General features: G+C 40.5%; 3 protein-coding genes and 1 long non-coding RNA gene across 7 annotated transcripts in view; all 4 read left to right on the plus strand.

The window, feature by feature from the left end:
• The first annotated feature begins 1,898 nt into the window (after window positions 1-1,898).
• Window positions 1,899-37,448, plus strand: LOC110964004 (pleckstrin homology domain-containing family G member 3). 3 transcript variants are annotated; one of them, XM_051960876.1, is made up of 18 exons: window positions 1,899-2,014; window positions 4,196-4,247; window positions 20,748-21,217; window positions 23,282-23,382; window positions 23,596-23,665; window positions 23,787-23,833; window positions 24,712-24,862; window positions 25,100-25,231; window positions 25,840-26,022; window positions 26,135-26,227; window positions 27,212-27,298; window positions 27,385-27,418; window positions 27,552-27,653; window positions 27,742-27,771; window positions 29,481-29,491; window positions 31,689-31,775; window positions 31,958-33,434; window positions 34,494-37,448. In XM_051960876.1, the coding sequence occupies exons 2-18, from the start codon at window positions 4,199-4,201 to the stop codon at window positions 35,402-35,404; spliced, it is 4,035 nt and encodes a 1,344-aa protein (XP_051816836.1). In that variant the 5' UTR covers window positions 1,899-2,014; window positions 4,196-4,198; the 3' UTR covers window positions 35,405-37,448. The 3 variants fall into 3 exon arrangements, with proteins under 3 accessions (XP_051816836.1, XP_051816837.1, XP_051816835.1); XM_051960877.1 differs by lacking the exon at window positions 1,899-2,014 and adding an exon at window positions 2,022-2,243; XM_051960875.1 differs by lacking the exons at window positions 1,899-2,014; window positions 4,196-4,247 and adding an exon at window positions 14,994-15,339.
• A 1,410-nt stretch (window positions 37,449-38,858) lies between these two features.
• On the plus strand, window positions 38,859-43,613 carry LOC127537669 (uncharacterized). 2 transcript variants are annotated; one of them, XR_007947458.1, is made up of 2 exons: window positions 38,859-40,762; window positions 41,072-43,613. It is a non-coding gene; the product is annotated as an uncharacterized LOC127537669 (long non-coding RNA). The 2 variants fall into 2 exon arrangements; XR_007947457.1 differs by having other exon boundaries at window positions 38,859-39,523.
• A 6,898-nt stretch (window positions 43,614-50,511) lies between these two features.
• LOC110964003 (NACHT, LRR and PYD domains-containing protein 3-like) lies at window positions 50,512-58,132 on the plus strand. Its single transcript, XM_051960607.1, has 9 exons — window positions 50,512-50,597; window positions 50,707-50,785; window positions 51,098-51,317; window positions 51,556-53,359; window positions 53,438-53,611; window positions 56,517-56,690; window positions 56,813-56,986; window positions 57,275-57,321; window positions 57,432-58,132. The coding sequence occupies exons 1-9, from the start codon at window positions 50,530-50,532 to the stop codon at window positions 57,956-57,958; spliced, it is 3,267 nt and encodes a 1,088-aa protein (XP_051816567.1). The 5' UTR covers window positions 50,512-50,529; the 3' UTR covers window positions 57,959-58,132.
• Window positions 58,133-64,608: 6,476 nt separating this feature from the next.
• The window catches only part of LOC110964007 (NACHT, LRR and PYD domains-containing protein 12-like), a 13,046-nt gene continuing 6,282 nt past the window's right edge, over window positions 64,609-71,372 (plus strand). The window contains exons 1-8 of the mRNA XM_051960587.1: window positions 64,609-64,708; window positions 66,794-66,895; window positions 67,000-67,110; window positions 67,219-67,326; window positions 67,664-67,771; window positions 69,234-69,347; window positions 69,515-69,593; window positions 69,931-70,162. Of these exons, the coding sequence (XP_051816547.1) occupies window positions 66,807-66,895; window positions 67,000-67,110; window positions 67,219-67,326; window positions 67,664-67,771; window positions 69,234-69,347; window positions 69,515-69,593; window positions 69,931-70,162 (841 nt within the window). The 5' untranslated portion in view covers window positions 64,609-64,708; window positions 66,794-66,806. The remainder of the gene's footprint in view (window positions 64,709-66,793; window positions 66,896-66,999; window positions 67,111-67,218; window positions 67,327-67,663; window positions 67,772-69,233; window positions 69,348-69,514; window positions 69,594-69,930; window positions 70,163-71,372) is intronic.

Here is a 71,372-nt window from a genome sequence, read left to right on the forward strand (position 1 = left end):
AACCTTTTCATTATTGTCTTTAAATTTCCTCTTAAACGGACAAATGCACCATTTTTCCATTAGTTTACATTTTATAACTCAGAGGTGAAAACATGTTTCAGGCATTTTGACATTACAAATCCCAGAAATATTTGCAGAAATCTTTATTTTGAAATGAGGCAGCACCTGAAGAGCCAACAGCAGTAAAGCTCTGGTGATAAAGGCTTCCTGCTGTTGGTGCTCAGAGGTTTTCTGTTTGTCTCTTTGTCCTCCGACAGGCTGAGACTCGCCTTCTGTCTGATGACCTCATGTTTAACTGGTTCTCTGTTGTGCAACTGACTGTTTACTGACTCTGCTGCACTCAAACACTTCAACATCACCAACGTCGACAGGCTTTTATTCTGTTTTTATTTCAACTTTGTGTAGTTTTCTTCCACGTCCTCCTAATATCTGGTTCAGACTGAAGTTAGAAAAGTTGTTAAGTTTGTTTGTGTCCAGCAGGAGGAGACAGAGATGGGCCTCTCTGAAGAACATTCAAAAATATTCAAATAAATGGATGGAATAAGGAGCCTACTGTGCTGTGGATTCTTCATTTTAATATTATAATCACAGATAAACAAGGTGATGTTTGCATTTAATAGCATCCAGGTCAAACACAAAGCAGAAAAAAGAAAGCCTTAAATCGAAAACAATGCGAACTTCCACCTTACAACAAAAACAAAAGAAAGAAAAATGAATAAAATGCCTGTCTGTCTGTCTGTCTATCTATCTATCTATCTATCTATCTATCTATCTATCTATCTATCTATCTATCTATCTATCTATCTATCTATCTATCTATCTATCTATCTAGCTATCTATGAAAAGTTTATTTTTTAAAGGGAAGAATTCTGCTAAACTGTTTTGGACACAGGGCTGCAGGACTTTTACTCTGTGGTGTTTCTGTTTTAGTTGTGGAGTTCTGCTGCCCCCTGCTGGCTAAAACTCCATGTGAAGCACTTTAATTTTAATTTAGTCCATTTTAACAAACAAACTTGTTTCTTTTCCTAAGAGCAGAGCTGTTCAGTACAAAGGACAGAAATATTTAGGAACCCTATTAACTTAAAAAATTTCCATCATTTTTCAAAGTTGTTTCAGCCTGACTTGATAGAAAAATGTGTCATTTATTAGTTTCAGAAATAGAATGGTTTAAGAAATTTAATAACTAGATGAAATTTGCCTGATTAAGAAGCTACAACTGATCTGCTACATGCAATAAAGCCAACTCAAAGCAAGACCCACTCTGACCCAAATAATGTAAGACGTGTGGTGTAACACTCAAACTGTCCAGTCCCTCATTTTAATGTGCTTTATTTCAGTCGTAGTGGACTAAAATCATTATTTAACTTTGATTTTATCTAGCTTAACCATGTTTGGCAGCCTATTTGTGCAAAATCTAAAATACTCCCCATAGTCCCTGGTTCAAGCTAGGTCCTCTGGTTTTGTATGTCAAATCCAGTAAAAAAAAAAAGAAAAAAAGAAAAAAAAAAAAGGCTCCTTTCATTGCTGTTCTTGATGCTGGGATGGTGATCACATTCCACACAGTCAATTCCAGGTTTTGAAACACTTGACTTGCGTCACAGGGTTTTACAACATAAAACAAACCAAAAAAACATCTTGTTGGCTGGAATGTATGACCTGATTTAGGTGGTAAAAATACTGCAATCACAGTCATTGTCATTTTTTATTTCAGATTTTATATGGTTTTGTTTTCCCTTGCTGCCCGCCTGCATTTAATTCAGGTGTACCTGTACACGAGAATTTATAGAATCTGATCTAAATACATCAGCTTTTCAGAACCGCAGACATATGAGTGTGCAACAGGACAACAAAACACTTTAGTCATGCTTTTTCTCCTTTTTAAACGAGGCGCATGCGCAAAGGAAAGCAGAGCGGCGCTCCAGACGGACTTAGGGGAAACACTGAAGAGTTTTTATTGTTCGTAAACTGCAGCGGACCGTTGGAGGATTTATTACAGCCTGTCAATGAGCCTGAGGTGAGTCCACAAGTTCTCTGCATGTTGTCAGGAGATGAAGTTCAGAAGAAACACTTCGCTGTTCGGTGTGTGTTGATGTGAAGTCCTCACCGTGCTTCTCATCACTCTCTCCGCTTTATCCGTCAATCTACACGGAAGTGTCCCGGTTCTGCTTTGCTTTTTACTTCAGACACCTCGGGACATGTAAAAAGAAGAACTGTGCGTTTCGTTCGGCCTCTTCTGATTAAAAGTAAGTCTAATTTAAATCAAATCACAGCTGCAAAAAGTTAGGAGTTCGGTTGCCTCCCCACGAGCTTGTAGGTGGGGTTGCTGATGCAGAACCACATAAGTAAAACTTGATATTTAAAGATTACATGCTCGTCTGAAAAAATACATGACTCTTTGAAACAACCCCATGACTGTTGGAATCAACAGGGATCAGCCTTTAATTCGGCCTACATGTGACACACAACAGAGCATTTGTCTTCAGTAGATTTAAACTTTAACCAGTTTCTGTCGGAGCCCTCCGCCAATAAAACGCCCCAACAGCCGGCGGCTAGAACAAGTCTGAACCCTTCAGAGATTTGATCAGATTAAGATGCCAGGTGAAATATATCCAGCCGTAAACAACAATGGGTTTATCTGTTTCAGAGAGGCCCCAAGACCAAGTCTGGTGATGCGTGTCCTTGTGCAGAAAAGCTAAAGAATCCTAAAAGCAGCACTTTTAAATGGAGTCTGTTTCACATCGTTTCATAGGAAACTTAATTGTCACTGTTGCAAAAAAGCAGTAAGATGAATCAGTGGGCGTTCATGGATTAATATGTTGCTATGGTAACCAGCTCAGGTATAACTTGATCAGTGCTGCAATCTGAGCATGCTCAGACTGACTGCCTCAGGCAAAGACCATAGACTATTTCATCTTTATTGTACAGTCTATGGCAAAGACTTGAAGGCTGACAGCAGTGGTTATCATGGCAACCAGACTCCTACCCCATCCATCACCACTAATCAGTTGAATCGATCAGTCATCAGCAGCCAATAAATGAGGCTTTACTCAGATCAGTGGATTCACAGCACAAAGTAAAAATCATCAGGGACCGAGGGAAAATGCAAGTTTGTCAATTTATTCAATGGGTAGAAAATTCATTAAAGTGTTCTGATGACTGATTAACTGAAAGCTTCTGAACTGATGTTTTCTGTCCGAGTGATAATGAGTTGACCCTTTTATTTATTTTGACAATTGATTCCTAGTTTTTGTTATTGTAAAGAAAAAAACATCCAGTACCTGCTATTTAAAATTAATCTCAGATGTTTTGGTTTCTTATTTGTGTAATAATTAGCGGTATATTTTAGGCATTTAATTGTTTGTTGAAAAAAGTGAAACATTTGAACTGCACACATTTTTTAAACTTGGCTTTTTACTAACTTTACATTGTTTAAAGACAAAACAGTTAATTGATTAATCCATAGTGTAATGCTACTTTACAGGAGGATTCACAGCAGAAAAAAAAAATCCTCAGTGAAAAAAGAAAGAGACATAAACTTAGATAAAAAATGAATCTGCAACCGTCCTAATGATCGATCAGTTGTTTTATGTTCTCAGTTTCAGTTCAACAGATCTGATGACTGTTTAAATGCACAAAACTCACTGACTTTTTTTTTTTTTTTACTGTTTACTGGCATTTTTAAATCAACCAATTAATTGATTATGCTACAACAAATCTGCTGTAATGAGGTGATGGCCATAAATTTGTGATCCTAATAAATCCTGTTACCTACAGATTCTAACGGTACATGAAGAAAAGAAAAGAAAAACAAGCTTTGAAATGATGAATGCCAAATGTTTCCCAGTGCAGCTCAATACAAAATCTTCCAGCAGATTAAAAAAAACCAGTAAAAACAATTCAAAGAATTTGGACGTCAGACTGTGTGAAACCAGCAGGTCTCTGTCATTCCGGTTCTTCACAGCTCGTCTCGCTCTGCAGGGTTTTTGTTTTGCCCTCAACATCACACTGCAGACTCAGGTGAATCTGACCACACCACGCTCACCTGGTGCATGTCTGAAGTGTCTGATGTGTTCGCTGACTGCTGCTGAACCTGTGCTCTCTCTTTATCCTCACCTCCTGAAGATCCTCACCCGTGTGACAGTCAGAGCAGACACCATGTCTTAGTGTTCATCTCCTTTCTGTGTGTGTTTGGCAGGTGATGCCTGAAGGATCCCTCAGCTCCTCCCCCCACGTCTCCATGGGTGAAGGTAAGAGGCTCCGCTTCCTCATGTTCACCACATCCTCTGTTGTGGTTTCAGTTCAGAGTCAACAGAAAGACTGTTCTGTCTTTTATGAGCTCTCTGAACGCATGTGCGGTTCTTTCATGATCTGTGTTTGGCTTTTATTTTGAATAAATGGAAATATCCAGCGGTATCTGAAGGCCCTTTCAGACCTGTAGTCCATACTGCCACCCTGACAAGTTGGCTTTGTGTCTGAATTAGCAGAAGTAAAAGTTGCAATGGCATTCTGACTAGGTTGGGCTTAGTAACTTTTTTTTGTATCTCTTTCAACACGGCACAAGTCTGAGTTGCATAATGTTGCTTTAATGGATAGACACATACTAGCAACCTACTGTACTCTGAGTTGTTTGAAAGGATTTTGTTACTTATTCCATGTTTCTGCACCAATATTGGTCCAAAAACATCACAAAGATAAAAGACTGTCTTGTTCACTTTGTGTTAAAAAAACAACAAATTTCTTACAAACTAAAATGTCCACAAAAGAAAACTTTACTGCTTTGAAAACAGAACAGGTCAGATCAACGACACTCCTCAGTAATAATGTAATCCTGGTTTTTACACAACGTTAACAGGAGCTGAGGTTCAGTTTGTTGATTCCAGCTGTTTGCTCTGAGTTTATTAAATGCCAGCAGCTTCAGACAGCAGCTCAATCCATCTGAGTGTCTCCACAGAGAGAGTTTCATGCATGTGCTCATGACGAACAGCAGTAACTTCATTTCTAACTTGTAATTTTAAATAATCACATGGAGACAGGATTGATCAGGATATAACAGCAGATCACGTCTTCAACTCAGACAGGAAAGCTGTTACAGTTTATAAGTTACTATTTTATGAGCTATTTGTAGCATAGCTGATTTTGATTTAGTCTTTATTCTGTCATATTTGTACCATAGTTCTGTAAATCACTGGTGGGTGGGCCTGAATGACGCTTTACCATCACTGAAGAATGACAAAAAATAACTTCAACTTCCAGTATTTTTGTACTTTCACTCAAAGGACTTAAAGGTCTTAATTTCCTTTTTTGTCCGTCAGTCAAATATATTATTTATTTGTATTGTAGCTGAAAACAGCAAATATTTATAATATTTGCTTGAAAAACAAACCAGTTAATGAATTGCCAGAATAATGGCTGTGATCAATCTTCTGTTGATGAATTGTTGATTCTACAAACAGTTGGTTCATCCATGAAATGCTTTTTTGTTGCTGAGTTGCATAAAGTGAATTCATTTGATCTGGAATTGTTGTTATTAAGAACCTGGTTCTTACTGGTTTCCATCAGACTGTTGCCGGTATGAAAATCGTTTCAGATTAATTTCCTGTTGATTTGATCAATTGGTTGACTGTTGCAGTCCTCGTTTTTGGTTCAAAAGTTGAGACTCAAGTTTCTCTGAGGGTATCTCTGTCTGCTGAGGAAGATCATGGGATTGGATGGAAATCTCCAGAAGCTGCGCTCATAGAGCTGCCTCAGTGTGGGAAGAGAGCCACATGGAGTCCTGAAGATCCACTACTTTGGTGGGGGGACAGTAGCAGTGATCCTGGTCCAGTTCTCAGTCTGGTCCTGAGTTCCAGGTCTGTCTGTGTCCTCACAGGCTGAGCTGATCACAGATCAGTCTTTGTTGCTGTCTGTGTGGATGTGAGCCGTCTTTCTTCTCCGTGGTGGAGGGAACCAGCAGCGCTCACATCTGAACTGTCTCAGAGGACAAAGGCCGTCTGTCTGCAGAGTCCGGCTGCTTGGAGGTGACGTCACGCTTGTTGTGTTTCCTGTTTCACAGTGAAGACACAAATGATGTTGATGATGCAGTCTGTAGGTTTGTTGTTAAACATGTTGCTGTGCTGATGGGAACAGTAGATGTGCTGGTTCATCCTGTGAGCAACAACAAAGTGACTAAGATAATAGTGTACTAATAAAATCAGCTGTAGTCCTGCTGCATGATGTGTTTGCAGGTAAAAACCTTGTTTACCTGCTGCTAAGTGATGACAAACACTTAAGAAAGACAATGAAAACAAGATTAACTCTCATGTCCCTCAATGGGAGGAGGCAGCTCTGTTGAGTGAAGTCCAGCAGGTGGCATCTCGCTCTGCTCGTCCCTCTGAGGCTAATTGGATTAAGCCCCGCCCCCTTCCGTCAATGCTGCAGGTGCATTCTGTCAGACCTGAACACGCTTGAGGAGACTCAAAACCTACACAGTCCTGGTTTCAGTTTGCCTTTCATATCCTTGTCGTACAGCTCTGCAGACTGCGCTCTCTTTAAGGTAGGTGGGAATTTTACAGAAGAAATGTCAGATTGAACCTCCTGCAGTGAAACTGTCAGAAAGTAAACCTGCTGACTTCACGACCTTCACTTCTTATATTTAGTCTCAGCGGTGAGACAACACAGAAGGCAGCAGACTGTTGTTGGTCTTAAGGTTTGTTCTGTTATATATGCAGACATTCTGTGACATTCAGTTAATCTTGTATTGAAGAAGGAAAAAGAGAAATGTGTTTCTGCTCCAGAGGTTTGTTGTATTCTCCCTCCGTTGTGGTTGACTAAGCTGGTTGTGTTTGTGTAAATAAATCAGATGTTTGACTTTGATAACCTTCAGTAAAGTGGATGTAAATCACCGTCGGCATTTATGCACGACCAAAAATTAAAATGTGGATGGCAACAGCAGACAAGGAGAACTGACGGGTGAAGTGATGCAGTAATTTGAGAACTTTTTAAAATGAGCTGGGGTTTTTTTCTGAGTTTGGTTGGTGGCCTCCCTGCAGGATGAAAACACTTTGATGGTTGAACATCTGATCCAGAGTCAGTTTCTGATTGCACATATAGCTCGCTGAATGTCACAGCTCTGAATGGAGCCTGTCGACATAGCAACGGTTGCCACCCTCACAGGAGCCTCATGGACAGTTAAAATTTACAGGAAAATGCCTGCAGAAAACTGTCCTGTCACGAGATATTGATCTGATTATTGGATGCAGTCTGTGTGCGTATCTGTACTCCAAGATAATCTCAGGTCACATGACAAGACTCTTAATCGCCATGGGAACCGGCTGACTTTAACTGTGTTACATAAGACAGGTGCTGTGATGTCACTGTGCTGACATCGTCGCCGCAGGTTTCATACTCATACATATACTGTTTTGAACTGGTTTATTCTAGACTATAGGGTTTATTCTGGTTTAAAGTGGTACTGTCATGGTCTTTACTGGTTTGTACAATACTTGAATGAACTAGTTTGTGCTGTGGTGGTTTATCATAGTGAATTGTGGTAATCTGTGGTTTAGGTTATGTTACATTGCATTTGTGTCTTTATTCTGGACCTAAAGTCTGGACTCGGTAGTTCACAGTGCTCGAGAAAGTAATCAGATCTTTTACTGCATTAAAAGTACTGATAAACACTATAAAGATACTTCTGCAAAAACTTCTTCGAAAGTTTAATCCAATAAATGTAGTTAAAACATTAAAAATAAAGCAATCACCTGGGGGAAATGATGCAGGTGGCTGTTCTACTGTTGTGTATTGTATGTATCGCTCTGAAGAACTGAAATTAACCCTCGTGTCGTCCTGTGGGTCAAAATTGGCCCATTTTAAAATTTGAAAATGTAGAAAAAACATTTTTACAGTGAAACTTCTTATGTCCACATTTTCAAAATTTTTGGGAAATCTTTGAACATTTTTGGTGGAAAGAACAGAAATGTTAAAAAATGTTTCTAAGAACATTCACAAAAAAATCAACCAAAATCCAGCGAAATCTCCTGGATGTTTTTTTTTTTTTGTGAATATGTGTATATGTAATCACTTTAGATGTTTTTAGTATTTTTTTTTGGAAGATTTTTACTCTTTTTTTGAAAATATTTACAAGAATTTTCTTGCCAAATTTGGGGGATTTTTAAAAATGAAACTTTTAAGGGAAACTTTTAAGGAATTATTGGAATGTTCTTCCTGAAGGTTTTGCAAATTTTCAGAAATTTGGGGAATATGTTTGCTGAATTTTTGGATTTTTTTCAGACAAGGAAACAATATTTTTTGATGCCCGTAAATGAAGACAACAAGAGGGTTGATATTTAATAATTTCTCTCTATATTTTTTATTTTAATTTTTATAAGAAGAAATCTCAAATATTTGTCGTTCAGCTCACGTCAGTCTGTGGAAAATTTTATATAGATGAGTTTAACTTTCAGGCAATGCTTTAAAAACACCTGTGGTTCTTAGCTTACTGTGAAGACACCGCTTGACTCCTCACCGCTATCTGCTCAGCAGTCCTATGTACTCTGCTACATGTGCTGCAGACGGTGCTGAGAGTGCTGTATGAAATGGATGTGGAGCACCTCTCCTGGACAAATTCTGTCGCTGTTTCCTCAACTGCTGAGCCCAGACTTTCCCAGAGACATTCAGTTCTTGTTTTGTTGATTAAATCAGCTGATGGAGATTTGAACAGCTGATTGGTCGTATCTGTTAGGGCATGCTGTGTTGTTGTTAGTTGTAATGTGTAATCTCCACTGGTTCTCTCTCTGTGCTGGATTATCTTGCTGCTTTATCCTCATTATTACAGATTAGACACACACAAACGCACAGTTGTTTCCGTTGCTTCTGAGGACACCACGTTCTACATTCATTACCTTCATTACTCACCTTACACAAACATTCATGCTGAAACTTACCGATGTGCGGGGAATTCCTGTTACAACATCATAATACAAGCACAGACTGAGAACCTCAAGATGTCTTTGACAGCAGTGAGGATTATAAACATACGTGCTCATTGTAAAACTATTTAATGGAGATGATGAAAACATGTAAAACCCTGGAGCTGTAATCATTAATTAGTCCAGCAGGTTGTAAAAATGACGGCTTCGACATCTAGTAATAATCTTTTCTAGTCTTATCTAGTAATAATTAACTGAGATTCTGACAAATTTTCAATAAATTCATGTCATTTTATTTTGAGAGAAGGTGAACCTTTTCAAACATTAGGTCTATATTAGAGAAATTAACTTTTCAACTTGTAAATCTAAGAATTTGTTTTATAACATCGGTGTTATTGATTATCGGTGCTGAAAGTTTCAGATGCCTCCGACACTGACGGTTCTACTTTACCGATAAAGCTCTTAGATTGTAGCTGCAAGCATTCAGGTCAGGTTCAGGGGTCTGAACGACTCCTGGTCAGTGACCTGCCAGGAAACGAGGGGTTAATCCTCTCAGAACAAGGCATTCGAGGCACGCAGGATCTCTTGACACACCTCGCCAGTAATCCCCATCCCTCCCTCCCCCAGAGAACAGAGAAACGCTCAGATATGAATCTCTTCCTGTTTACCTGCTGCAGTTTCTCAACTTGTCTGACTCAGCAGCCTATTGCAGATCAGCCACACTGACAGGAAGCGGTGCATCTCCTCAGACGCTAATTTATTGTTTCCTGTGAAACCAACCAATCATGAGTCACGTCAAATAACCACTAATCTGGAGGAATCTGTCATTTTGGGAACTCGGGGAACTCAGGTCTCCAAAACAAGGGCAAAACTGAAATATTAAAGGGAAGCACGAGTCCACAGATGTATAATCGTGTCCACTTTATTTCTACTGAAAGAAAATCTTTGAACAAAAACCTCTGTGGAGCAAAATGCAGTGAAACTTTAATTAAATCCTCCTATGTATCTTGTGTAATGAGAACATTGACAAGTACTAGCCAAACAGATCTCAGTGTTCATCAATGAACAGCTCTAATCCACTGGAAGCTGCTCCTTAAACACATAATGAGAAACAATGTCGTAATACACAGCAGGGATAACATCTGATGTGTCTCAAAGAGACAAAACCTGGGTATTAAAACTCGGACCCCCGAAAGTTGTTGGTGGATTTGAAAAGCGACGTTAAGTTTTAAAAAAAAAACACCAAAATTACTCCACCTACTGAAGCTATAAACTGTTTAAACACAGAGAATTGTTAAATATTCTACTTTTTTCCCAGTCCTTGAATGAACCACGTGTCATGCTGATCTGTTGGGATTTTTATCAAAGTCACCTTTTCTTCATGTCTTGTTGGAAAATTTGCTGAATAAAAAAGTGTTGGTACATTTAACTGTGTACAAATGTCCTGCTCAGTTAAAGACATTAACCATGATTCTGTAAAATGACAGTTTATTAAATATAGGACTGTAAAATCAGGTGAAACTGATTAAAATCGATAGTTGGCGTACACAATTAATTAATCTTTCACCTCTGAATCCAAATCACAAAGATCTTTTTCAGGAAATTTTGATGGGGTCTTAAGGTCATACTTCACTAATTATCAGCACAGTTTAGAGGCTTTTTGATAGATAGATAGATAGATAGATAGATAGATACTTTATTAATCCTGAGGGAAATTCGAGACTGTGTTCAACATTAAGGTTACCGTAGTATATACTCTAAAAATCTTGCTGTACAATACTACAATAAGAAAGACTTTTAATTTTTAAATCTATAGAGTACTAAATGTAATTTCAGTTAATATGGATATTGTGATTTGCTAAATGCTTTAGTGCCTTTTTACCACATATACTCCTTTACAATGTGCAGGTAATTTTTTCATTTTTTAAACCTTCACATACAAAAGTCTGTCAGTTCATCCTTTGGGAATTTATCTGAGCAGCTTATGCTACAGCTTTGGATTGAAGGTGACAGTTAGGGAATAAATTTATCAGATATTTCTAATTATTATGTAAATCACAGATTTTAAATCAAAAATCTTTGTTCTCTGACAACACAACACAGAACTCCCTTTACAAATCTGCTATTTTAAGTCCGTGATTGAGACGCCAGAATTGAGATACTGAGCCTTTTGGATTTAAATTTGAACCAGTTAAAATACACTTTATATTCCATAGAGGTCTTTCTGATCTTATGTCCGCCTCTGCTGGTTAAAAATAGAGCAGACAAAGCCAGTCGTGTGGAGTCACAGCGTGGATCCGTGCTGTCGCATCATGTCGAGACGTCGTGGGTTAAAGAGCTCCGTTGTGTCTCCAGAACAGCCGGCCATTATCCTGCAGCGTAACCCCGCCCCTCTAAAACGCTCTGTGACACAAACAAACAAACCCAGAACAATGCAGACAGAGGAGGAGATGCTGCTGCAGAGACACCACACTGTTTACATATTCTCTCATTTCAGCATTCAAACACAAACCGGCCCATCGTTGATATCAAATCAAACAGCTTGTCATCAGCAACACAGATCAGCTAATGATTGTTGTCTTTGTAATTTAATCTGTCGGTTATTTTCTGCATTGATCCATTAGTTGTTTAGAGAATATCATACATTATGAAAAAGAATATATAAAAGAGTTAAAATGCCACAGCAGTAAAATGCAACATGCACATTAATCCAAAATCATCATATGTAACATTTTACAGCAGAATGAGGACTTTTCATCTGTTAAGTGCATTTTGGTGATTCTACTAACGCACATGAACTTAAGTAGAGACTTTTGGGCTGTCGCACAGCTAGATTTTTGGACAAATAAAAGTTAATTTACACCTCGGAAAAGTGCAACAGTCTAAATTCAAGAAAATCTAGCACAAGGCTCCTTATAATCTTTGTGTTCTGAGCTTTCAGACAGTTATCATGGTGTTTATCAGCAGGTGGACTTTGTCCAAATCCTTACAGGTAGATCTGACCCCTCAGCAGCAACTCTATCGATTAATTATCAACCCTTAAGTTAATAGCCAACTATTGATAATCGATCACTCTGAGCGAACTCCATCTGCTGATAAAGACTCATAAGTTAATCGTTCACTGTCGTTTTTCATGATGACATAGTGTTCAGTGTTTCTTTGTAGAATAGAGTTTTTTTTCCCTTTGTGTCTTTTAAAAGATGACTTTACATTTTCTTGAGTTTTTACCTGCTTTTTTAAATATTGGTCTGCACTGATGGTTCTTTTCATTAATGAGTAATTTGTTGATTTCTGGAGTAGTAGATTAGTTCTTTGGTCCCAAAAATGTTGCACCAGGCCTATCCTCTTGGCACTTTCATCTGTTTTTTTTTCTTTTACACAGGAGCAGATTTTCAAGAATACTTAAAAGCTTTTTAAATGAGATTTAATCAGAGGACTTCTAGTAATTTATTCTAAATTCTGATGGCAAAAGCGTACTACTGACCAGATAAAGTCATTTGTTATGAACAGGTTCATGTGGTACAAAAGTCACATTTGGACCAAGGCCACAAATGGACTTCATTGATCAAGAACTAAAACAGGAAAGATAAGTTCATATTTGACTGCGTTTGGTGTCTCAGCCACTATTTTCTTTTTCCTTGTCATTTTATGTCATTTTGTGGTCGTTTGGCGTCTTTTTGTGGTCCTTCTGTGTCTGTTTTTAGTAATTTTACATTTGTTTGCTGCTGTTTTGCATCTTTTTCTGGTCATTTTGGGATTGCTTAGGGCGAGTTTATGCTAGTTTCTGGTCATTTTGCTTATTTTTCTATTATCAATTTGCATCTTTTTGTGGTCGTTGTGTCGTTTGTGGTCATTTTATAGCAGTTTGTGGTCATTTTATGTCTGACTCTACATTTACTGTTTTAGAAGAGGAAAGAAAGCAAAATTTTCACACTGATGAAGCTGAGAATTAGAGAATCAAAGAATTTATACTTTTTGTAATCAAAATATTACTTGAAGAGATTAGTTGAGTAAATGTTTATCTGTCAAAATGGACAATTACCAGCTTATTGATTAATTGTTGGAGTTCTAATGAAATCTTTCCTTGTTAGTAAACAACAGATTGATTGCAGATATTATGATGATGGTATGAAATGTGCGTTTCTTGCAGGAGAGTTGTCACTTTGTCAGTTTCTAGATCTAGGGCTGCAACTAATGACGCGTCGACTAATCGTCTGAGCACGATACGTCATCAAAAGCGGAAGTGAGCACGCAATGCAACAGAAATCGGCGTCCGACCGGAGCGCAGAACACGGACAGACGTCGGCGCTGCATCGTGCATATATTGTGTATACACGATGCAGCGCGGATGTCTGCATTTAGATACAGCTGTATAGTAAACGCTGACATCCGTGTTTACGATAGATCGCGGATGTCTGCACTGTGTCGTGCATACATAATACATGCACGATGCAGCGCCGATGTCCGTCCATGTTCCGCGCTCCGGTCGGATGGCGATTTCTGTTGCATTGCGCGCTCACTTCCGCTTTTGATGACGTGTCGTGCTCAGACGATTAGTCGACGCGTCATTAGTTGCAGCCCTTTCTAGATCAAGTCCTAATGTCTCTGTCTTTTCTTTAACCCTGAGGGGGAGGTTTTAATTTCAGTTTTACTCTGTGTGAGAAGCAGTAATGTCTTTCAGTGGTACAATACCAACCTTGAATATTAATATGATGATGGATTTAAACCCCCGTCAGCCCTCTCCTCCCCTCCTCCTAACCCTGCTTTGTCCTCCTCCATCTCCCGCTGAGATCAAAGTCTCCTGAAGGTCACAGAGTAAGCGAGTGAAGTTGAAGTTCGACAGCAGGCCGTCAGAGGGGGATTACATTTATCTGACAGCTTTAGTTCTTGTTAGTGACTAGATGTAGATTTACAAAGCTAAGCTGAGTTGATCACTTCTGCTATTGTGTTAAGCAGTTAAAGTGGCTCCACGTTGAGCAGCAACAACACAGTTCAGAGCTTACAGGGACGTTTTCTTCCTACGTCCCAGCAGTGCAGCTTCCTGATTCACTAGCAGGAGTGATTTGAGTCACTGACATTGTGTTGCTGCATCTCCTCCTTTGGCAGATTTCAGGGGACATATTCAGCCCAATTTCATCTCAAGTGTAAAAGCAGTTTAAGCAGAGCATATTAACCAAAAAATAACCATCCCTTTGTTTTAATGCAAAAAAGTACATTCTGAAAATATTCACATTTAATTAACTGTGTTTTTACAAGTATGTGAGACGAATATTAAAATCGGTTCCTATAGTAATGCCCGAAGGGAGGACACGTCGGGCGAATTCACAGGACGAATGCCCTTCGCACGACATTGTCCGATGGGGTGGGGGTGGAGGGGGTGAATATTCGGATCTCAAAATTAGTATCTGGATACCACCGTCGCAACCGGATATTCGGGTCCAGCCCGAGCAAATAAAGTATCTTTCTCATGGACATCCGTAAAACTTTAAGTTGTAACCATGGTTGACTCTTTCTGCAGGACTTCATGTTGGTTTGATGTTTGTTAAACTTTCAAAAAAGTGAATTTTGTGTTTTGGTGTTACACTGAGCATGTGCAATGAGCCACACCTGGAGGGAAGTAGAAAACTTTCCTATTTGAGTCCAGCGTCCGGTTCTGTGTGTTAAGAAGATTGAACGTTGGACAGGGTGTGTTAGGGGAGGTGTGACGTGTAAGTGTTAAGGCAAATATTAGGCCACAAAACTAAAAAGTAGAAGCACGGAGGACCAATGTGTGACTGATGAGCAGTGGTTCGTACCTGTGGCTGTGTGTCGGTTAATATACAACACAGATGTACGCTGTTTATCTGCACCTGTCCATGCATGGCAGCCTCACTCTGAGCTACAGGTTTCCTCTTCCTGCTACATCTGGTTTGTTTGACATCCTCTTCTTTCTTTCAATGACTCTCCCTCCTTCTTGTCTTTTCACGATTCTTTCTGTGACTCCTCCTCCTGTTTGCTCTTTCCCTCTTCTTTCCCTTCCCATGATCCCTCCTTCCATAACTCCTCCTTTTTCCCTCCTCTTCTTCCCGTCTCTCCCTGTGTGTTGAAACTTCAGCTCTGTAGTCACATCTGGACTGGATGCACATGTGGAGCATTCAGGCGTCGTTAAAGCTGTGGGAAAATTGAACTCCTTCAACTGTTTGGCTTGTTTTGAGTTCTCTTTTTGAATTTTTGGGGAGAAGTGGTGTGTGGGCGATCATTTGGGAGTTGATGGGGTATCAGAGGAGCATGTGGCGGGTTCTGGCCGGAGGAGGAGGAGGAGGAGGAGGAGGAGGAGGAGGAGGAGATGTTGCTGTGGTGAGGTGTTCATGTTCAAACGAGGAGGTGAGCATCTCCTTCAGAAGCGTTGTGGACGATCGGCGGCTCAGACGAGTGTTTGCACGCCGCTGGTTCGGTGAGTTGTTGCAGGTTTTTCACAAATCCCCACAGACTTCATTTTTTCACAATTTTATTTTAACCTCAAAAGCTTGAACGCTGAGACAAAGTAAGCTATAAGATTATTTTTTTAAAAACTCTTTATACATTGATTTCCTGAAATGTAAAGTTTCAGGCTAAGAGTTCTGTTGTTGAGTTATAAAACTGGACTCTTTTTGAAATGGTGAACGCATATTTTACATCCAGTTGCATCCAGACAGTGGAAGGTGCAGCTTATTTTCCCTCATGCTTAGATTTGTTTTCTTACACAATGTTAGTTTATGATCGTAGAAAAAAACTGCTGTTCCCGTGTGTCTAACGGCTACAGAGGTCAGAAGTCAGCTGTGTGTGTTTCAAGGTGTTTGAAAATAAACTCTGAGCTGTGACTGGCCCACAGGGTCTCTTATCATGTCCATAAACTCACTCTCTTCCTGCTGGGTCAGTGAACGCCTCGCTGACTTCAGCCTGGCAGGAAGCCAAACAACTAACGGACAGCAGAGAGCGTGTGTGTTTGAAGCTGTTTTCATTCAAACACACGCATTCTCCTCCTGTGGCTGGTTGTAGTTCTCCCTGAAGGTTGGGCTGTGATTTTAAACGCAGATCCTCTTGTGTTGTTGGACAGTTGTTGGTGGGTGAAATCTGCCGTCTCAACTGCAGCTAGAGCTTCACAGACCCAGTGAAAGTGTGTGTGTGGGACGTTGAATCAGAAGGAGAAATTTGTGCGTTCTCTACATGTAGCTCCAAGTTACCTACATGTCAACCCTCTGAACCTCAAAATATGTGTTATTTGAAGAAAAAAAAAAATAGCCAAAATGACTCCAGAGCTAGAAAGTGTAAAAATACAGAGTTGTAAAATTTTTGACTCGCATGTAACGTGCTTTTCTGTCAGGAAAGTTGACCAATTAACCATAAAATTGTGATATTTCATCAAAGTCATTTGTTTAATCTTACTTATAAATGAGTCAGAAATGACCTGTTATTTCCAACCAGACTCTGTGACAACCTAAAAATTCTCCAGGTCTTGGTGCATCCGTGACGCCATTAGAGACTCAACGGTCACATGACTAACATTCAGAGTTTTTTCCTGAACTCCAGGTGTTGAGTCACCTTTTCTTCCCAGATTGGTAACACCTTGGAAAAATATCGTACATGTTGGCTGAACGTGCACATCAAAGAAATTCAATGTTTGCTTTTTCTTTTTTCGTGATTTATGGCATTCTAGTTTTATATGCTGCACCCTTGCTGATCAAACACCAGCTGATCTACAGGATGGGCCATCAGTTTCCATACATAGCAAAAATTAGCATTTTATGTTGGACAACCGTTTTTATTTATATATTGTGCTCTATATGATTATCATTGTTTCGAAAACACATATTAATTTGTGTTTGCCGCTGTTGATGAACTTGTATTAGCACAGCTGAAGTTATGCTTGTAATGGCGTTGGTGATACGATCACTGAGATGATTTATGTCTCGTATCTTCACCTGATGCTCCATGGCCTTCAAGTGCCCCCAAAGATAGCGTCAAACGAATGTTCTAGGGTATCTGAAGCATAAAAAAATATACATTATACATTTTCCTATGTATGGAAACCAAACCTGTGGCCCACCCTGTATTTTCTTCTCCATCGTTGCAGTTCACCAGAATGTGGGAGTTTGGGTCGACCCTGTGTTTGCTGCCTAATTCCTGAACTTTGTGTTCAGTCATTTTTAGTGTTGCTGAGCACAGAAAATCAGGACTGTTGAGTTCTGAGGGGTTTATCAACCAACATTTTTGTTTGATTTTTGCAGAATTTGACTCCGTTAATGGTTTGAACCACACACTCTGCTGATTTTCTAATTAATTGCTGTCATTTATTTGTATGGGGCTGGAATCTGCATTTTTCCTCATGGTCATGTGACCAGGCTCCATATGAGAGGCAGGGAATTGACTCACACTGATGAATGCAATGTTGAAGTATTTCTCTTCAGGTGTTCCTACACTTGAGCTGGTAAGCTACAATGAATGATTCCAATGATGAGGATAAAAGGTGCAGCAGCTTTGCTTCTCAGAAGTTAAGCTTTTGTCAGTCGTGCTGGTGGCCTGCTCAGAGTACCACAATAGCTATGATCCTGTTGCCAAGGAGAAAGAGCTGGTCACAGGTGTGAATTAAAACCTGTTTATGCTGCAGGTTGTTTTCAGGTTTCTTACGGTACGTGTCCATAGGATCTGCCATTTCTACACTTCTCATTTTGCTGTGTATGAAAGCATTCAGGTAATGTGGCGATGTGTTTCTAGAGACAAGGTGACTTGTGGGCAGCTCCTCATTTGCATGAAGTTGAGGTCTAAAGCTACTTTATGCAAAATGGGGCACCCAACTGCCACTCGGTGATGCTGGAAACTCCTGCAAAATGTTTAAACTAGCTATTGTTGATTTAAAGTAAGACAGATTCAGCAACTGCTTGGCTTGTTTGTCACCTCAAATGTTTTCAGAAACTGTTTTTGTAATATGAGAGTGAGCTTCCAAAGGAGCCACCATGTTGCTCCAGTTTGAAATCATACTTGAAATTTTCATTCGATCATGTATAGCAATTGTTTGCTGGTTGTAGGAGGGAATAGTTTGTATTACACACGTACCACAACAGTGTCTTCTTTAGCCACTGACTGAATATGTAGCTGATATGTTGATATGTTGCTGCCATGCAAATCACATGAGTCCAGTGAGTGTCTCTGGTCGGCACAGTGTGTAAAATGTCCAGGCAGATCTTTTGCTGGGATAAAACATCTGTGATAAACCTGCACACAACTGTGAAAAGGAACATCACTGCTTCATTTACTGCTCATCCTCTCAAAAAACAACTCATGAATTCAAACTGTCTTCACCCTGACATGTGGTTCAGTCACATACAGAGGGATTTAGAAATAGCTGAACCTGAGCTTAGTTTATTTTCTGTTATTGTAACCTCTGCCTGGAAACAGGAAGATTCATGTGAATTAAATGTTTTGAACTGTGACACACAGTTCAAAACTCCTGGTAGACTTGCAGCAAGTGTTCTTTCAGATAAATGATAAACTTCTCACAATTCATCAGATGGCTGTGAAGAGATTCCAGTTCTGTGTTGCTGAAATCCTTCACAGCTTGACATTTTCTGTCTGTTGGAGTTATAAACAGAGCTGATTTTCTGTTTTTGGTGTCTAAATGTTAAACTCGTTTTTGTGTTTTGTGTCTCAGGGGGACTATCACTGTCTCTGATCTTCAGATATTTAGCTAAACCCTCAGACGACTGGTTCGCTGGTATGTTCGTTAAACACCCAAACCACGTGACGGCCATTTTGAGCAGAAAGGCTGTAAATTATTTGCAAGATTTCCTAGATTACACTGTAAATATGTCTAAATTTAGCTGAAATCATTTGTACTTTAGATTGAAAACTGAACATGTGAATGTTGATCAGTTTATCACATACTAGCATTTGTCATGTTCACATTTAGCACAATGATCCATTAACATTTAGCAGGTTGGAGCTAGTTAATGCTGGTTGGTATGATTGTAAAGGCCCTAAATAAAACTTTGCTTTTGTAAATCATATGAATAAAATTTCTTGACTAGTGTAGCATGCTAACATGGCATGTTATGCAAACATCTGTCTTAAATTACAGCTGAATCTGATTAAAACATGTAATTGCTAGTTATTGTAATTATACACTACACAGCAGTTTTGTTTATTTTATTTCAGAATGCCTTTGAACTTTTATTTGAAATTAAATAATTTTTCAGACAGTTTCATGCCATGAGTTCTCAAAATGGCCGCCATGAGAAAACATGAATGTGAAAAGGATCCCAGCGAATAAAGAATCTAATCAGACCAATCAAATATCCCACATAATCAATCAAAGTTAACAGTCGGATCAGAGCAGAGTGATCGACCTGCCTCACGTTGATTGCACTGAATGATTTTATGAGTCTTTTGGAAGCCTGCTGCTTGATTGTAATTGGTTGATTGGACAGTGATGTCATAAGGTGGATATTATGATATTAATGCTGTTGTCTCACCACAGTTTGTCAAATCTATGAAAAGTTGTTTTTCAAATGAGCAGAAATCAGACAACAAGACACTGCTGAACCTGAAGAATAGAACTGTTACCTGAGAATCTCAACTAAGAATTAGGAATTAGAAATAGGAGAAAACCTTCTTTCTCATAGTCATAACTCAGTCAGATCTGAACTCACACACTTGAAAGATGTGGGTGTAGATTCAGAGTGACTCGCACTTCCTGATGAAAACATCATCTCTGATGTCCGTCACAATAAACCTCCAGAAATCCACTTAGAAACTAGCGAAAACACACTGTAGAACCTGAAAAACAGGCTTCAGAATGTGAAAATCAGGTGCTTCTCAGAGTCATAGCTTAGTCAGATGTTCAGTCATATCTGTGCTGAGAATCATTAAACTGCATATTTGTGATCAACTGTATCAGACTATTTACAGAAATGATATGTGATGCCGCTCTGTGATTAATGTTGCTTTTTTGAAAATGTAGACCTAAAGTTATATGTTTCACTCATTTTCTGTGTGGATTTGAGCAGAAAATGTCAGTGAATTATCCTTGAGTTTGCTCTTATTTCATAATGGCAGTGTAGACAGATGTACGACATGTAGCTAGGACCTAAGCTGCATTTGAGCTGGGATGTTTTAAAGACTTCTCATGTACCATGAACCATCTCAACCTAAAGCAGATGCACTCCTACAGGTTTGTGTTGAAATAAGGTCCTTCGGTTACTCTGTGAGAACTTAACAATAAGTGGAAGTTTAGTCTCCCGTTCTTTAACGGTTAAAAATTATAAACATGTATAGATTCCTGAAATTCCTTAGCTGTGTTTGAGAGATAACAGAAACCTGAAAGAATCCAGATGTTTAGAGCTGCAGATGATTGACTATCTGAAGGGAAACTTGAAACTTTCTTCATCTGCTGTTACAGGCTTATCTTGAGCTCAGGGAGGTTTTTCTCTTAGATAAAGTATTAGTAATGATATTAATAATCTCTCACTGGTGACATCATGTCCTCCTTTGTAACAGTTTTAGTCAAACTGTTGACCTCAGGAACAAAAACAAACTCCTTACGGTTTGCCTTTGATAAACTCCCTATAGACAAACATGACCTTCCATTTATACCATCTCCCTGACTGCACTTTTATTGTGAAACTCTGTGATCACAGGAGTTTTACTGTGAAAGTGATCATCTGTGAGCTAAATCTGCCTGTTTTGTACCAATGTTCTGCTGGATGAACATTATGGAGTTTAGTGTTGGTGTTCATAGTTTGACCTGGTGGTTACAGTGTTGTCTGACACAATGATGCAGAACTGGTTTGTTTTTTAGTTACATCATTACTCTCCCCCTCTCCTCAGAGTCCCCCCGCCTGTCTACCGCCTCCATCAGCAGTGATGAGCGCGCTCCGTCGGCCACGCCCTCCGACTCCTCTGACCTGCCGACGTCTGACCGGCGCCCAGCGAGCCTGATCTCCACACTGTCCTCAGGCTCAGGATCCTCCAGAGACGACAACCTCGCCCCCCCTCCATCGTCCGCCCGATCCTCTGACCCCGACATTAACCTGGACCTGAGCCCCACTGGGGGCGCCACAGACGCAGAGGGGAAGACCCCACAGTCTGACAGGAAGGGGCGGAGCTTCATTCACAACAACAATAACAACAACAAAGAGCGGACAACAAGTCGAGCCTCCAGCCGCAGGCAGCCGGGGTCACCGTTCATCAGCGGCAGCATGGCGCCCAACCCCCAGCTGACCTACCTGGACCGTGTCGTCATGGAGATCATTGAGACGGAGAGGATGTACGTCAGAGACCTGCGCATGATTGTAGAGGTGAGTCACCAAAGAACACATTAACCCTGTGGTGTTGTGCTGTGTGGCTGCTCTGTTTATATAATACATAGTCATAATCACACTATCCCCTAAATAATAATAAAGGTCAGCCCACACCAAACACGATAACTGTCAATTGGCTTTAAATATGTTACTGTAAAAGCCATTCTGCCTCAAGTGGATGGTGCAGTTCTCATCAAATCTGCAGCACAAACAACAGAGGCACTGACAGCAAATCAAGACACATCCTGGTCAGAAATGTTAGAGCCCGTATTTATTGGGGATCTAATTTTCCTTCCTGCCTGTAAGATGAAAAAATAAACACAGTGACTAATGTATGAACCAAAGCAATCAGGCGCACAAAGTTGTTTGTTCCACATCTCAAGGTTTGATAAGTTAAATGGTCCTCAAACATATTTTCTGTCATCATAAAGCAGGTCTTAATGACGTAAAAAGCATCTCTTGTCTGCTTGTCGCTCTCTTTATCTCTGTAGAGCTGAAAGATGCACAGCAGATGCTGCTTTCTATCTGTTTTCATTGTTATTCATATTCTTATTATTAATAACAATGAAAGATGAAAGCTAAATCATGGATTTTTTCAGTACTGCACCTGCTGCTTCCAACTACATTTTTCATGGAATAGAACACTTATAGATGATTTTCTCTACTCACTCAGTTTTGGTCTTTGTGTTGTACCACTTTTTAAATGCCTATATAACGTAATACTACACATAAATACCTTAATTTTACCAAAAACATACTACAAAACGGTTTCTGGTGCTGATGGATTCTGTTTGATGTTCTCTTTGAGACAGGAAACCATAAAACTGATGTTGACTCCTATTAAAGCATCAGTCACATTTGTCATATGAAAATGTTAGCTCGCAAAACAAAGACTCTCCAAACTCCTCCTGTTTTTGGAGAATTCTGTAAACCCACACCCATCCTGGGGTTCTTTTTTCGATTTCGGTATCTGACTCTAACTGTGAATGTCTTAAACATCTGAAGACTGACTCCAGGTCAGATTTAAGGGATGCAGGACTCAGGAGACACAGGACAGAGAACAGCTCGTAGTCTCAGAGTATCCCGGCAGAGATGCATCGTCACCGACTAAAATTACCAGGTTAAGACGTTCTGCAGTGACAAGATTAGCTGCTTATGTAACAGTCAGGATCACAGACAGACCTGAACCTTGAGGGAAGACCTGAACTTAAAATTAAGACTTGAGCTCAGAGCAATGCATATCTGATAAATATTTAATGTAACACAAGATCCATTTAATACATGAAAAGGATATTATAATTAAAAAATGTACAAATGTTCCGTTCTCCTGTACAAAAATGAAATTGCTGCATACAATACAAAATAATGAAATTGTACAACTAAACTGTCTTTAATATCAGCATGTGTAGGTATGAGTTAAAATACTTTTGACAACTATTAAATAGAACACAGAACCCATCAATAAACATTTAAAAATACGATGTATATAATATGATTGATTTCTGAGTTTTCTTTAAAAAATAATCCAAATAAAATTCTGTTGATCATTGCTCAGTGGGAATTTTTGATATATTAAATCAAAATAAAAAATGTGTTTAGTGAGACAAAAATCTGCTTCATAAATAAATACACTGTATTAACATCAAATATTTAAATGCTTTTAATTAACTGAATAAAAATCCATGCTCATGGAATGTGTAAAATGAAGATAAGAAATCAAGCCTTTAAAGCCATCAGCTGATGCTTAGCCGTTTAACCGAGCTCCACAAACAAACAAACAAACTTGATGATTGAGCCAGAAGTAATCAGATTACAATGGTATTGATCAAACTGAGGTCAGTCTGCCACCTGCTGGACAAATGAAGACATCATAGGAGAAAAGGTGATCTATACTGACTTGTAAAACAACAATTATCCTGATAAATTAATTTAGTTAAATTATTTTTCAATTACAGTCGACTGTAAAAACTAATCAGTTCTCTCTACTCTGATCCTGTCCCCTCTCTGCTTTCTTCACATTGTCCTACTCTCCCTCTTTTCATTTCCTCTCTCCTCCTGCAGGACTACCTGGCTCACATCATTGATCAGTCTGATTTATCGATCCGTCCTGAGCAGGTCTGTTCTCTCTTTGGAAACATCGAGGACATCTACGAGTTCAACAGGCAAGAATAAAAAAAAATAAAATCTCATCTCTTAATGTCATCACCGCATAATTACAGTTAAAACAACAATGACACAAAACATCATGAAATGGAAAAAGCAAAAAGCAGTCTGTGATGTAACAGGCTCGTTCTGTTGATGTGTGATTATCAAGAGTAAAATGAAGTGAAGTATCATGTTGTTGTCATCATGGTGATGGTGGTTCCTGTTCACAGTGAGCTGCTTCAGGCTCTTGATATGTGTGACAACGACCCCGTCGCTGTCGCCAGATGCTTCGTCATGAAGGTGAGAGTCGATCAGAAGGTCGCCGGAGGCTTCATCTATTTAATATTCTAGTTTAAGATGAAACTGTGACCACAAACGGAGCGGTCAGAGGTCATAATGATTTCACTTTGTGCCATTTCAGAGCGAGTACTTTGAGATCTACACGCAGTACTGCACCAACTACCCAAAGTAAGTCCTGACAGTCTGCTGGACTCAGCATCTAGTATTATTCTGTAATGTTGTTCTTAATGGTGTCTTGTTTTACTGACATCAACTGATGGCAGAGTTCAATATTCATTCATTGATAAGCAGTATAAACCTATAATCGAAATCTTGGTGTCAAAATGATCCAATGCCTTAGTTTATTCCTGTGTTGCATACTTAGTTTTTTAGCATCCCTTTCATTGGAAATAGGTTATTGCATGTGACATGTAACCGAAAAGCATTGATTGAGACAACAGAGTGAATAAAGATAACGGAACCAAAGTTGCACGTTTTAAGTTAATTTATTTTGTATGGAATCGGTTAAAAGAAATACTAATACCAATAATATAAAAAATGCTGAATACTGGATCAGATAATCAAACGTGCTGGTAATCAGTCAACCGCTTGTTTAATTCTGTTTTCCATCTTATGACCAGTTTCTAGTTGTTTTCATTGTGCTTTTTTTAACCTTCAAGTGTTTTTCTTGTTCATACCTGCTTTAACTTTATCACACATCTTTCTACCTGTGTATAACTGTTTCCACCTATTTTTTTAGACTGTTTTCACACCTCTTTCTAACTGTTTACACCCCTATTTTTCTTGTCTATACTTGTTTATATCTGCACACCCATATAAACAACATGTACAGATACGCCTGTTTCGTGGAAGTGAAACTACTCCCTCCCTTTACCTTTCATACCTCCTGTTTTATACTTTTTAGTAACTATCTGTTTTTGTACTTGCTAACTCCTTGTTCACGCCTGCTCTTTACTTGGTCACCTGTCCATACCTGCATTTTTCTATTTGCAGTAGTTTTTTTCTTCCTTACATATGTTTTATTTTTTTCATTCTCCCACCTGCAGTTCAGTCGCTGCACTGACTGAGTGCATGAGGAATAAATCTCTGGCAAAGTTTTTCCGGGAGCGTCAGGCATCGCTGAAGCGGTCACTACCTTTGGGCTCATACCTGCTCAAACCTGTTCAGAGGATCCTTAAATACCACCTGCTGCTCCAGGTACCACATCAGTACAGCTGATGCCCAACAACACCTGCATGTAAAACTGTATAAAATCAGAAGATTCGCTATGATGTTAAGATGACAGAACATTTCCTGCCCAGGTTACTAAACTTTTAGAACTTCCAGTGTGTATCTTCAAAATTTACACAAACAGGACTGTATCATCTGCATAAAATGGCTAATATAAACCTGACTTCAGATTGACTTGTTTTTGTTTGTAATGATGTTGTTTAGGAGATAGCAAAGCACTTTGACCCAGAGGAGGAGGGTTATGAGGTGGTGGAGGAGGCCATCTACACCATGACAGGAGTGGCCTGGTACATCAACGATATGAAGAGGAAACACGAACACGCTGTCAGACTGCAGGTCACGAACAAAACACCGCGTTTCACTCCATGTGTTTCTGGGCGCTTTTCAATTTGTGTTTAATATACCTGAGTGGAAACAAAAAGCTTCAAGTCATTTTCTTCTGCAAGACAGAAGACACTTAGAAGCATATATTACTGAATTTATCTCTATCGTTAAACACACAATTGTATTTAATAAACCAGCAGACTACAGGATGGATGTCTGACTAACTTATCAGTGGAGGTCTGCAGGGTTCAATTGTGGGTCCACTGTTGTTTTTCTTTTCCATATTTCTTTTTAACAGAAGATTTTATAATTCTCATATATTTACACATAGTGTGTCGTTTTATGTCTTTTGCAATGATAGAGAGAATGTTTGAATTGAAAAAAACTTTCCTGACACCAGAGTAGTTGCATACAAACACATACAAACACACAACAGACAGGGAGAGGGAAATATTAATGACAGAACAATCACTAGCTCTAATGTGAATGCGGAGGTTGTGATAAATACATTAATAAACACCTAAGAAATTCATCTTCGAGGTTCCATACTTCTGTCCTAATTAACAGCTAAATACCTACAGAGTTAAACCAACTGCATATTTTTATGTTTATTTCTTCAGGAGGTTCAGTCGTTGCTGCTGAACTGGAAAGGTCCTGACCTCACCACATATGGAGAACTGGTTCTTGAAGGAACCTTTAAGGTTCATCGAGCCAAAAACGAGAGAACGCTCTTCCTGTTTGACCGCATGCTGCTCATCACCAAACGCCGCGGAGAACACTACGTCTACAAGACACACATCTCAGTGAGCAGCAAACATACATACTGGCGTCTCAGTCGTACATCTGCTGGGTCTGTTTGTCCCACAGGTTATTAGGAGCAGATGGTCATTTTTGTTCCTCTCCGTGTGATTTTAGTGCTCCACTCTGATGCTGATCGAAAGCGCCAAAGACTCCCTGAGCTTCAGTGTCACGCATTACAAACACCCCAAACAACCTCACACTGTCCAGGTGAGTCGCCCTCCGTCTGCTGACACAACAGCTGTACACTGTGGGTGATGTAAGGAGATTTTACACCCCGCAGTTGTGTTTTCTGCCCACGCCAGTTAGTTTCAAACTATTCTATAAAACTACTAATTTAAAATCTCCACTTGTGTCTGTATCAAGTTATTTCTCTCAGTATGTCAGTGTGGCTGACTTTATTATAGTGGGAAAAAGTGTTGTACTGAATTTACCTGGTGGCCTTTTTCCTGGCTTTGGCGATTTATAGTGTATAAATAAATAACGCTATCTGTCTGTTTGGTTTTAGGATGTATTTTAATTAGTTTTTCATATCCCTATAAAACCCACTGCTTCAGAAATGCAACAGCAATTTTATTTTTTTGTCATTTTCTTTATTTTAAATATAAAATTCTAGACTTTATAATTCTAAATTTAATATAATGTAATTTTTGCAATTTTTTTCTATATTTGGGTCTTCCAGGAATATTTTTTTTAAAATGTAATAAAAAATGATTCTAAGTTTCAGATATATATGAAAAGTGTGTGAGTGTATGTAGGTAGATGTTCATGTGCATACAGTTAATTGCTAAAATGCTTATTTTAGAGCTGCAGCAATAAGTTGATTCATTATTTGATTGATTTTGATTTATTACAGTTGATAAAAGTGGCCGATCACAAGAAAGAGAACACTGAATTCTTATGGATTGGAAATAATCAGTTTGTTGTTTTTGCAGACTTGAGTATCAATTAGTTGATTGATAGAAAATGATTCTGCAGCTGTGGCGATAATCCAGTAATTGTGTCCTAAACTGAATCTATTTGAAACACAGAACATTTTACTTTCAAATCCACTAATTGAGAAAGCAGCCAGTAGATTAGTGATAGTAAGAAGAATTTGTCTGGACTGTCTTCATGTTCCTCAGGGATTTCTGGAAACCAAACCAACTGTTCGGACTAATCAGTGGTTGCTCTTCAATTGTTTTTACATTTCAGGCAAAAACGGTGGAAGAAAAGAAGCTGTGGGCTCATCACATCAAGCGCATCATTCTGGAAAACCACCACGCCATCATCCCACAGAAGGTCAGCGACCAGTGAAACCAGTATACTCACCAGTGAAGCCACTTTGTGTAGACAGCCCTAACAGAAGATGTTGTTGTGTGTTTCAGGCTAAAGAGGCCATCCTGGAAATGGATTCCATCTGTAAGTACCAATCTTTCCTGCTTGTAATGGTTTTGGTGAAAATTTTGAGAAAACTAGTAGAAACTGTAAGAAAACAGGATAAAACCGCACTTGGCTTTTTCCTGTTGTCGTCAATCATGTTGTTTTACCGCAGACCCTTCCAAGTACCGTTACAGTCCAGAGCGTCTGAAGAAAGCTCTGTCCTGCCAGTCTGATGAGTTTCCACGAGACGCTCGTCAGGGCCGCCGACAGTCAGGTAATCACTCAGAATTACCCGATTATTGATCAGCGTGTCACGTCAATATTTATTGTTTACTATTTACTCTGTTTTTTTTCCTTCCCAGAGCCAATCAAGCAAATGAAGAACTCCAAAGGTAAAGATCTTCCATATTAATCCTCTAGCTAACCTTCTGTGATTTCTCCTCTAATGATCAATTTTTTTTGCCTGCAGTTAGAAAACCTCAGGTTTTGCTGTTTAGTTGCATTCAAAAACGTTCAACATCTGAGATGAAGTCACTTTTTCTTTTCTTTTACTTTATTTAGCATTTTTTTTAACCAGACTAGTCCCACTGAGTTAAGAGATCTCCTTCACGAGGGAGACCTGACCAAGAGGGCAGCAGCATAGTCACATTAAAAACAATAAACAGCAGATGAATTTAACAACTTTAAAACTTGCTCACATATAACACTTGCCCACAGACGAGGTAGACTACAATGATTTCACCAGAGCTTTAAATTAATTCAGTGTAACAAGGGCTGGAAGTTGAAGTTGAGATTGTAATTTATTCCACTGAACTGGTGCCTGAAAACCTGAAGACTTTCTTGCCCAGTTCAGATCATACTTTGGGGACGACAAATTGCAGAGTATCCCCAGATCGGAGATTGTGACTTTCATGTTTCCTTGTTAAAAGACAAGACAGATAGGAAGGAACAATACCCAGAATGGTTCTGTAAATAAACACATACCAATGACTGAGACGTCGGGTACTTAAAGATGTCCAGATAACTTTAGAATTCTTTGATAGTTTCCTGTTGAAACTGTGACTCCATTATAAGGAAACCTAACTGGAGTTGGTGAACAAGCTTCTGACAGCAGCGCTTATCACTTTGAAACTTTGACATACCGCACAACACTTTTTACTATTTTTTAAAAATGTATTATGAAAGAAACATGAAGAAAAATCTGCAAGTTCTAAAATGTGTGGCTGAAAATGTACAATTAAAGCCCAGTGCTTTTTCAGGAATACTGTCAACATCACCAATCAGACTTTATTTATACACCTGCACTTTTCATAGAAGTTGAGACTAGGAAAACAAGGACAATGCCAACAGTGAAATCAAAAAATAAAAGCAGATTAGAAATAAAACGATAGTCTATAGCTTTAAATATATTGAACAACACAATAGAAATGGATAAATGTCAGAACAGATCAAATAAGTAAAGAAAATACAAACGAGTCAAAACGTAAAAATGATTCCATCCATCCATCCATCCATCCATCCATCCATCCATTGTTGAGCTGCAAGGTGATGGTGCGTACCATCGAGTCACTGTGCAGCCCCAAAATGATGAAATACCACATAGAATAAATAGATGACTATAAAATTCTACAATGACAATTAAAGGATGAACTCAGCAGCTAGTGATTGTCAGTGTCTGATAACAGAGACAGCAACTACAACTAATTCCCACAGAGAAAGGTGACATTCTCTTTGCCATTTCCTGGCAGAACATGTTTGATGTTTTTGATTCAAAAATTGATAGAAACTAATAATGGATTGATAAAAGTCTTACAAAGTACTTGTCTGTCTATTGATTATTGGACTTCTCTCAGCATCAAGCATCTTGGCTGAACTTATAGCAGCTACAAAGTATTCAGTTTACTTGGCAGCACAGAGAAATGCTCAGAACTTCTTTTATGTCATGGTTAAATGTGTTACTGTTATGATGTTAACCACAGACTGATTGTGGGCTAATAAACAAAGCTTTGTGTTCAGTTAGCTTTCACAATAATGTGTGTTCTCTGTCTTTAACCAATCACCTCGTCTTCTTCTGCTGCTGATTCTCCGGTTGAACTCTCAGCGATCCTACAGGTAAGACTCAAACTGATTTAACATTAAAGGTAGCACGTCTGCTTCCTGCTCCTCCTCCTCCGAGCATTGCTGTACAAACTGTTGGTTTCTCTGTGCTTTGTTGTATTTCTGTGAAGTGTACTGAGTTGTACTTACTAGTGACCTCATTTGACTGTAAATAAATGGATGTCATACTGAAGGAAGGGGCTCTGTGATACAGCCTCGCTGTTAAAGCAGCACATTAGTTTTAAAGAGTCATCAGATTCAGGATAAGCGGTGTGTGACGTCCTGCAGCACTCCGACAGCGAGGGGGTGTTAGTGGGTGACAGACGCTCACTGCAGCCCACCATCAGCAGCAGCACACTGGGATCCAGCAGCCTGGGAGAGTCTGAGGCCGACCGAGCTGCCCAGGACGAGGAGGAGCAGGAGGAGGAAGGGGAGGAGCTGGGCAGCAGGAAGGACTCTCTGGAGCGACTGATGTGCAGCGAGGAAGAGGAGGATGATGAGGCGGGACGGTTGGACGAGGTTCTGCTGGAGGACGAGCAGGTAGAGGACTTTGCCAGCTCCGTTCTGGCTGCCATCTCCTGCTGGCACTACACAGTCCAGGCCTTCCTTTCCTCCACGGGGACGGTGAGGCTTTCTGCTGCCAGCCTGGTCTTCATCACCTGCGACTTCACCTGACCCGCACCGGCTCTGTAACACACTTAACGGATAACAGCGATAACTGCTGCTGCTCCGGAGCTCTCAGTAACTGCTGCATGGGCTTCATGTGTGGAACTAACACCAGCCGAGCTGCATGTTGCTGCTCAACACGCTACACTACAGCAGGGTGATGCTACTGGAGCCTTTATGTTCTCAATAGTGCAGTTATGGTTAAAGAAGTGAAATGTCAGACAGTCTGACAATTACATTAATTTTTTCAGCTTCTTTTGAATTTGATTATTTCAGCAGAGCTCCATCTTAACTCTACTGGTTAGCAAATGTGGAGTTCCTCAGGGTTCAGTTCAGGGTCCTCTGATGTCTGACTGTAGATGCCACCTGGCTGGAAAAAATGCTGTACTTACTGGCATAGATTTACAAGTGATCTTCAGTTTTACATTTCACTGACACAGAAGGAAAAAAGGGGAAAAAAAACTAATCAGAAGGCATCAAAAACTTAAAAAGAACCAGAGCATTGAAATAGTTCATACCAAGAATACCTAGTGGGTTAGCATTTGACAGTTTGGTTACATTATAAACATGTTGCTCAAAGCCATTAGTCAACGTGTTGTGATGCTTCTATTAGAAGTAATTAGACATTAAATAGGTTTGAAGCTGCTGCATAAGAGCGCAACTGAGCTAAGCTAGAAATTTCCCTCCACTCCCACTTTATTTGCTAAGCTAAGCTAGGCGAAGCACGTCCTTGACCTTTTCCTGTACTGGAAACAAACACATCTGATTCAGAAGAAGCTGGCCAACAAGGATTTCCCAAGAAATGTCCCTTTAACCTATTAGATAACTGAGTAAAATTGCTTTTATTACCTCTTGTGCAGCCAGTTTTTTGGTGTTTTTGCTTTTATTGGAGCTTTTTCAGGCTTGTGGTCCAACTTTATTGCTGTGGGGCTGAGTACAAAACATAACTGAATGTTTGAGGTTGCCAAGTTGAACAGGATATTTTTTGCTGCTGCCTCTTATTATTTTGTCACTTTTATTTGCATGTTTGGTTTTAGACTGATTCATGCCTCGGGTTAAGTTTGGTGTGAAGCCGATTATTTTATCTGCAAAGCTGCTACACAGGATGATCACTGAACTCTTTTCACTGTCAGAGACAGTTGTTCTTCATTCTATCCGTAATAAAGGGGCAATTCACGCAATGCAAAACATGCTTTCCTGCTTCTAAAATTTTAATCAAAGCATGAACAGAGTTAGTTTTATTAGCTGAGGGATGATGTTTTAAATTGGTGTTAAAGTATCCAAAAATTATATTTGAAAAGCTCAACAGCAGTTTGTTTTTGCAGAAATGGTGTTCAGTTTCAGTTTTGTGGATTACACAAAAAACAGGACACTTATTCTGCAGGAAAACCTGATTTTTGTGAAATGACCCTTTAAGAATGAGTTAGCAGTGTAAGATTCTTTTTTTGTGGCCTTTATCTGGTGATATTTAAACTCTGTTCCTTCCTTTTGTCTGCTGATGTTAAAGATATCATTTGACATCTTTCCTGTTTCTTCTTTGTTGAAGGAGGCAGAGGGAGACAGCTCCAACAAAGAAAATGGCCGACTTCCTGAAGAAGATGAGTCAGGTGGAACTGAACCAACACCCGAGCAAGTAAATAAAAGTTTCATTGATTTTTTTTTTTTGCAGGTTTGAGGCACTCCTTATGTTTGATATGACAGGTTTCCTCCCGTTTTTCATCTGCTTCTGTGATGCAGTGCTATCCAGTAGCATGTCAGGTCGGTGGTCATAATGCTTGGACTCATTGGTGTAATATGTTTTTTTTCCCTTTCCAGCCATGTGCAGATAAGCTGCCACAGGAGGAGACATCTGAGCCAACAGAAAACCCTGAACTAGAACTGTTCTCTGATCTGGATCCTCACATGATCTCAGTTTCCCCTAAAAAGTCAGAAGAACTGAAACCCGAAGAAGGTCCAGAGCCCACAGAGGAACCGTGCTCCGCCACACCCGATTCAGATTCAAAGACGCTGAGCAGCGGGGAATCCTCTGAGGAGGAGGACGATGATGAGAAGGAGGCAGCAGAGAAGGTGCTGAAATCCCCCAGCATCCTCCCATCCTCTGTCCTCGACAAAGCCAGTGCCATTGCCCAGCACTTCACCAACAGCATCAAGCGCGGCAGCATGGCCCAGGACGACGCCCGATCTCTCGGCTGTGCTTCACCTCGGTTGCCCAGCAGGACCGGCAGCAGTGTCAGCCTTTGTACCGAACCAGCCGACCGACCGCTGCGACTCAACAGTATCTCTTCTGATTCTGTCGAGACCTTTGGGGTGACAGATTTGACCATGTTGTCTCCGCGGGATGACAGCCTCTTCGACGCTGACAGAGGCATTCGGCGGAGGCGGGACTCCACCCTGTCCAAGCAGGACCAACTGCTCATCGGGAAAATCAAGACTTACTACGAAAATGCCGAAAACCAGGATGCAACCTTCAGCCTCCAGCGCAGAGAAAGTCTGACATACATCCCGACTGGGCTGGTCAGGAGCTCCGTCAGCCGGTTTAACAGCATCCCGAGGGAGGAAACCGTCCAGACAAACCCCTCCACTAGTCTGGACCCTTCCTCTGTGCACTCCAACTCAGCTTTACCCTCAGATCACATGGTCTCCAGTGAATCTCTGGACTCGCTGAAGTCTGATCGGAGAAGCACAGATCTAGAAGATTCTGGAGAGAGCCACAAGTCCAGGTCTCAAAGCATGCAGGATAATCCATGCGAGGATGAAGACTTCAGACCTTCATCTGAAATGATCAAGATCTGGCAGGCGATGGAGCGAGAGATCAGCAGATCTCAGAGTGACAATGGAGGGCGAGACCGATCCAGAGAGGCTGCAAGAACCTCCAGAGCGACTGGTGTTTCTAACCTGACCAAGGACTATGATCGAGAGAGTTCAGCATCTGACCTCAGCACCATCACTGAGGAGTCCATCAGTCCTTCTCCCCTCAAGTCCAAAGTCTCAGGGGTAAACCGGACAGGAAGTCTGAAAGATGCTTTGAAAGTGTTTGGGGAAGAGGCTTTCATCCTCAGGGCTCCGGTCCCTCGGGTCATCCAGTTGAGAGCAGAGTCAGAGATGGAAAAGCCGAGTGAGGATTCAAACCAGCTGGATGACGTGGATACGGGGAAGAGCAAAGTCCTCCATCTGGCCCGTCAGTACAGCCAGCGAATCAAGACCTCCAGACCAGTGGTCCGACAGCGAAGTCAGGGCGGCCTGATCGCCAAGAAGAGCTTAGCTTGTGTGGTGGAGGAGAAGGAGAGTTCAGGTACACTGTTTACCTGTTTACTTTCAAATTTAAGATTTGGCAGATGCTGCACACTGAGGTTGTTTTCCACAGTTGATGTAATGACTGTGTTAACAACAGTGTGAATGAATCTGTTTGTTGTTTTTTTCAGAACATTTTCACGTCATCTTTTCAAAACCTCAAGAAAAATCTACAGTATTTTGTCCAATTTTATCTCTTCAATGATTTCATTTGCAGTCACATTAGCACTGAAACTATTTGTTTTATTTAATTTAAATACATCATAAGGAAAAACTAAAATGAAAGAAGTAAACCTGCGTTGATTTTCTTCATGTTCACTTTGTACCAGACCACGCCTCGGGATCTACATGGACTGAACATATTAGCAGAAAGTTATTGTAGGGTTAAACTCCTCTTTAAATATTTTTATATGTGTGGTTAGGGCATTTTTTGTGGGCTTTGTTGACCAAAATTAACAGGTTAATGGAATTTATCAGAACTTTTATATGTGCACTTGCCACAAAAATGGCACTGTAGGAAACAGGTATGTAACAGGTTGTTGATTTGTTTTTTGGAATAACTTGATGACTAATTATTGTAAATATTGACTCAGTCTGAACCTGTCCTGCCCCCAGCAAACACTAGATGTTTAATTAAATGATCTCCTGTTAAACACTGTGGTCCAGCCTGTGCACTCTCAACTATCTGATCATGTGACCTGATATTGACCATAAACAGTGTATTTACCTTTAGAGTTTATTGTACTGCCAGCTTCAGTTGGAAGCAGAACTTATGTGATCAGACTGATTAAATGTAAGGATATAATCAATCCCTACAGACTAACATAAAATTCCACCTGTTCTCCTGAATGCTATCTGGTTTCACAAAGCAAAATTGAAAGCTTAAAAAAAGAAATGCCACTTCAAACGCACTGGTTTCAAGTTTATTCCAGCTTTGGTCTCATTTTTGAGTTGCTTATGTTTCCTAATGTGAAGCAAATGGTCGAACAGGCTGCAAAGACAAAAAGATTTTGAAAAACTGGAATCATTCTTTTAATTGTTGTTGTTTTCTGTTTTGCAGGTAAACCCAACCTGACTCTTCCTCTGGTTTCTCATAAGCAGTCCACCTCTCTGCCGCTGAGCCCCGTAGATCAGATCCGATCTCCGACACCTGGCCTCACCTGCAGCTCGGTGGGTGGCTCCAGGGGTGTGTCCCCGGGTCGGGTTCGCTCTCGCAGCCCCCTCAGTCCTCCCCCTCCCATCGAGGCCTTCAACTGGCCTGACGTCAGTGAACTCCGCTCCAAATACTCCAACCACAGTCAGAAGACTCCGGTCGGTCGCAGTCGCTCCATCCCAGAGCAGATGTTTGATGGCAGTCTGAGGAGGCACTCCAGCTGCTCCTCCAGCCTGGTCGCTGACGGAGCTTCCAATGAGGGTCCTTTGTACAAGCCACGAGGCAGCCGAGACGCCAGCCGGGAGGAGCGCAGCAAACGGCTTCACAGAGCCAATTCTCTGGACCCTCGACTGAGCGGGGCTCAAATGTCTGACCTGCAGAAGCTCCAGGACCAGGTTGCACATGGCAACTACGATGGTTACTACATCGCAGCCGAAGCACCGCTACAGAACGACCCCGAACACAAGATCATCGTCATGGAGAAGCTTCCAGAGCCCCAAGGAACGGCCAAAGCACCCAAGGAAGAAGATGACGACAGCTACGTCCAGATCCGTTCACCGACCAGCCGAGAGAAGATCTCCATCATGGCCGTCATCGACCGTTGCAGGGCCTATCAGGAGTCTGACGAATATAAACTGAGGGAGGAAGCAAAAGCCAAAAGTGAGCCGGCGAAGCCTCAAGAGCTTGAGAAGACTGCAGCAGCCTCTACTGCTCAGGATGTTCCCCAGAGGTCGAGATCAAACTCTGGACAGAAGACGGAAACCGCTCAGAAGAGCATTGTGAAAAATCTGAGAGAGAAGTTCCAGAGCCTGAGTTGAATAAACGTTCCACCAAACAAGACATCAGACCACAACTATAGTAACCCAAAGACATAAACACAAGGCTAAGGCCAGGTTGTTTAAAGTAGTGAACTGCTGTCAGAGTTTTACCAACAAATAAATACTCTCCAGCAGACGAACAGCTGATTATCTCTTCTAATCATGAAAAAAATCTTTTCAATTAGAAACATGTCTGAAAAAAAATCTGTTATCTCCAAATTGTTGTGTGTAAAATTTTCGAAAGTGGAGAAAAATAACAAAACAACCCAAATTGTCACTGTTACATAATTTGTGTGTATATAAAATCATTATTATGATTGCATTTAGATGACCAATGAGCTCTCATGATTTTTCAGCACCTGCTTATGTACAAAAACCACTTTGTTGATATTTCGTGCTCTTTTCCCAGCGTCCTCTCTGGCATTTTGTAGATAACACTCTAGAATTCTGTAAATATCTTTATGCAGCAGTCAAGTACGGAATTTTTGTTAATTTTTGTACAGGATGTAGCATGTTGCACAGTTTCAGTACTGGGAGGATGTTTGTTCTGCTCTTCAGTCACTCTCAGTGAAAACACAGATTTGAGAGAATCATCACTACACTAAGGGAGCGGTCCTTTGTTCTGTTCGCAGCTGTAAAAGCTTCAGCAGTGACTTTAATGCCTCCTCTTTTTCGATTAAATCACATCTGTGTGCAAGAGGACTAACCACTAAATCTGACCTCATGTCTGCATTCACCTCACACACCTCCTGGGATTTATGTTACAGGAACAGTCTGGCGCAGAAACAGATCAAGTCTCTCTGATGTGTTTAGCGTAGCTTAGCACAAATACTGGAAGCAGAGGGGAACTGTTAGCGCAGCCCTAACCCAAAACAAAACCTTCAGATGCTTAAAGTCCGTGTGATTCTTATGTTGTAGGTTGTTTATTGAACATTGGTGAAACTCTAAAAGATTGATTGGTTTTCTTCTGTTAGGATTTTGTGATTTTGTCATTCGGAGCTGTCAGTGGAGTTGTATCGGCCGTATGGAATTTATGTCAGTCGATTATCAAGTCTCACACATTGAAACCAGCAATTTGCAGCTAATTTGTGCCAAGAGTTGGTGCCAGAGTTCAGTGATTCTAACACTTAGCAAACAAAACTGATCTGCGGATAAAATACCAAAATAAAAGCATATTGGGGTTGGAGAAGCTTATGGCATTGATCGGACTCTCCAGATGTTTAAACTTAGCTGAAGTTGAGATCACGAGATTGTTTCCTGACAGAACGACATTAGACTGTTCCTTTTCCCTAATTTTGCTTTGGTTTTATGAAAATCTTCAGTGAGTAGATGAGCAACGTGCAAAATGACGCTGTACCTGTCGACTGCAGCCGGTCACATCAGTGTATGGAGGACCAAACCTGCTTTACTAGGAGAACGATATAAGAATGCATGGGATTTTCCTTTTTAATGAAATACTGAAATTAATCCTTTAATTTTAAAAATGGATTGAACTAGTAAATGAAATTGCTGTGGAATTATTTTCTGATGGTGAGGATGAAATTGTTTGAGATGTTTTACTGTTTTTTCCACAGACATACAAGCAAAGCAGTGACCAAAGAGATTTTACCATCGATGTAGCAATTATGAGTAATTTATTTATGAAATACTCCTGGATGTATTTGTTGATTTTGGTGCCTTTTTTGTAATTCATGTAAAGTTTATTTGGACAGTTTATTTAATTTGTTCATTTATTGACTTCCTAACAAGCCACGTTTTGTTCTCCGTACACACTTTGCTCGGAGGCACTTTGGAAGATTCAAACCTGTGACTTTCCTGTGACCACTGGTCCACCTGCACATCTCCTGTTCCTCAGTCAGTCAACCACTGTTAACAGTCAGGCTCCCTCCTGTGCTGTACCTGCTATTTATTTGACCTGATGTAAATAGAGACACGTATACTGTCTTTCTATAACTGTGGTTGTATAAATATATATGTGTGTGTTGCACGTACAAACATGTTTGTATGTTCTGTTCCACATTAAAACCACAAATACAAGAACAAACAGTGTGTGAGGTGATTATTTCTATGCTGTGTGTGTGTCTGTTTTAGTTGAAGGCTGAGCTACTCTGTGACAGGAGGTGGATCTGAATTTTCTTTATTCTTCCACAGAGCGGAATAAAAGCCTAAGGATGATTTGAAAACAGAAGGGAACTCTAATGTTCCATATACACTACTGGACATAAATTCAACTATGTATGAAGTGAACAATTGATATAGTTTTATTGGTAAAATTATGAAATAAATAGATGTGAATCATGAAATAATTTCAGTGCTACTGACATTGGTGGTTTTCATTAACTCATAACTATAAATTTTCTGTGATTAAAATAATTGAAACACCTTTATCACAGCAAACAGTTGGGCATTTTGATTATTTCATGGATTTATTATGGGTCTTCAGGAAATACGACAAAAATCTGCTGTGTCAAAAGAAAAATAAACATACAACAATGCTAATTAACAAATGTGACCATATGGCCAGTTTTACCTCGATTACATGCTTTTGGTAGCCATACACAAACTTCTGGTTGTATCTTTGGCCACTCCCCTTGAAAGAATTGGCACAAAATTTATTTGCTTTCAGACATAGACTTGTTTCTTTATCACAGTCCTCGGGTTCTTGATGCAGTTTAAGTGTGAGCTTCGGGAAGGTCAGTCTAAAACCATAATTCTAGCCTAATTTAGCCATTTCTTTATCATCTTGATGTGTTTTTGGGGTCATCGTCCTGTTGGAACACCCACATGCATCCAACACCCAACCTTTGACTGATGATATTAGGTTTTTCTGAAGAACGGGAAGGTAACCTTCCTTCTTTATCATTGCATTTACGTTGCGTAAATCACCAGTTCTACTGTCAGCCAAACATACTCAGGGCATAATACTGCCACCACCATGCTTGATGGTAGGTTTGGTGTTCTTGGGGTTTAAGGCCTCACCTATTCTCCTTCAAACATATTTCTACTGTCTGTGGTCAAATGGGTCAATTGTTGTTTCATCTGATCACAGAACTTTACTCCAGAAACCTTTTCTTTGTCACTGTAATCAGCAGCAAATTTTATTCAGGGTTTAAGGTTTCATTTCTGCATAAAAGGCTCCCTTTTTGCATGGCAGCCTCTCAGCCCACGGTTTCATAGAACACACATGATTGTGGACAAACACCTGTGCTCCAGCAGCTTCTAATTCACTGCAGACCAGCAGCTGATAGTTAAGTGTGACACCTGCAATTGTCACAATTTAGTAATATTTTTTATTCATGTTTTTCTGTAGAGGAGACCACATTTGAATATAACATGCAGAATTTAGCAGTTTTAGTCACCAGGTGCAGTTTCCCGATTTCACCACAAGGGGGAGATTATACTGGGGCGAGCACAGTGGCGTTATAGCAGCAGGTAGTTCCTGTCCCTCAGACACACTGTTGCCAACTCCTCAGTAAGGAAAGTCGCTGTTGGCTGTCCTAAAAGTCGCTAGAAGTCGCTAAATGACGTCATCGCCTAATTTGCATATTTCCCAGTTTGCATGTAATTGTAAACGTTTTAGGAGAGAGGAATAACATTGTGAAAGAGACCAAAAAGTGAATATAAAATACCCAAAATATGTTTTTGTACTAGAGGCTAAATGCTGTGGTTTATTTTAGCATGACAGTGAAGAAAGATTTTCGTTTATATGGCTCCGTAAGTCTGGATGGGATCTGTAGTGACTGCGCATGCGCGATTCATCTGCCGTCTGGCCGCGGAGTGATATGGGTCTCTCCCTCCCGTCACTGGGACTGCTGCAGGGTTACTGGACTGACAGCCTGTGCTCTGGGAGGGGGAGAAGCTCACAGCAGCACCTGCTGCTTGTTGAGGACAGTAACTGCAGAATGAGCCGAGTTTTCCTATTAGAGTCTCCAAAACGGCAGAAAAAGTCGCTAGATTTGTGGCTAGTCGCTTTTGACCAAAAAAAGTCGCTAGGAGCTTTGAAAAGTCGCTAGATTTAGCGAGAAAGTCGCTAAGTTGGCAACACTGCTCAGACAGAGAGCGGCCTGCTGATGAACAACAACTGACGTCTCGTCTCCCGTTTTTTCCTGAATAATACAGGTTAGTAATGTGTTTCAATTTGACACTATACAGCCCGACAGACTGAGCAAACCTTCATGGTGTGTGGTGAAGTTGGAGAAGGTTCATGTTACATAGACGGTCATTTCAGTGACCGATTGTTTGTGGTCGCGGCTAATGCTTTGCTAGCTCCCGTACAAAGAGGTCGACAAAATGGCAGCTTGTACGATATCTTTTTGCATTCCGACAGTAGCTCCGTAATACATGTGCCCTTGTGTCAGTTTTTTCCATGTATAGACTGTATTTGAAGAGCAGAAATTGTTTAGTTGTTATTAATACAGCGTGAAGTCTGTGTTTGATACTGTGTTCATGAATTTTATTGATCAGTTCACATGTGTTTGTATACAACAAAAACGAGTGATGAAATTGGTAGGCTTAATTGCAGTGTGGAAATCACTGATATGCTAAGCTGGAGCAGCATTGACAGCGTAAAAGATAGTCCAGACTGTTAAGTTGGATCATTTTGGGCTGTGCAAACAGCAGTTTGAGAGTGATGGGAAATGTATTTTGTGTATCCCAACGGTTTGAATATGTGTTTATATATTGTTTGATGGTGTGATACAATTTGTTAAAAATTCATTGTGGAAAACAGACAACTTGCATAGGAATTACAACAAAAGAGAAAAAAATGAGATCTGTTTAATAAAGACAGAGAGCGGCCTGCTGATGAACAACAACTGACGTCTCGTCTCCCGTTTTTTCCTGAATAATACAGAACACACATCTTCTGGAAACAGGTAACTCGGCTGAGGCCTGTAACATAAGCTCAGAGGAGTAAGCAGCTGTAGTCGATTGTAATCATTCATGAGGAGTGAGAAGGTCATGCTCGTAAATAAATTTGATGAACACAGCTGTCTGAATCACATAACTGAATGTTTGAGTTTTTATATGTACATTTTGACCCAGCAGCAGTGGCAGCTTGTTAATCTGGGGCGCTAGGGCACCGCCCCCATCAAGATTTTGTGAAAAAGGTATTGATACAGTAAACATAAATACGTATTTAAAGTAATTAACACATCTGCACAGTGTTCACTCATACAGTGGGTCTCATTTTTATTTTTTTTTAAGCCTTTCCATTCCATATTGGGGGGGTTTTTCGGTGTTGTTTTACACGTTTCAATAGCGAGGTGCGCCTGCCAAATGAGAGTGCATGTACATTCTCCGACAGCAAAGAGGCGTCGGGCACTCAGTTCAGAGGATCGTCAAAGGGTTGCAGAAGAGGTGAGTTTATGTTGTATAAATCTCTTAGTCTATGTTTCATTGGAGGTTGTATTGTTTGTTAGAGGAGAAACGTGTTTTGAAATATGGCATTTAAACATGTCATTGTCATGTTGCAGAGATCATCTAATCACAATCTGTTTAATGAAAATTATTCAAAAATATTAAAAATCACGTCACAATTGCAGTAGTCAATAATAGCAAGATATTTTTCCAAAACCATGCAGCAACAGAGGGTAGCAGTGTCAACAAAAGTATATTCATTTCATATCTATTTTTTCTCTATATGTTTTTCTATCCTTCTCTCTGTAGATCTGCAAGACCATTCTGGGACACACCAAGGAGCGCTTCTCCTTCACCGACCATCTCGTCTGTGCAACCTCGTTGCGGGGGGACAGGTTTGAAGAACATCACGGGTCATTTCCTGAAGAGGCACCGCAACGCACTTTGAAGGCCTACCCGATGCTGAATGGAAGCAAGCTGAAGACAGAACGCGGTCTCATCTCCAGCAAAGTAGAGTTCAGAGCCTGCTGTGGTGCACTGGACCTATTCCAGCTGTTTATAGAGAACAATCTTGAAGTTGTCTTTTCAGAAACTGTCAATCTTTTAAGGATCCTGATCACCACACCCATGACCACAGCTGAAGCAGAGAGGTGTTTCTCAACCTTGAAAAGAGTGAAAACTTTTCTCAGAAACACCATGACCCAGGAAAGGCTGAATGCCTTGGCCATGCTCTCCATGGAAAAGAGACTTGTTTGTGAAATGACAGATTTCAATCAGAAAATCATTGATAAATTTGCTGGCCTGAAGGAGAGGAGAGCAAAATTGATGTTCAAGTAATTGTTTTGTTGTGTTGTAATGCCCGTCTGCTAGTGCGCCCCCCCAGAATATTTTATCACCAGCCGCCACTGTTTAAGACTCTGTCTGATCTTTGAACTGAACAATGCCATTGACCTACCACTGCAGCACATAAATCACCAAGCAGTCTGTGGAACAAAAACGTGATCGATGTCTGTTGATGCTTAACTGACAAATGATTTTTCTTCAGCTTAGTCAGCACATGACTGGTTTATTTGAAATGGGTATTTTCAAAAAGATATTTGAATGAAAGTCTCCCCACTACAGAGTATAAATGTTGCTTTGTCTAGTAAACGAGTTGGTGGTGTCTTTAAGTTTATTTTTAATTCAACCTCCAAACTTGGAGGCTGATTTGAGACTCCTGTAATGACACCACCTCCATCTGCTCCATCACAGACTGACCAGCCCACCTGCTGGTCTTCTGTGCATCATCTGAGCCTTATTTTCAATATCTAGAAATTGCAGGCCTTTCTCAAGCCCAGGCCCAGAGTGGCTGATCGGGAGGACCGGGACAATTCCCGGTGGCTCGGTCTGATGTTTGGGCTGCGAGGGCCGGTGTTCAGTCATGCCACTGGATTGATCATTCTGCTGCTGCCGCTGTTCCTGGGCCGCCTCCATTGGCAGCTCTTTTTTGTTTGATTTTGTTTTTTTTTTTTTGTTGTTGCAGACGCACCATGACGTAACACGTCCGTGCGCACGGTCGGAGGTGTTTGAAACATATATGTCTGTGGTTTGAAAGATGAAAACAGGAAGAGCAAAGGTGGTGTGGAGTAGTGACCCATTTTATTTTTTATCATTAAAAGACAGTAAATACACAAAGCCCACAATTGACAGGGAATAGGAAGAGATAAAAACATTTACTTTCATTACTGATGTTGTCCAGTTTTAATAAAGTTCATGCTACTTTTATAAAATGATGAAAGTGAATAAATTGTATTTGTGTGATCTGTGTTTGATAGCTGTCTTTTCTCCGGTCATCCAGATGTTCAGAGGGAGGTGATGCCACATCTGGTCCAGCTGATGGAAGGTGTTGAAGTTCTTTGACTGAAGATGATCCTCTGACTGGATTTAAGGTTCAGATGCTCAGGAACAAACGCCACCAATGAGCCAACAGGGAAGCTTTAGGATTATTAAATGCTGCTGTGAAGGTTTCGCTGTTTTTCTTTGTGAATGCAAAGTGCTCCAACTGAAACTTGAACTAGAACTTAGTAGTAAATCCTTCCATCTGACAGGATTTAGTTGCATTAATAACCTCATAACATTCTAATTTTTATCCCAGTCTTGGTTGGAAACAGAATCTCTGTATTGATTCAGGTAAAAACTGAACTTCACAGCATGTTGGAGCAAAACAAGCAGATGAAAAGTGTGACGGTGTTGGGTTGTCAGACCGTAATGTTGCAGCTCAAAGCAGCTTTTCTATCTCACTTCATTCTGACATTCAGCTCTGAATCTACAGCAGATCCAGAAGATGGTGATCCATGCTGTGGAAGTCTCACATCTCATTTAATTACACTGTTTTTTCACCAACACTTTATTTAATGAAAGTCCCATTTAGTTTTTATGAGGAATGTGACGTTTTAATTTCTCTGTGAATAACTGCAGTCTGGTGGAACAGCTGGAGTTGTAACATCTGTCCTGATATTGATCATGAAGTACTGATCAGAATACTTTGGGTTAGCAGTCATCCCTGAAGTTTTACATGAAAAAAAAATCTTCACTTGTGAACTTTGGTAAGAAGCAGAAACTTTAGCGTTGCCATGGATACATGGGTGTTAAATTCAGTCCATGTTTCATTTTGGGATGCAGTCCAGCAGATGACTTTGTTTTTACTGACAGCTACCATTCAGTCTGAGATATTAAGAATAAATAAATGTGCATAATGTGGAAATGAACAGATTTTATTTTTATTTATTCCTACAGCTGCCGCAGTCAAAGTTCCAGAATGTGGAGAAATTTAATCTCACGATGACAGACAATAAATATGATCTGAAAGTTGTGTTATTGTTGTTTATCAGCACAATACAGAAAGATTGTCAGAAATATTCCAGTTAAGAATATCATGATTTATGCAAATTTACCTCAACGTGAATGTTCAGGTTAAGATTGTGCAATGATATTTATGTAAGTTTAGCTGATTAAAGTTTATGACTCTGCACTAAATATTATTTAAATTTACATGATAATATTTAGGGTCAGACCCTGCAGTATTGAGATTAAGAAATCAAATGTTCTATAAAATCTAAATACACTGAACTCATTTGGATATACAGGGTGACACAAAAAACAGGAACTTTTTAACAATCCAATAAAACCAAGAGTGATAGAAGAAAAAATATTTTATTCATAGTAATTGAAACCTTAAAACATGCCATTTAAGAAACAATGATGGAATTTTCATTTGTGAAAAACTACGTCCTGTAGACGGCGTCCTCCTGTACGAATGCATTCTTGAAATCTGGGGCATTTGACTTGATGTTTCCACATGTTTGGAGCTGCATTTATTCCACAGATTGAACTTTTGTTCCAGTGAAAATGATCCATCGGCAGATCATTTGCACTGTAACAAAAGTAAATCTGCACCCAGTTAATGACAAACACGAGTGGAGCTGTTGAAGGCAGGACAAGGGACTGTGGAAGATGCTGGAGCTGAAGTGTCAGCGTGTGATCCACCGTCACGGACAGAATGAGCAAAATTGATGTGCTTCCAAAAGTGTGAGTGATGTGTGATGAGATCCAAAAAAGTGTATAAATAGAAAAGGCTGTTATTGTGGTGATTTCATGAAGCATTTTCAAACAGTGATTGAGCTCCATTTCAGAAACCGTCAGATCCGCTGGATGTAAATATAGATTTATAAAAAACAACCATAAAAAAATAAAATTCTAAAAAAATGGTGAGGCGATAAGAAGAAGGTAAGAAGATAAATACTTTTAACCAGTAGCATTGTTTTGTTGCATTAAGTCAGCGACTTGTGAAGAGTTGTGTTTTGTCGTGTTTGAGCAGTTGGTCCAGACGTGTTAGCTAGCTAAGCGGCTAAGTTAGCTAGCCGCTAGCTAACTTAGCCGCTTAGCTAGCTAATGCTAGTGGTTAAAAGTATTTATCTTCTTACCGTGTTTTACTCCAAAAACAAGGTCATCAGCAGCCAGAGATGCTACCAGACAAGCTGACCATAGATGTAGACAGAAGATTAGCTAGGCTAGCGCGCTGTCTTCTATACATACCTATGGCCTGACCATAGACTGTAGTCTATGCTCTGCAGAGACGTCACAACGATTACCCATAATTCCAAGGGGCAGCCTCAGACGAAACTAATCCAGCCGCTCACACGAAAACTAAAGCAAATAAAAATGTCAAACCACCGTGGGGTGGTCAGGTTTTCCTCGGAGATTGTGTCGCACGTGGAAATGCCTCCAAAAACTTTTAAGGACACCATGAGTGAGACCAACATCCGGTCAGTTGACTATAAATACAGCTGGAATGCCTTATGATTTTTTGAGGTGGGTTTGACCGACACCTTAGCCGCCGAATGAAAAAAAAATACCAGGGGGACTCCTCATGTCAAGTGCACGTGGCATGAATTGTCTGAAACTGGAAGTTCTGTTGAGACTACTCCGGGGCTTCACGTGGCTACTGCTAGGTCAAATTTCTACCTCACCAGTTTTTTAGAATTTTATTTTTTTTATTGTTTTTTATAAATCTATATTTACATCCAGCGGATCTGACTGTTTCTGAAATGCTGGAGTTGTAACATCTGTCCTGATATTGATCATGAAGTACTGATCAGAATACTTTGGGTTAGCAGTCATCCCTGAAGTTTTACATGAAAAAAAAAATCTTTACTTGTGTTGTGAACTTTGGTAAGAAGCAGAAACTTTCGCGTTGCCATGGATACATGGGTGTTAAATTTAGTCCATGTTTCATTTTGGGATGCAGTCCCAAAATGAAAATTCAGAAGAACTCCCTCTGAATCCCAACCCTGTACCACTGTGTGCACTGCATATACTGCATATCTCAGACCTCTTTATATTTAATCCCAGCAACGTTACTCTCATTCTAAACTGTTTTAACTATTATTAACAACATTTCTTTTTATTTTACTGTGGTTACTTTCAAACATCCATCCATCCATTCTCTATACACCGCTTTACCCTCACTAGGGTCGTGGGGGGTGCTGGAGTCTATCCCAGCCGACTCGGGCGAAGGCAGGGGACACCCTGGACAGGTCGCCAGTCTGTCACAGGGCTACATATACAGACAAACAATCACACTCACATTCACACCTACGGGCAATTTAGAGTCATCAATTAACCTCAGCATATTTTTGGACTGTGGGAGGAAGCCGGAGTGCCCGGAGAAAACCCACGCATGCACAGGGAGAACATGCAGACTCCATGCAGAAAGATCTCAGGCCCAGGCCGGGATTTGAACCGGAATCTTCTTGCTGCAAGGCGAAAGTGCTAACCACTACTGCACTGTGCAGCCCACTTTCAAACATACTCTTTGAAATATACAAGATCATTAGATCTCAAACAATAAGATTCAAGCCATCATAAAAAGTTCCATCTTTGAGCAGACAGTAACAAAAAATCATAATGCAAAAGACAACTAGTGTTATTGTCTGAACCATATGTAGCTGCATGTCAGAGCCACACAAAATAAAATATATACTATACGTTTTAATATGAAATGCTTATTTGCAAAAATTCACAAATGGTTATTTTTGTTGAATCTTTATATTTGATTAATCAGGTATGACAAGTTGCACCACAAAAAGAAAATTATGAAATAAATAGGAAAATGTAAGTAAATACAACAGTGCTCTAGAGTTTCAAATTCTAGAAATGTACCGAAGAAAATATATATTAATATGGGGAAGGCTTACTCTAATGGAGGATTCATCAAGAGAAGCTCTAATACAAATAATTCCACTTTTTAAACCTGGATTCTGTGTGAAACAGCTGATCTACTGGGTGTGCAGAGGAACACAGAACATTATTTACCATCAGATCCTGTGTTAATGCGTTTAACGCTGCTGTCCCGCATGCGTAAATCCTCACCGCTTTTTAATTTTGACATTCTTGTTATTTTTCAGTCTCAGCCCATTCCACAATGCTTCTAAGTCTTAAATCATATAACAATGTGTTTATTGCTGCCTTTTTGTATTTTAGTCCACGTTGTATTGCCCAATGGTGCACTGTGGGACTCGATGTAATAAACAAACAGTAGAGTCCTACCTGGGTCTCGCCCACAGGTTACACTGGTTCTGACGTCACTGCTCTTTGAACTTTAACTGAAGTTATGAGGATGTGAATGTGTCCTCAGATCAAATCACACAGACGGAAGGACTAACGAGGGGGAACGAGCAGCTTCTTCTCTCCAAATGTTTCCTCGACATATCAAGGTGGAAAGCGTCTGAAGTTGATCTGACGTGAGTTCAGCGGGTGAGAATCCTAAAAGAGAAATCTGTACATGTCTGATCATCAGGATCCCACTGTCGTATCACTGACTTGCAGAACAAATGTTTCTTTGTGCTGATTGGCTGCTTTAAATATCTGTTTAATGCTTGTAGGTCTAAATATTGTTAACGTTTTCTCTACTAGTTCAAGATCCCTGATTTCAGAGTGATTTTTATATATTATTGTCAGTGATTTGCTGGTAAATTTCACAACATTTTGACCAATCTGATCTCATGTGATCAGTAAAAAATGCACAGAGCATCAGAACTGGTTGGACAGCTTGGATCAGGGTGGCTGTGGTTCATTTATTTTGAACTGTTAAAACTCTTTAGTGTTAGATCAGGATGCAACACAGCATAAGTCTGAAATCACAATAACACAGATGCTGACTGTTAATAGATGTGAGGGCATTCAGATCATTTTCAGGACTGTAGTCAAAGAACAAGCTCCAACATCTGTTTCTGCAGAAGGAATTCAGACCTCTTGACTTCTCTGTATTGTGTGTTTCATTTTAAATGGATGTGTTTTGCAGATTCAAAGGCTTCATAAATTTTCACCGGTCGATAGGGTTGTGGCCACCAGGGGGCATTGGTCATAATGCGATACAAAGTGTTCCCTTTTTCCCCCCTTTTACTCATAACAGAGATTACAGATATGTACGCATCGCTAGGTGTGTGATTCTATAAACAAGAAACAATGGAAAGAAACCAAGAATAAGCACACAAAAGTGCATAAACATTTAACAACAGCTATAATCATAATTTAAGCCGCAAGCGGCGTCAAAAGGCCCTCGCCGGCCGCCGACCTAACCCACCCCGTTTTTTTCTGGCGAGTGTACATCAAAGTTTCATCAAAATATTTACAAATGTGCAAACAGCAGCAAACAGGAGCCATGCTCATTCATTGCTGCATTATGACAATATGTGACATGTTGGCGATCGCCACAGCAACGCCGTCCAAAATACTGCATGGATACCATTGTCGTTTTTCACCTGCATGTGTGTCAGAATTTATGTGTCAAATTTGGGATGTTTCCATGGTAACAGGTAAATTTAATGTAATGGGAGATTTTTCACTTGGGCCCATTAGAATAACATGGGTAACTTCAGCCATCGCCATGGTAACACCGTTAAAATTACAACATGGTTACAATTTGCTTTTTTGATCGGGACCACATGAAGGAATAGTCACCCAAATTTCATTTATTTCTGACAAACTCATAATTTTACCCACTGTAACGCCGATTGTCAAAATTTCACTGTCAATGTGTCCAGGTAGGAAGGATCAACTTGCATGCTCGACTATTCGTTGTCTGTGTTGCAAAAGCAATAGGCCCTTCACCCTGGGCTACCAGGGGCTCGGGCCTAAAAAGAACATATCCAACCTACCGGTAAAATGCACACACACAGAGCAAATGACAGCCAACATCAAACGTATGCCTGAACAGTCCCAGCAAACACTCTCTTCTGAAACTTCTACCAACACAAAGAGAGAGTTCTCCTCTGCAGAGCGGTCGAGTGTCGTGGCCTCTGATTGGTCAACGTCTTAATTGTCTGTTGAGCTGGCCTTTTCCAGCTGTCCTTCATCACAGACACATCTCCAGGATCATTACAGCAGACAGGATGCAGCCACAGCAAGGATTTTCACTCAACAGCAACTCTGTTATTCTGACACAGACTGAAGAGAAAATCACACTTTTTCAGGCAGATTTTGAGATTCTAACAAACACAACGTAGATGTTCAAATCCCAGAAAGAATTTAATGACATTTCAGGTGTACAGTGTCACCCTTTCAAACAATGAAAATGTATTTTTCACCGTCATCACTGTGTATTTATGGGTGATTCTGTGGCTGTGTAACCATTGTAGATGAATAGTTCTAAATATTTGAGCCATGTCAGTGAGAGTAGTGAGAAGTAATGTTGTTGTTGTACTGAGCAGGTTGTTGTGTTTGTGTGAAGGTGTGTCTCTGCTATGAATCAGTGTGAGGACAGAGAGGAGGGAGTCGATCCCTCTGAAACCACTCTGTGTGGGCAACATGAGAACCAGACCAAAGCTCAGAGGTGAGATGAACATCTCTAACTGTCCATGACTCTTCTCTATGTCAGAGCTTAGTGCTCATCACTGACCATCATTATTCACACTCAAAGCTCTGTGTGTGTGTTGTGTTGAAGAACAAAGCAGCAGAACAGACCAGGTTCTCCTGCTTCCAGCTGTGTGTCCATGAAGAGTGACTGGTCCACTGGACCCCAAGACACCCATAGTAAAATATAGCTTTACTATTTGTGATACAACAATGGGCTGTTGTGCAAACATGTTAAATTCCTTTATTATGTGAAATCACAACGTTTGCAGAGCAGAAACATGTGGGTTAGTTGTAAATATTCTGCCAGAGTTTTGACACCACGCACACTTCTTCTGTGTTTTTCACAGTAGTGAAATTTCAGTTTTATTTATTGGGTGCTAGTTTACAACATAAGCCATTTCAAGAATCTTCACATAATAAATTAAAGACCTTACAATATTAGATCAGAGTAAGAAAGTCAACGATTTTCTTTGAGCAGCACTTACAATGGGGGAGAACTCCTAGAGGACATTCACTCTTAGACAATGTTGGTAGGAAAGCCACTCCTGAGAAGGTTCACCATTGTTCCATGTTTTCTCCATTTGTAGAAAATGTCTCTCAGTGTGGTTCTCCGCAGTCCCAGAGCCTCAGCAATGGCTTTGTAATGCTTTCCAGACTGATAAATGTCAATGACTTTGTTTCACATCTGTTCTTGAATCTCTTTAGCACATTGCATCACGTGCTGTTTTTGGAGACCCTTTCACTACTTCACATGTTCTATTTACTGATGGTTAGATACAACAAGCCTGGTAGTAACCATACGTGGATGTGGCTGGTGAAACTGAACCCTGCACTTAACTGCACTTAAAAGCTGCATTTTGTGTTTTCTTCATCTTATGGGTTGTCTGATATCAAAATTGGTTTGATGATCTGAAACATTTACATGTGAAAAAACAGGCAAAACAAGATATTTGAAAGGAGGCCTTGAATGAAGGCTAGCAATTTGGTGGCTGTCTGGCATACACACAGGAAGGGCCTCTTGAGTCTAGCAAACACCATTAAATACTCAACCATGGAATATGACAGATCCTAGATGTAATTGTTTTCTCAATTTTGCCTTTCCCCTACAACAATTACATGTATGAATGTTGTTGTGAAACCTTGCAATGGAAGACTAAACTATTGCAAATCCTGTAAATTTGAAGCGACCAAAACTGCTTTAAAATTGTCACACATTTTTCAGAACGAAAATCTGCAACTAAAGAGAATGGGTATTTGAGACTCAAAGATTTTCAATAGAATATTTCTTCAAATTACACTTGTGTGGGGTTGATTTTCTTTCATTCAGGATGCATCAGCAAAGACCAGTCTCTCCTGAAGCCAGGTGCTTGTCCATGAAGAGTGATCGGTCTAAGTTTGAACCCACTGACTTCAAACATGGACACCCGTCTGTTGATGAAGGGTGAGAATATAAAGTTTGGATTCTGCTTTCTCTTTCCAACAGTGAGAACATCATTTACATTAAAACCTTTAACAAAGTCTGCATGTGCTAAAGTTGAATGTTGTTGCAGCGTTAACCAGCAGAGCTCAGAGGATCTCAGAGGTCAGTCTGTCCCTCAGCATCAAAAAGATCTGGACTCCATATTGATGGTGAGAATTATTCTACTTTCAACACTTTACTGTCACATTAACCTGACAGAAGAATTTGTTCTGATAACTGATGAAACATAGAGGAGACACACAAGGAGTTTATGAAGTGGATTTAGATTACTGCAGTAAATCCAACCTTCAAGGTCTTAGTGTTCATTAACTGTTGAAATAGTTTCAGCCATTGATTCCATTTTAACTATGATTTTGGTCCAAATGGTGTTGACACTGCTCTTATTACTGGATTTTAACAAAAATTGGAATTTGTCTTAAGATTCAGTTGAAAGTTTAACTTGATATATTTCTCTGTTCCAGTTGTTGGAGGAGAACATCATCAGTTACGTGAAGAATGAGATGAAGAAGATCCAGAAGGTTCTGAGTCCAAATTACCCAGAATGCTTAGAGAATCAAAGGGAGGAGGAGTTGGAGGGTGAGGATGAAGAGCAGAGGAGGAGCAGCAGAGAGTCATTTCTGAAGATCACACTACACTTCCTGAAGAAGATGAAGCAGGAGGAGCTGGCTGACTGTCTGCAGAGTAAGAGGATTTTAACAACTTTAATATGACAGAAAAAGCAAATGGAGGAAACATGGGAGAACTTTATATTTCCAAACTCTGTTGTTAATGTGATGTAAATGTCTGCATCAATCCTATGAATTTATCTTGACTGAAAACACTCTGAAACCATTTCCAACTTTGAAGCTTAGGTTTTTCAGATTTACTGTGGGCACTACTTAATTACTTTTCTTGTTTGTTTGATTGATTGTTTGTTTAGGAACTATTAGTTTGATGTGCCAGCAAAAACTCAAGTCCAGCCTGAAGAAAAGGTACCAGTGTGTGTTTGAGGGGATCGCGAAAGCAGGAAACCCAACTCTTCTGAATCAGATCTACACAGAGCTCTACATCACAGAGGGAGGAACTGCAGAGGTCAATGATGAGCATGAGGTCAGACAGATTGAAACAGCATCCAGGAAACCAGACAGAGCAGAAACAACCATCAGACAAGAAGATATCTTTAAAGACTCACATGGAAGAGATGAACCAATCAGAACAGTGATGACAAAGGGAGTGGCTGGCATTGGGAAAACTGTCTTAACACAGAAGTTCACTCTGGACTGGGCTGAAGACAAAACCAACCAGGACATCTACTTCACATTTCCATTCAATTTCAGAGAGCTGAATGCGCTGAAAGAGAAAAAGTTCAGCTTGGTGGAACTTGTTCATCGCTTCTTTACTGAAATCAAAGAAGCAGGAATCTGCAGCTTCCAACACTTCCAGGTTGTGTTCATCTTTGACGGTCTGGATGAATGTCGACTTCCTCTGGACTTCCACAACAATGAAATCCTGACTGATGTTACAGAGTCCACCTCAGTGGATGTGCTGCTGACAAACCTGATCAGGGGGAAACTGCTTCCTTCTGCTCGCCTCTGGATAACCACACGACCGGCAGCAGCCAATCAGATCCCTCCTGAGTGTGTTGACATGGTGACAGAGATCAGAGGGTTCACTGACCCACAGAAGGAGGAGTACTTCAGGAAGAGATTTAGAGATGAGGAGCAGGCCATTGGCATCATCTCCCACATCAAGATATCACGAAGCCTCCACATCATGTGCCACATCCCAGTCTTCTGCTGGATCACTGCTACAGTTCTGGAGGAGCTGTCAAAAACCAGAGAGGGAGGAGATCTGCCCAAGACCCTGACTGAGATGTACATCCACTTCCTGGTGGTTCAGACCAAAGTGAAGAAGGTCAAGTATGATGGAAGATCTGAGACAGATCCACACTGGAGTCCAGAGAGCAGGAAGATGATTGAGTCTCTGGGAAAACTGGCTTTTGAGCAGCTGCAGAAAGGAAATCTGATCTTCTATGAATCAGACCTGACAGAGTGTGGCATCGATATCAGAGAGGCCTCAGTGTATTCAGGAGTGTTCACACAGATCTTCAAAGAGGAGAGAGGACTATACCAGGACAAGGTGTTCTGCTTCGTCCATCTGAGTGTTCAGGAGTTTCTGGCTGCTCTTCATGTTCATCAGACCTTCATTGAATCTGGTGTCAACCTGATGGAAGAACAGACAACATCCTCCGAGAAGCATAAAGCATCTCAAGAAAAACCTACTCTAAAACATCTCTACCAGAGTGCAGTGGATGAGGCCTTGCAGAGTCCAAATGGACACCTGGACTTGTTCCTGCGTTTCCTCCTGGGTCTTTCACTGCAGACCAATCAGAATCTCCTACGAGGCCTGCTGACAGAGACAGAAAGTAGCGCACAGACCAATCAGGAAACAGTCCAGTACATCAAGAAGAAGCTCAATGAGAATCTGTCTGCAGAGAGAAGCATCAATCTGTTCCACTGTCTGAATGAACTGAATGATCGTTCTCTTGTGGAGGAGATCCAACAGTTCCTGAGATCAGGACGTCTCCCTACAGATAAACTGTTTCCTGCTCAGTGGTCAGCTCTGGTCTTCATCTTACTGTCATCAGAAGAACATCTGGATGTGTTTGACCTGAAGAAATACTCTGCTTCAGAGGAGACTCTTCTGAAGATGCTGCCAGTGGTCAAGGCCTCCAACAAAGCTGTGTAGGTGGATTGATAATTACACTTATTTAAATATGTTTAAAATGTATAATGAAGAATAAAAGTTGTTTTTATTTTCAGACTGAGTGGGTGTAATTTGTCATGGAGAAGTTGTGAAGCTCTGTCCTCAGTCCTCAGCTCTCAGTCCTCTAGTCTGAGAGATCTGGACCTGAGTAACAACGACCTGCAGGATCCAGGAGTGAAGCTGCTTTCTGTTGGACTGAAGAGTAAACACTGTGAACTGGAAACTCTCAGGTCAGGATACAACTGATTGTTGATCAGTTCAATCTGCTTTCGGTTCATCTTGGTCCAGATATTCAACATCTTTTGGATTTTCAATCTTGCTTCTTGAGTTGGGAATACAATTAGTTCTTTGTCATTTCAATTTTGCTTTAACTTCGTGTTGATGCACATGCTCAATGTCTGTATAATGTCCCCAGTCCATTCTTCCATTGTTGTTCTTATTTTTTTGTTTGTTTGTTTATGAGATTAGATTATTTTGATGCATTTTGAGCCTTCTTTATAAAGGAGTTGAAGAGTGACATGAAAGATGGAGGAAGAAAGTAGGGGGATTGACCTACAGCAAATCAGACTATGAGCTGGAATCAACTGTATTCATGGATGGCCTACTACGCAACCAGCTTAACATCTTGAGTTCTTGATATGTTTCTGCCTCCAGTCTGTCAGGTTGTCTGCTCACAGAAGAAGGTTGCTCTTCTCTGGTCTCAGCTCTGAGCTTCAATCCCTCCCATCTAAAAAGCTGGACCTGAGCTACAATCATCCAGGAGACTCAGGAGTGAATCTGCTTTCTGCTGCAGTGGAGGATCCACACTGGAGACTGGACAGTCTAAGGTCAGGATCCAGCAGGTGTTGCAAGTTTGTCTTGAAGAGCCTTTCTGTTGGAACAGTTACTTGTCACAGTTCCGCTCCTCTGTCCTGTCTCTGTCTGTCTGGTTGTTTACCATCCTCTCCTCTGTCCTGTCTCTGTCTGTCTGGTTGTCTCCCATCCGCTCCTCTGCCCTGTCTCTCCCCCTACAGCTCAGTGCCTGAGTGGAGTCAAGCTTCTCAGCTGACTCCACTCAGGTAATCAACTACCTGCACGGCTCCCGGACAGCTGACAACCATATCACTAATCACCTACCTCTGCAATAAAGACCGGCTCAACCTTCCACTCCCTGCCAGAGTATTGAACCTGAAATCATGCAGTTCGGTTTGCTCTCTAGCCCTTCGACATTTTCTGTTTGAGTTTCTGCCTTATTTTAACTTTGCTTTCTCCTGCCTTCACGCAGCCAGCTGTCCGGGAACCCTCACTCCTGCCTGGAACCCCCACCCCTGCCTGGAACCCCTACTCCTGCTTGGATTCCCCACTCCTGCCTGGATTCCCCACTCCTGCCTGGACCCCCACTCCTGCCTGGATTCCCCCACTCCTGCCTGGATTCCCCCACTCCTGCCTGGATTCCCCCACTCCTGCCTGGATTCCCCCACTCTTGCCTGGACCCCCACTCTTGCCTGGACCCCCACTCTTGCCTGGACCCCCCACTCTTGCCTGGACCCCCACTCTTGCCTGGACCCCCCACTCTTGCCTGGACCCCCCACTCCTGCCCAGAACCCCCACTCCTGCCCAGAACCCCCACTCCTGCCCAGAACCCCCTCTCCTACACCCTGTCTTTCTCCATCCGCCAGCATTCATCTCCTCCAATAAATCATTCTCCATCCCCTCCAGTCTTGGATGAGTGGTTCTCTGCTCGGGTCCACCAACTCAGCCCCGTGACAGTTACTACTTTCTTTGGAGCTTTTCAACATGGACAATGTACAGCCAGATTAAATGGAAAGGATTGCAAAGTGGGAAATAACTTAAAATGTAATTTTGCCTTCAACTTCTCCTCCAATATCCCATTGTTTTTACCGCTTTATTAATGCAGGTGCGCAGTTCAGCCTCACAGCTTTGTTTCAAGTGAATGAAAAGAGCTGAGTTCAGTGTTGACTTGAATATATTCCCAAATAAATACCACAAGAGAAGACAAAATACCACTGTTGAAGAATCCTGGCATTTTACCTGTAGCATAGCAGATGCCTTTCACACTCAGAAGTTTTCGTGTTTATGTGCTGATGCTGAGGTAAATGATGATGTTTGCTGTTTCATCATTATGTGTTACACACCCCAACCATTTGTGCCCGCACCACTAATGGAGCAAAATTAGGCAAAAATCATTTAAAAAAGATATATATAAATCCTACAGATTTTAGATTTTGGTAAAAGGTTTTAATCACATTTAATTTCAAGAACAATAATAGAGATTTTTTTTAAAATTTCTATTTTCAGGATGAGCAGCTGTAATCTCTCAGAGATAAGTTGTGAAGCTCTGTCCTCAGTCCTCAGCTCTCAGTCCTCTAGTCTGAGAGATCTGGACCTGAGTAACAACGACCTTCAGGATTCAGGAGTGAAGCTGCTTTCTGCTGGACTGAAGAGTAAACACTGTGAACTGGAAACTCTCAGGTCCCTATTAAATGTATCATTATATACTGGTCTCATATCACGTTGGTGTTCCAGAAATGTTTTTCTTAAGTAATTTTAGGTTTCATCAAAATAGAAATCATCTGTTAAATTTCAGTTTTCATGTTGGTTATGACTCTTATTAGTCTTTTTTTTTTTTTAAAAAGTTGTTGTTTTTAAAAAAAAAAAAAACTAAAAAACCAGCCCTTTAAATTATGTGAATCTTTGTTAATGCTGACAAATTAAGCATAACTATGCACAAGCATATTGTAGGTGAAGTTTGTCAGAGGAGGCAAACAAAAGATTACCCATTTAAAGAATTATTTTTCCAACTCACTAAATATTGAAGCAGTTGCCCACGAGTAGATCCCTGGTTTACATCCAGGCGTGGAACTGGGATCTTTCTGCATGGAGTTTTCATGTTCTTCCTGTTCATGCATGGGTTTTCTTCAGGTACTCCAGCTTCCTCCCACAGTCAAAACATGCTGAGATTGGTAACTCTAATTATCCATCAGTGTGAATGTGAGTGTGCTTGTTTGTCTCTCTATGTAGCCCTGTGATAGACTCGTGACCTGTCCACAACCACCCCACCTCCACCCCCGAGCCTGCCCCCACCCCTGCATCCCTAAAGCCATTGTTGTCAAATATATGCACATTATTTTTCAGGCTAAGCAGCTGTAACCTCTCGGAGAGAAGTTGTGAAACTCTGTCCTCAGTCCTCAGCTCTCAGTCCTCTAGTCTGAGAGATCTGGACCTGAGTAACAACGACCTGCAGGATTCAGGAGTGAAGCTGCTTTCTACTGGACTGAAGAGTCCACATTGTGAACTGGAAAGTCTCAGGTCAAGATACAGCTGATTGTTGATCTGTTGAATATGCTTTAAGTTCATGTTCCTGCAGATGTTTAGTATCTATAAGATTTTCCTTCTTGCTTCTTGAGCTGATGATCAATTTCTGCCTCCAGTCTGTCAGGTTGTCTGGTCACAGAAGAAGGTTGTTCTTCTCTGGTCTCAGCTCTGAGCTTCAATCCCTCCCATCTGAGAGAGCTGGACCTGAGCTACAATCATCCAGGAGACTCAGGAGTGAAGCTGCTTTCTGCTGCAGTGGAGGATCCACACTGGAGACTGGACACTGTCAGGTATGAACAGACAGCAGGAACTCACACAGTGCAGAAGTGGATTTGTGTCACATCATTTTGGTCGGTTCCATTATCATGTCAGAAATCTTGTTTCTTTATCCTCTTGTTTCTCCTTTTCTTTTTTCTTTTTCTGGTCTTTTCTTCATAGACACAAGTGAAACCATAAGAGAAACAGTTTTCTCAAATGAGTTTCTTTATAACATCGACAAACTAAGGAACGCAGTTTCATGTTGGCCAGCAGACAGGACTCATGTTGGACAGAAAATCATTTTTTGTTTCTTCCTGCAGGGTGGATCATTGTGGAGAACAGAGACTAAAACCTGGTCTGAGGAAGTGTAAGTTTGACTCTTTAATGGACAACATATCAGGAAGTAAAGACAGAATAAATCATCAGATGTGTCAGATGATAAACTGCAGCTTCAGAGTATCTTTTTCTTTCCATCAGATTTCTGTGAACTTGAAGTGGACACAAACTCGGTGAACAGATTCCTGAAAGTGTCTGACAACAACAGGAAGGTGACGCTGGTGAAGGAGGAGCAGCCATATCCTGATCATCCAGACAGATTTGACTGTAGTCAGCTGCTATGCAGAAATGATCTGACTGGTTGCTGTTACTGGGAGGTTGAGTGCAGAGAATTTGCTCATATATCAGTGAGTTACAGAGGAATCAGAAGGAGAAGAGACCGAATTAACTCCAGGTTTGGATGGAATGATCAGTCTTGGAGTCTGTTCTATTCCAGTGGTTTTTTCTCTGTCTGTCACAATCGCAGAGAAACATCCATCTCATCTGCCTCCATCTCTAACAGAGTAGCAGTGTATGTGGACTATCCTGCTGGCATTCTGTCCTTCTACAATGTTTCCTCTGACTCTCTGATCCACCTGCACACCTTCAACACCACATTCACTGAACCTCTGTATCCTGGATTTAGATTATGGTCATCTGGATCCTCAGTGTCTCTTTGTTCTCTGTAGGACTGAGACTGTTTGGAAGTGACAGCAGCTTCATATCTGTGCTTTAAATGATGATGATGGATGATATTTCACTAAGATCTGAATCACTGTGAATTTTTTATTTAGAAAGTGTTCAACTTAAACAAATTAATCTCAGCATCTCTTAGCTGTTAATGGCTTCAGTAGTTGCCAGTTTGTGCACAAACGTGCTTAACTGAAACAGGCTGCATGATTTTCCAGTGTTGAACAGTTTTAGTTTGGAAAACAAAATTGTAAAAACCGTATGTTCAGTTTAGGTATGAAGAAATGTAGCAAATAGATAGAAACCAGTCAAAAGTACCGTTCAAAGGCAAACTTTGATGCAGCCTATGTATATGAAAGCAAGTGGTGACATCAGTGTCAAGGATTAACTGGAGCACATTGAGAAAAAGGAGTGTACAGACTAATATGGGCCAACTGCACTGTACAAGTGTCCTCAGTGTAGTGATATCTGTTGAGCCAAAACACATGAGAATTATGGTTTTCTGTTCATAGTTAATTTTAAGTTTTGTTTTTTTTAATATTAAGTAAAGGAAAAGCCTCATATTTTGTTCAGTTTCAACATGAAGGCAACATGGAAGCAACTTGTAACTTTGCACATATAATAAAAGTATATAGACCCGTATGCACACCAGTTTTTGTGGTCCCTTAAAAAAAAAAAACATCCATACCACCCGTTTGGCATGTCAAAATATGAAAAAACTGAAATCTTGGTTTACCAGACTCACACACATGAAATTCTATTGATGTTAGAGGCCTCAAAATGTGATGAACTGTCAACCAAAGACTGTATTTTTAGGAGGAAATATATGAACATGAATGTGTACACATAAATAAGAACTTTGTTGGCCCCAGAAGCCACCTACTGTCACAAGGTGTTGGTCTGGACTCGCACGGATAACCACACTACCGAGGCAGGATAGAGGCAAAACGGGTTTTATTGTAGGAGGGGGGAGTGAGTTTGGTCTGGGGTGTGAGTCCAGAACCACAGCGGCAGCAGATGGGGGGTTCCAGCTGCAGAGGCAGAGGGAAGCCGGGGATTGGCAGCCGTGGAGGGCTCCGGAGAGGAGCAGAGTGCAGCGGCAGGTGTACCAGGAGACGAGGAGGGGGGAAAACAGAGGAAGAGATCCAAAGCAGCAGGGTCTGAGTGGTTCTGAGAGGCGTAAACGGGTCTTGACGGGGACAGGAACCCGGACAGCTGGTCCAAGGCAGGCAGAAGGAGAAAGCACGTTAAAAGCATACACAAAACTCAGCAGAGTTTAGAAATGGCTAGAAGGCAACTGACTAGTGAGTCTAGTGCAACAATCTGGCAGAGAATGGATGAGTGAGCCGGTCTTTTATTGTCAGGGAGGTGATTAGTGGAATGATCATCAGCTGTCTGGGCTCCAGTGCAGCGGCTGATTGTCTAAGTAGGCACAGCTGTGACATCTGGGCTCCACACTGAGCTCTGCTGGGGAGGAAACACAAACAGGGAGAGAAAGAGAGTAGGAGGGAGAAAAAAGGAGGGAGAAGAAGAAGAAGAAGAAGAAGAAGAAGAAGGGAGGGGGTTTGGGATGCCAGGTGGGTGAGGGTGAGGAGGGAGCCCTGACACCTACAATTTGTAATTTTGATCTCTGCTTGAGCTATTTGGATACGGTCATTTGGATCTGCTTGACAGAATTTGTGTCGTAAACATTTGTTTTTCTTAGCTTGACAGCTCATATTCCAACCTCATCTTCGAACAGCACATCAACCAGATCATCTCGACTGCGTTCTTTCACCTTAAAAAAATCGCCCGCCTTCGTACTCACTCTCCTTCCCTGCAGCTGAAAGCCTCATCCATGCATTCATCACATCCTGAATAGACTACTGCAACAGCATTTTTACTTTATGGTTCACCTTCAAAAGTTCTCAATAAACTTCAGTTTATCCAGAACTCTGTTGTCTGCCTCCTCACCCACTTCTGCTCCCATGAACACATCACTCTTGTCCTCCAAAACTTCCACTGACTCCTTGTCCAGTTCAAAGTCCTCCTCCTGGCCCACAAAGTCCTCCATAGCAGCCTCCATTCATACAACGCAAACATTCCCCTCTCCCCAACTCGGAACTAAGCACCAAACCAGGGGAGACACAGCATTTAATAAAGTATATTATTATTATATTTATTATTATATTTATTACTGTTAAAAATGAGGAGTGAGGACCAGAGTGAAACAATACAGTACAATTGTGTTGGCATGTGATAAAAACTGCTGCTGCTCCATCACATCTCATCAGATTTTCTTTTAGCTCTATCTAGTGGGCACTATATGTTTCTGACACTGACTGGATTTCTGCCACAGGTTTAACCGGTTCTGACGTTCTCAGATCAAATCACTCAGACATCAGGTCTGATGAGGGAGAACAAGCAGCTTCTTCTCCCTGGATGTTTCCTCGACACATGAAGGTGGAAAGTGTCTGAAGCTGATCTGAAGTGACTTCAGCAGGTGAGAATCCTATCAGAGAAATCTGTGCATGTTTGATTAACAGGATCACACTGTGTTGCATCAATTGAATAACAATACAAACATTTCCTGATGCTGATTGGTTGTTGATGAAGATCTGTTTTAAATGTGGGTCAAAGTAATGTGAAGAATTTCTCTGCCAGATCAAAGATGGTAGAATGATTTCCATGTCATTATCACTTGGTAAAGTAAATATCATTTTGACCATAGCTTGATCTCATATCATATGGTTTTATTTATCATTCGTCTTCAAAATACTGCATAAAAACTGCCAGTAAACCTCTTCAAAGCTTTTTAATGAGATTACAGATGTGGATGTTTGTAACTGAGTATGTTTGGTAACAAATAGAAATTTTAGACTTGATTTGACTTCTGTTTTGATCGTAAAGCAACAATAACTTCCAGTTATTTTATGATCCTTGTGAACTGGGATCTACTGAAGAGTCAAAGTCATATTCTATCTTTGAGTGAATGCTGATGGGTCAAAAACTAACTACAGAAGTTACTTTGAAGGTTAAATGTTTTCTGAATATGATGATATATTCAAGGTTTTGCATACGTTCACAATGAAGTCATGAGGCTGTTGAAGTGTTTCTTTAAGCTGGTTGGCTGATTCCAAAGATCTATAGAATGTTGCAGGTCCACATAGTCTTGCAGTTCTGTTGGCAGAATGTGTCTGTGTTTAGGATCAGAATGAGGAACCAGCAGCACTTTGTAAGCTCATCTCATGTCAGTGAAACAATGCAGCCACTGACTGCATTGACAGCTGACAGCTTTGAGCTTCATCTTCTTCCAACACTTTACAAACACTGTTGACATGATGTGTGGATTCTACTGAACAGAGGCACACAAGCAAATCAAGTGGTGACAGCACACTGTACATTTTGATGCTTATCAGTATTACTGATAGCACTACTGGCACTTTTCAAAGATATAACCAGAGACTGGATTGTTTCTTTAATGATTCCTCCATCCATGTGTTATTGAAGTATCACATCACTGTCTGCATTATTCAGACATCTCACAGAAGGAACATCACACAAATGTGGTCCCACTGTCAAAAATGACAAGAAGAGTCTTTGAAGAAGAGGTAAATTCAGCCCCCCTTTGCTAGAAACCAGAAACAAGACAGTTGTGTTTACATGTGATAAAATGGTCATTTAGCTCCACCTAGTGGACAGACAGTAGAACTCCTTTATCTGATGTGGGATGTCCGTCCATCCATTCTCTATACACCGCTTGATCCTCATTAGGATCGCGGGGGGTGCTGGAGTCTATCCCAGCTGACTCGGGCGAAGGCAGGGGACACCCTGGACAGATTGCCAGTCTTGATGTGGGATGTCTCTGATACGATATTTCTGCCCTGGGTTTGACTGGTTCTGACGTCTAATATTATTTAGATTTAGACTCTGAAGTTATGTGGATGTGATGGTACTCTCAGATCAAGGACTACTGAAGGAGAACAGGCAGCTACTTATCACTAAATATTTCCTCAACACGCGAGGTGAAAAGTGTCTGTGAGTTGATGTGAAGTGAGTTTAGCAGGTGAGAATCCTACCAGGCAAATCTGTGGATGTCTGATCCAACTGTGTTTGGTTTTCAGTAGAAATGTTTACTGATGCTGATAAGCTGTTTTAAATGTCTATTTGATTCTTGTAGGTCTCAATGTTGTGCAGCCACTTCAAAAAGTATTCAGGCTTCTTGACTTTTTTGAGATGTATGCTTCATTTTAAAGAGATGAATGAATGGATGAATCCAGACACTCTCCAGGATCATTAAAGCTGACAGGATGCAGCTGATCTCATGTGGATTCAACATTTTCATTGTGTTCAATCTGTCATTCGGAAGCACTGAGTTCAGACTGCAGGAAAAATCACTTATTGCTATTCAGAAATATGGGAAAAAAAGTGAAAAAGCCTGAATCCTTTGTGAGGTGATTAACATAAATCAGATGTACTTTAATTTCACACCATGTAGAACTGAAAATATTCGTCTGTGAGATGACAGAGGGACTTGACCAGATGTTCTGATTGAATCAAAAACATTTTAGAAATGAGTTATTCTGAGATCGTAAAATAGAATATTTTTTTTAGCAAACACATTGTGAACGCTCAAATCCAAGAATGTAGTATAAATGAATATAGTACTTTGAGTTTGTTCTATAATAACCTGTCCAAATAAAACATTACTGGAAATTAGTTTTATGTAGAGAATTACGGTGAATAATTTTCCAACAAAGGCTCACCCAGACGATAGATGGATAGATGGATAGATAGATGGATACTTTTTTAGTCCTGAGGGAAATTCAAAAGAAGCCACAGACATCAAAGGTTTAACTGCATCAGTCTCTGTTAAAACTGTTCAGTAAACTGATCAGAACTCAGAATTTATTGCTTGAGAAGCATCTTTAAATCCTTGTATTGTACAGAAGTGATACACTAAAACAGACTTCATTGTGTTGTTGTTGCTGCTTCGATGATCTGCAAACTGACATATAATGAGCTGAAGAGCCAAAAAGGTAGGTTCACAATTTTATAAGTTCCTCTTATAACATCAGTAAGGTGCCCACATTAACATGCTGTCAACATTTTTGCTGTTCATACCAGCCATGAAATGGAATTTTAATTGATGGGAGACAAGACTGTGGCTGAGGATGCAGCTGCACTAGTGTGGAAAAAAGTTGTTTACTTAATGGGAGTGCATGCTTTGAGTTATATAAGCCAGATATCTGAAACTAAAGTGCATGTTTGGTTCCAGGTTGAGGTTCAGCAGAGTGTTGAGTGACAAGGGAGAGTCTGTCATTGTCAGAAACATTTAAAACAGTCCCCGTCCACATGGTAAATCATTATATTCAATAGAGCTAGTTTAGTTTCTGAAGCAGGATAATTATAAATGCTAATAGAAGAAATCGAGGCAGTCCTTTACAACAACACCTGCATCACAGCATGAGGTGTGAGGAAAAATGTTGCTGGTTTTACTTCTTGTTCTGGGTATTTCAGTACATATCTGAACAAAAAGCGCAGACTGAATGAGTCAGAGAGAAACGCCTGATGTTCTGGTGTTTTGTAATAGTAACACAAGTTGTTCTTACTATTTACCCATTACTTCCTCTTTCAGCCTCTCTTTGCTCCTTTTGTCACTCAGTCATTCTTGTGTTCCCTAGAAAACAGTTGTTTTAAAGAAGTTCTTTTGTGTCATCAGGTGAAAGAGAGTTAGGGTTAATGTGAAGTCAGAACTCTACATATCTTTAGGGGTAAACCAGGGTAAGATACCCTCTGAAACGCGAAATCTTGCCACCATAATTCTTTACTTGACACAGACAGTCAGTTTTGATTGAAGATGTTTTCTTGGATGATAGCAGCCTTGTTTATTGTTTTAAGAAATAGCTCTGAAATCATTAAAATGGCGAAAAGGTGTTTCTGAGATGTGGAGCATTTGGAGATTTAGAACATGTACACACACGCACGCACACACACACACACACATATATATATATATATATATATTTATATATACACACACACACCCTCAACAAAAATATAAACACAACACTTTTATTTTTGCTCACATTTTTTTTTCACAGGTGTGCCATATCAAGATGCTGATTAGTGCACAGGTGTGCCTGCCCACAATAAAAGGCCACTCAGTCTAAGGCACACCTGTGCACTAATCATGGTGTCTAATCAGCATCTTGATATGGCACACCTGTGAGGTGGGATGGATTATCTCAGCAAAGGAGAAGTGCTGACAATCACGGATTTACAGATTTGTGAACATTATTTGAGAGAAATGGTGATTGTGTATGTGGAAAAAGTTTTAGACATTTGAGTTCAACTCATAAAAAATGGGAGCAAAAACAAAAGTGTTGCGTTTATATTTTTGTTGAGTGTGTGTGTGTGTGTGTGTGTGTGTGTGTGTGTGTATGTATGTGTGTATAGCAGTGTATTGCAAGAGCTCCTCTCTACATTTCTTAATTTTATGCTCACTTCTAATTTATTTTAACAAACTTCAAACTACGGCACTTTTTTTTCTTTTTCTAGAGAACAGTCATTTTTTGCTAAGGGAGGGGGGCGGCCCGTGTTACATCATATCAGCCCAACACCTCCTGCTTCATGAGTAACTTTTATCTACATCACTGGTTTCTCCTCCAGAAAAACACTTTCGGTTTCGCTGCTCACTGCAGCAGCTTCTCCTCTCAACACACGGAGGTGGACGGTGTTTAGAAGTGGAAGTGAAGTCAGCTCAGCAGGTAAAGAAACCACAGAAATCTCTAAATGTGTCATAAACAGGATATTTTTCGTCACGTTTCGTGTTTAAAATGCTTTAATGTCCACAAAGTGTTTGCTGTAGACAAAAGAACGAAACACAGTTGTAGCAGCTGAAGGATGAGTTCGCTGTTTGGCTCGTTTGGCTGTTTGGCTGTCAACCTCACCCTTCATCACTACAACTGTCTGCTCACCACTCAAACCCACCGACACTAATGATTTGATTCATGTTTATTTTATATTGTATTGAATCAATGCATTTTAAATGCTGTCCCGTTAAAACTGTGGATATTGTAACTTTACAGTGACAGGGCGCCCCCAGAAGGGTCTCATAGGGATGGCACACTAAACAATATCAGGAAATCCACAGTGGTTGGAAAAAAAGTTTTCGGACACCCTTAAAATTCTCAACAAAATCTCAAATATTATCATGAAATATTTATCAAAAGTCTTTTTGGTGTTTCAAAAGATGTGGCTGCATTGGACAGACAAAAACAAATACAAATTATATAATTTTTGTTTATTGTTCACAATAAAAACAAGGAAATTTACAGGAAACTAAATTATTGACAGTTTCAGGATGTCAGTTCTCGACATTGTCGGTATCAAAGTCAACAAATAACAGAGAATGCCTTAAGAACTGAATAAAAAATAAGTGAAGCATCACATCATCAAATAGTATTTAATAGTCCTGCCATCAGCACACAGTAGAGCTCTAATCCTGGCTGGCATGTTCCCCACGAGACTTTCACTCTGTAGGGAAAACAGCCATAGTTTATTTACAGTGTCAAAACTAAGAAATCTGTCAGTGTGTAATTTATCTAACTACAGGCATCTGTGGTACAGTAACCTGTTTTCTCATTATGTTGTCTAATTTTGGTGTTGCTTCATGGATTAGAGAGTAAGGATGTCCCCATGAAGTTCTTTTGGATTCCAATCTGATTCAAGACATGTAATATTTAGTATTTAAATGGCAATATTATCTCAGATAATACATGCTTTCAGGTGTTGTAGATTAGCTGTAGTACCTGGTTCCCTCTTAGGCTGAACTGTTAAGTTCAGGTGGAATAATCTCGTGCAGTGTTCCTATATCCCAGTGGAACATCTGGCAACTTTTTTCCAATATTTCGTGTCTGCAGCAGAGAAGGCTGTGGTTTCTGGACTGTAGTTTCTAAGACTGCAATTCTAGGATGCTTGGATGTTGCGACAGTGCCACCTACTGAATAGGCAGATCACTAAAGTGCACAACCTTTAAAGCCATAACTTGTTCAAGGTTTAATCCAATCAAAACTGTAAAAAGTTTTTTGCTTATTTATTAATTTTGTGAATGTCTGTGGCCTTGCAGTAAGCTCACCAGGGTTAACAAGTTGTCATCACGTTATCAACCCCATAAACAAAGTCATTTAAAACAAGTGTCCTAGAAATCTGGCCCTAAATCCGCAGTCCGTAAAAGGTAGCTTCGTCTGCTCTGGCTCTTTTCTTTTCATCTGTCTGGATGAAAAATTCCTTAATCAGCCCTGATCTCAATCTTGTGTTTGATCTAAGAACTTTTCAATTAGAGAGGTGGCATTATTTAACACATTCATATATTAATAACGCTTGTGCAAATAAGCTGCTGTTAAAAGCACCCTAATAAAAAAAACTTTGACAGAAAAATGTTGTGACTTCAGGTTTCTACAGTAGAATAATATCCTGCTATGATGCACTCTGGATTCAGTTGTGTTACTGATGTTTCAACTGCACTTTATGAACTGACTCTGTGTGAGAGCTGACTAGTCTGAAATGAAGGAAAGAAACACAATGTCTATTCTAATAAATATATTGCTGGCATTCACATGCCAGAAAGAAAAGCATGACTCTTTGGGCGTACTGTGTCTCCTTTTCAAGCAATGCCAAATGTATTTTTCACCGTCATCACTGTGTATTTATGGGTGATTCTGTGGCTGTGTAACCATTGTAGACTAATCAATTCTCTGCAGGCTCAGAGTTCTGAATATTTGAGCCATGTCAGTGACAGTAGTGAGAACTAATGTTGTTGTTGTACTGAGCAGGTTGTTGTTTGTGTGAAGGTGTGTCTCTGCTATGAATCAAAGTGAGGACCGAGAGGAGGGAGTCGATCCCTCTGAAGCCACTCTGTGTGGGGAACATGAGAACCAGACCAAAGCTCAGAGGTGAGATGAACATCTCTAACTGTCCATGACTCTTCTCCATGTCAGAGCTCATCACTGACCATCATTATTCACACTCAAAGCTCTGTGTGTGTGTTGTGTTGAAGAACAAAGCAGCAGAACAGACCAGGTTCTCCTGCTTCCAGCTGTGTGTCCATGAAGAGTGACCAGTCCATGGAGCCTGAACTCGCTTTTAAAATACGACCTTCTGAAGCACAGTAAGTGATGATCATGTAGTTGTTCTTGCAGATTTCTAATCCTGTTCTATGCGGTGGACTGCAGATAATTTGATCAGAAATGTTGTTCTATCCTGTGATTCATATCAGAGTCGAGCAGCAGCAACAAGACTGTCCTGCTTCCAGCTGTGTGTCCATGAAGAGTGATCAGTCCATGGAACCTCCACTCGCTTTTAAAGGACGACCTTCTGAAACACAGTGAGTCGTCTTAATATAACTGACCTCTGACATTAACTGAGGGTTTTAAAGATGGATTCTCTTGTAATAATTCAGACTGTTCATAAAAGTAATGAACGTAACAATGTAAAATCTGATTTTTACACTGTTTGTCAGTGGGTGTTTGTTGAGTTTAGTTTTCATTTCTCCTCTCAGCTGGTATCTGACCACTACAACCTGGTCTGCTACTGGTCACCTTTCAGCAGTTTCACTTTGGAGGAATGAAAGAATTTCACCGATTTCCTCACTTCTTGCTGACGTATAATCTTGTTCTGTAAGTTGCTCTACTGATCATTTGGTTCTCTTTGATTCATACGAGATTTGAGCAGCAGCAACAAGACTGTCCTGCTTCCAGCTGTGTGTCCGTGAAGAGTGACCAGTCCATGGAGCCTCCTCTTGCTTTTAAAGGACAGCCTTCTGAAACACAGTGAGTTAGTTAGTTTGAGTGCAATGATCTCTGTTGTTTCTCTTTATGTTGCATGTTTTATGCATGTACAGCGCCCTCCATAATTATTGGCACCCCTGGTAAAGATGTGTTCTTTAGCTTCTGATAAATTCAATTATTTTTTTCTAAATGATATTGGACCACAATGAAATACGAGGAAAATCCAACATTTAATTCAGTTGTGTTTATTCAGCGGTTAAAAAAAATCACACATTACGAAATAATTCTTTTACATCAAATCATGTGTGCCACAATTATTAGCACCCCTGATGTAATACTTTTTACAACCCCTTTTTGCCAACAAAACAGCACTTAATCTTCTATAATACATGTTTCTATAATTTTCAGTGTGAGAGTATGCTTCTGCAGTAAAAATTGAATTTATTTGAAGGCTTTCAACACATCTTAACCAGGGGTGCCAATAATTATGGAGGGCGCTGTATATGTATAAAATGATGGTTAAAAAGACTTTAAAGAGGTTTATGAACAGGTGGAGAGGAGAAGGAAGTGGCATATTTGGTGAGGTAGATTCTAGAAATAAATTGCACCTAGTCCTTTTTAGTTTCCAGTTAGACGTAATGTTTTTACATGGAGCAGACCTTTAACAGCAGCCATTTGATGAACCAAAGCCAAACTTTGTTCCTCGAAATAAAAAATGCATTTATATGAATATTTCTCAAATGTATTGCATCAGCTTTCATCGGCATAGACAGGGAAATGTGCCAGTGTTGTTGGTGAGAGTCCAGTGAAGCTGAGCTTGATTTATTCCTGACCTTCACCCAAACCTCCTCTTGTCTCTTAGTGACATCATGTTCACTCAGGTCCGCAAATATTTGGACATTGACGCGATTTTCAGCATTTCAACTCACCACAGTAGATCTGAAATTAAACAGTCAAGATGTGCTTTAAGTGCAGACTTTCCGCTTTCATTTGAGGGTATTTACATTCAAATCAGATGGACAATGTAGGAAGTACAACACATTTCATGTGCTCTCCACCTTTTCTAAGGACCAAAGTAATTTGACTATTGGCTGTTCAGCTGTTCCGTGGTCAGATGCGTGTTATCCCCTCATTATTTCATTTACAAGGAGCAGATAAAAGATCTAGAGTTCATTTCAAGTGTGGTATTTGCGTTTGGAGTCTGGTGAGGTAAACTCTCAATATGATGCCCAGTGAGCTATCACTGTCATGTACCAAGCCATCATTTGACTGAAAAATCCAAACCAACCCATCAGGGAGGTAGCAGAAACATTACAGGGTTTGGTACATTCTTAAAAAGGAAGAACGCACTGGTGAGCTCAGCAACGCCAAAAAACCAGGAAGACCACAGAAAACGATAGTGAGACTCAGGTTATGGCATTTGTATGAAAGATTCACTGCAACAAAATAACGCAAAGTAAGCCTTTAAGTTACAGTTGTGTGGTGATGTTTTTGTTTCCATCAGGATTCAGCAGCAGAAAATGGCCTCTTCTGTTCCCAGCTGTGTTTCCATGAAGAGTAACCAGTCTATGCTTGAACCCGTTAAATTTAGAGATGGACACCAGACCGTTCATGAAGGGTGAGAATATAAAGTTTTCATTGTGTTTCCACTTTGAAAATTTCACATCCAACAGAGAGAACAGCATTTACATGAAAGATCAGTTTGTGTTTCTGCCAGAATTCATCATTATAGAACAAAAAACTTTTAGCAAAGTCTGCATGTGCTAAAGTTGAATGTTGTTGCAGCGTTAGGCAGCAGAGCTCAGAGGATCTCAGAGGTCAGTCTGTCCCTCAGCATCAAAGAGATCTGGACTCCATATTGATGGTGAGAACTTTTCTACATTCAACACTTTACTTTTGCATGAACCTGACAGAAGAATTTGTTCTGATAACTGATGAAACATGAAACAGACTCTCAGTGGAAAGTTTAACATGCATTTAGGTCCAAATATTACAGTCTGATACATCAATGCTGCAATAAATCCAACCATCATAAAGGTTTTGTGTGTTCAGCCACTGATAAAACCGTTTCATTCGTTAATTCCACTTCGACTATGATTTTGGTCCTAATGTTGTTCACACTGCTCTCATTACTGGAATACTGATCGGATTTTGTCTTCAGTTTCAGTTGAAAGTAAACCCGATATATTTCTCTGCTTCAGGTGCTGGAGGAGAACATCATCAGTTACGTGAAGAATGAGATGAAGAAGATCCAGAAGGTTCTGAGTCTAAATTACCCAGAATTCTTAGAGAGTGAGAGGGAGGAGGAGGAGGAGGAGTTGGAAGGTGAGGATGAAGAGCAGAGGAGGAGCAGCAGAGAGTCATTTCTGAAGATCACACTGCACTTCTTGAGGAGGATGAAGCAGGAGGAGTTGGCTGACCATCTGCAGAGCAGTAAGAGGATTTTAACAGATAGTGAGAAACAGAGGCATGAGTCCACAAAAATAATTCACCGTTTCCTCGATGTACAATTAGCTGTCCTTTCACTGCAGCAGCTTGGGGTAGGTGTAAGGTAGCCTTAGTGTTTAAATGAACAGCCCTGGAATTGGCCCAGTTTAGGCTTTTTGTTTCTATTGCAGTGTAGGATCTGACTGTTACGAACACAACGATAACTCAGAGTGCGCCAAAACAACAACAAATAGCAGGTACTAGACATGACTTCAGTTCTGTAAGCACGTATGAAATATAGTGCCACGCTAGCCTACGTGGTGAATTTTTTGCTCTACTGATGCTGATGTTTTAATGGACCATTACCCAACTAGGAAATTCAGAGAAGAGCAGTTTTTCGAGGCCACTCACATATGCCTGCCCCGCATTAGGCGCTTTTTTCCACCAAAAATGGAACCCAAAGATTCTCCAGAGGCAATTCTTGCAGTCCAAGCATATCAAAAGCTGGAGTGTCTCTAAAGTGGTCCACAAGTTTCTGCATAGGCAAGTGACCTATGCATGGTAAATTATCCTTTAAAATCTCTTGAAGTTTCCACTTTTGAGTGACCAATACAAATTTAGGGATTATATTGTCTCCTCTTGGTGTAGCTTGCTCTTACCAGTAGGGCTGGCCCGAATAGTGGTTTCTGGTCTCTGGATATTCCGGATAGTATTAAAGACGAATATCCGAATAGTCGTTCCGCCCCATAACGTCCGACAGAGGGGCATGTGGCATGTGGTGAAGACGGCCCAAATATTCGGATCGATTTGTCTGGTCTCCCGGACAGGAGGAGACTCGCCTGAGTATTTGGATCCATTCGTCTGGACGCAAATTTTGCACACTGCCTTCGTTTTGTCTTCAGTTAAACTGAAGAATTCCCAAACAGTGGAGGTCTTCGGCATCTTGTCTTGTGTTTATGCAACGAAGTGAAGCGTGACTTCAGAGTCGGCAGCCACCCGGCCATTCGGGTGGTGTTTACAAACACGAATGGATGAGCTGAGATGAGCCGAAGTGAAGCGAAGGGAAGAGACGAGCTCCGAATATTCGTATTTTCATCTGGGGGGAGGAGGGGGTGATCACATAGACATGCGTATATGCCATAGACATATGTGTATATGTTCATGTGATCACACGACGGGATGAGCCGATATGAGCCGATGTGGGCCGAAGGTGGAG

This window comes from Acanthochromis polyacanthus, chromosome 16 (assembly GCF_021347895.1).
Source record: "Acanthochromis polyacanthus isolate Apoly-LR-REF ecotype Palm Island chromosome 16, KAUST_Apoly_ChrSc, whole genome shotgun sequence".
Lineage (NCBI taxonomy): Eukaryota > Metazoa > Chordata > Actinopteri > Pomacentridae > Acanthochromis > Acanthochromis polyacanthus.

Excerpts from the sequence above, each read along its gene's own strand:
- LOC110964003 (XM_051960607.1), top strand. The coding sequence starts at position 50,530 with ATGAAGAGTGATCGGTCTAAGTTTGAACCCACTGACTTCAAACATGGA. Across the intron at positions 50,786-51,097 it reads ATCTGGACTCCATATTGATG|TTGTTGGAGGAGAACATCAT; the intron begins GTGAGAATTATT and ends TCTCTGTTCCAG. Across the intron at positions 51,318-51,555 it reads GCTGGCTGACTGTCTGCAGA|GAACTATTAGTTTGATGTGC; the intron begins GTAAGAGGATTT and ends TTGTTTGTTTAG.
- LOC110964004 (XM_051960875.1), top strand. The coding sequence starts at position 15,156 with ATGGGGTATCAGAGGAGCATGTGGCGGGTTCTGGCCGGAGGAGGAGGA. Across the intron at positions 15,340-20,747 it reads GTTTGCACGCCGCTGGTTCG|AGTCCCCCCGCCTGTCTACC; the intron begins GTGAGTTGTTGC and ends CCCTCTCCTCAG. Across the intron at positions 27,299-27,384 it reads ACGCCATCATCCCACAGAAG|GCTAAAGAGGCCATCCTGGA; the intron begins GTCAGCGACCAG and ends TGTGTGTTTCAG.